This window comes from Acipenser ruthenus, chromosome 60 (genome assembly GCF_902713425.1).
Source record: "Acipenser ruthenus chromosome 60, fAciRut3.2 maternal haplotype, whole genome shotgun sequence".
Lineage (NCBI taxonomy): Eukaryota > Metazoa > Chordata > Actinopteri > Acipenseriformes > Acipenseridae > Acipenser > Acipenser ruthenus.
The window spans coordinates 3,970,872-4,042,960 of NC_081248.1; the positions used below are offsets into that span (position 1 = coordinate 3,970,872).

Sequence of the window (72,089 nt, forward strand, 5' to 3'; positions counted from 1 at the left end):
TATCGGTTTTGATCCTTTGACTAGCAGTTGATCACAGTAAGTGATTTCTTCATGAAACGTCCAATAGTTCCTAATTTCTTTGGCTATTTTTTTTTGTCTACAGGCCATCCATTTAGCACAACTTCTTTGAGTCTTTGTCAAGTCTTTGTCAGCGGCTGGCTGGAACTCTTGCAGTTTCTCTGCTGAGATGAATAGTTGAGTTACAATCAGGTTTATTTCCAGCTCTTCATCTACCAAATCCTCAGTCCTCCTCTCTAAGATAAGCTCTGCAATGTGCATTTCTTTTCCTGGCTTGTAGTGAACTTGTAAGCTGCACCTCTGAAGTCACATGAGCATCCTCTGCAGTCTTGGAGATGCTTGTACTAAAGGTTTCTTGAAAATTGCCTCTAATGGACGATGATCTGACTCCACTTGCACTAGCTTTCATATAAGTATTGGTGGAATTTTTCACATCCATAGATAGCAGCTCTTTTTCAATTTGAGTGGACCTCTTCGGGCAGTCAGTAAGAGCTACTGGTTTCTCTTCTTACATTACCACTGCCCCCACGCCTTCAGAGCTGGCATCCACAGACAGTGTTACTGGTTTAGTTACATCATAGTATTTGAGAACAGGCGCATTGGTTCGCAGAGTTTTAAGCTCTTCAAAGCTTTACTTTTGTTGCTCTTCCCAGTGCCACAGGACTCTGGTCTCCAGCAATCTTCTCAGAGGTGCACTTACTTCAGAGAGATTGGGAATCGATTTTGCTAGGTAATGAACCAGCAAAATTGAACCTCATTAGAGCTGGATTGTCTTCTGGCTCCAGCATTTGCTGAAAACACTTTGGCATCCGGCACTCCAGCTTCTACTTCTTGCACTGTGCGCAGGGGCAGTGCTCTCGTTCAGGTCTTTTGGATCAATGCCTATTGTAAGTTTATTAGGCTTCATTACTGTTACCATACTGTTAACCCAGGCTGTAGGCTCGGTTTCTTTCGTAAGGACTTCTAGCTTTTCCATTCTGTGGAGGTCCGCTTTGATTCTGTCCTTCTGCAACACAGGCACTTTCCTGGATGGGTGCTCTACAGGTTTGACAGAGGGCTCTATTTGAATAAGGTGTAGTCCTGGTACACACCCTACACCTGTGAATCAGTCTTCATAGTTATGCAGTATGTTCACTGCAGACCACATACATCAAAGAGCCTCTTCAGCATGCCTAACTGCAAGCATGTAGAGCGACCCAATATTGCTGGTGCATCCTCCTGCTCAATTATTTGGAACTGGATGTCATATTTCTGGCTTTTGTAGTCAAATGTGAGCACCTATTGCTCTTTTGGAGTAATCTGGAGTCCTGAATAAGTCACAAGTTCATTATTATTATTATTATTATTATTATTATTATTATTATTATTATTATTATTATTATTATTATTATTATTATTTATTTCTTAACAGACGCCCTTACAATTGCTACAAGATATCACATTATTTTTACATACAATTGCATTATATTTTACACATTATTTTTACATACAATTCCCCATTTATACAGTTGGGTTTTTACTGGAGCAATCTAGGTAAAGTACCTTGCTCAAGGGTACAGCAGCAGTGTCCCCCACCCGGGATTGAACCCACGACCCTCCGGTCAAGAGTCCAGAGCCCTAATCACTACTCCACACAGTTCATACTTGGATTTGCTCATCTCATCATCTTTCAGATTCAGCATTTAAAAAAAAATTCGAGTGGATATTACATTACATTCAGTGCCAGCGTCGAGACTGAATTGACCTGTTTTATGTTTATTTGAAGGGTTTCTGTCCAATCCTGTCTATCATCAGTGAGCTCACTAACATTAACAGCCCCAATCTGCACTTTGCTTAATCTGAATTGTGCCGATAAACATTTCATCTGTGGTGTCGTCTTCGTCTAACGCGTGTATTTTCTTATGCTGTGTTCTGAACATTCTTGCAAAGTGTTTTTTCTTGAGGAAGGCCTTGCACGTTTGTCCAAAGGTAGGACATTTACCCCTTTCATGTGTATAACCACAGCTACCACATTTGCTTTCATCTTTTTTGTATTCAATTGTATTTCATGAGCTGTTCTGTTTAAAATGACTCTTGTCTGGCATAACTTTCTTAAGCTTGTGAACTTGTATTTCTGCTTCATCACTGAGCGCTTTCATTTGACTGTGGCTGACTTCACTAGCACGGCATATATCCACTGCTGTTTGTAGTGTGAGCTCTGCTCCTCTGAGCAGTGTGCCTCTGACCTGCCCATTCCTAATGCACTCACAATTCTGTCCTGTGTCAGTGACTCGGTTAGCTGCCCGAGATCACAACTCTTAGCTTTGTTTTTTTAGATCAGTCACGAATGCATCTATCGTTTCAGACAGTCCTTTGCTCTCATAAAGAATATGTGTCAAATAAACGGCATGTTCTTTCCTGGCTCACAATACTGTTCAGATGTTTCGTTCAGTACTGTTAACTCATCTTGGTCTTCTGCATCATGAAACTGGAGCGTATTAAATCCCGTATTTCTTCTTCTCCAGCGACGTGCAGAAACGTGGCACACTGTACCTTCTCCGTCTTCTCCACTATTCCGCTCGCCATCACAAACAGTTTGAATTTCTGTATCCATGTTCTCCAGTGTTCTGACAGTTTGAATTTCTGTATCCATGCTCTCCAGTTTTCTGACAGTTTTGATTTCTGTATCCATGTTCTCCAGTTTTCTGACAGTTTGAATTTCTGTATCCATGCTCTCCAGTTTTCTGACAGTTTGAATTTCTGTATCCATGCTCTCCAATTTTCTGACAGTTTGAATTTCTGTATATATTATATATATATTATTATTTCTTAGCAGACGCCCTTATCCAGGGCGACTTACAAGATATCACATTATTTTTACATACAATTACCCATTTATGCAGTTGGGTTTTTACTGGAACAATCTAGGTAAAGTACCTTGCTCAAGGGTACAACAGCAGTGTCCCCCACTGGGGATTGAACCCATGACTCTCCGGTCAAGAGTCCAGAGCCTTAACCACTACTCCACACTGCTGCCCTATCCATGTTCTCTAGTTTTCTGCCAGATCGCCATCTAGACACAGAGTATTTGGAGGTTTAAGTTTCTTCATTTATTTTTTCCCTTTGTCTAAAGAATTTTGTTCAGTTCTGACCCCATGTAATGGATGCAACTGCATGAGACTACGTAGCTTCAAGAACTGAACTTTATTGACAGGTGGGTCAAGAGCACAAACAATGTATTTTACATTTGTGGCTTTTGTCACAGCGCCACCAGCTGACAACCTCCCATGCAGGTTTCATTCCACTTTATCAAGCATAATTAGTTCATTCTATATGCAGAGTGATGACATTAGTTTCGGTGTCTCTCGACTCAACGCTGTTTCTCTATGAAGCGTGTTTATTTATTTATTTATTTAATCTCTTCCTGTGTCTGACAGGAAATGACCAAACAGGAAGCAGCAGCGCATTTCGACTCTCGACAGGAAGTTGTCACCCTGGGGGGCGTGGCCTCATCGTGGACAGGCATCGCCGTGGTGACAGGAGGGACGGAGTCCTCCTGGGGGGCATGTCTGCTGGCTTTCGGAATGTTCAGCATTGTGATTGGAGCCTGCGCCACAGGGGTGGGGCTCTGGAGCCAATCACAGAGTAGAGATGTGCAAGGGGGCGGGCCTGATGTGCTCCTGGCCCTGGGATTGGCTGTCCTGGGGGCGGGGCTGCTGTCCGTCATGGCAATCTGTCTGTGGAGGAGATTCCGTGGAAAAAGACAAGAGAAAAACAGAGAAGGGAGGAGCATGCTAGTGAGAGAGACGGAGGAGAAGAAATACACTGTGTGAACTGTACTAAATGCACAGATAGCCATGGGAAAAGCAATGCAGATTCACTGTGCTGAAGGATTTTATGTACACAGTTATATAAATATTACTTTTACCGTTAATATTCCCATGTGAAAAGCAGGAATACAAGTCTGGAGTACAATATTAGCCAGGCATGCTTCAAAAAGAATATAATTTCTATCTATCTATCTATCTATCTATCTATCTATCTATCTATCTATCTATCTATCTATCTATCTATCTATCTATCTATCTACAGACGTGCTCAAATTTGTTGGTACCCTTACAGCTCATTGAAATAATGCTTCATTCCTCCTGAAAAGTGATGAAATTAAAAGCTATTTTATCATGTATACTTGCATGCCTTTGGTATGTCATAGAATAAAGCAAAGAAGCTGTGAAAAGAGATGAATTATTGCTTATTCTACAAAGATATTCTAAAATGGCCTGGACACATTTGTTGGTACCCCTTAGAAAACATAATAAATAATTGGATTATAGTGATATTTCAAACTAATTAGTTTCTTTAATTAGTATCACACATGTCTCCAATCTTGTAATCAGTCATTCAGCCTATTTAAATGGAGAAAAGTAGTCACTGTGCTGTTTGGTATCATTGTGTGCACCACACTGAACATGGACCAGAGAAAGCAAAGGAGAGAGTTGTCTGAGGAGATCAGAAAGAAAATAATAGATAAGCATGGTAAAGGTAAAGGCTACAAGACCATCTCCAAGCAGCTTGATGTTCCTGTGACAATAGTTGCAAATATTATTAAGAAGTTTAAGGTCCATGGAACTGTAGCCAACCTCCCTGGGCGCGGCCGCAAGAGGAAAATCGACCCCAGATTGAACAGAAGGATAGTGCGAATGGTAGAAAAAGAACCAAGGATAACTGCCAAAGAGATACAAGCTGAACTCCAAGGTAAAGGTACGTCAGTTTCTGATCGCACCATCTGTCGCTTTTTGAGCGAAAGTGGGCTCCATGGAAGAAGACCCAGGAGGACTCCACTTTTGACAGAAAAACATAAAAAAGTCAGACTGGAATTTGCTAAAATGCATACTGACAAGCCACAATCCTTCTGGGAGAATGTCCTTTGGACAGATGAGTCAAAACTGGAGCTTTTTGGCAAGTCACATCAGCTCTATGTTCACAGACGAAAAAATGAAGCTTTCAAAGAAAAGAACACTGTACCTACAGTGAAACATGGAGGAGGCTCGGTTATGTTTTGGGGCTGCTTTGCTGCGCCTGGCACAGGGTGCCTTGAATCTGTGCAGGGCACAATGAAATCTCAAGACTATCATGGCATTCTGGAACGAAACGTACTGCCCAGTGTTAGAAAGCTCTGTCTCAGTCGCAGGTCATGGGTCCTCCAACAGGATAATGACCCAAAACACACAGCTAAAAGCACCCAAGAATGGATAAGAACAAAACATTGGACTATTCTGAAGTGGCCTTCTATGAGTCCTGATCTGAATCCTATCGAACATCTATGGAAAGAGCTGAAACTTGCAGTCTGGAGAAGGCACCCATCAAACCTGAGACAGCTGGAGCACTTTGCTCAGGAAGAGTGGGCCAAACTACCTGTTAACAGGTGCAGAAGTCTCATTGAGAGCTACAGAAAATGTTTGATTGCAGTGATTACCTCTAAAGGTTGTGCAACAAAATATTAGGTTAGCGGTCCCATCATTTTTGTCCATGCCATTTTCATTTGTTTTCTTATTTACAATATTATGTTGAATAAAAAATCAAAAGCAAAGTCTGCTTTCTATTAAATATGGAATAAACAATGGTGGATGCCAATTACTTTTGTCAGTTTCAAGTTATTTCAGAGAAAATTGTGCATTCTTCGTTTTTTGTGGAGGGGTACCAACAAATTTGAGCACGTCTGTATCTATCTCTCTACCTGTAGTGATACTATAACAATTCTAATACAACCACATGCTGACATAGAAAAATGATCATTTTACAGATTAAAATACCTTTTAAACCTGAAATTATGTTTATTTATGTATCTAGTACAGTACAGTCTACAGCTCTGGCTAAAAGAGTAACAGCACCTAGAATTTTAGGATTGAAACATAATTTAAAAAAAACAAACAAACTCTATGAACATAATTTAGATGTTTTATTTAACATCATGTAATCAAAAAACTACCGAAAGCCATAATAGTAGTACAGTATTTCATGTTAGATTTCCAAATGTCACGTTTTTCGTTAACTTCAAAGCGGTGTGTAATTCAATATCTAAACAAGGTCACATTATTCAGCAGATTTTATTCCACTTTATGAAGCTCAATTAGTTCATTCTATATAGAGGATGATGATGCAACACTTTTGGCCAGAGCTATAGTCTAGTGATCTCAAACTGCAGTTACAGTGTGATTCTAACTGTCTGCCCCACAATCCTGTTCAGTTTGACGCTACAATATAATCCCTTCTTCTTGGTGTCTGTGTTAGTTTACTACATTCTGAAAAGAGTTTAGTTTCATTAAAGCTGCAGACAGACAGACAGACAGACAGACAGACAGACAGACAGAGCCCCACAATCCTGTTCAGTTTGACGCTACAATATAATCCCTTCTTCTTGGTGTCTGTGTTAGTTTACTACATTCTGAAAAGAGTTTAGTTTCATTAAAGCTGCAGACAGACAGACAGACAGACAGACAGACAGACAGACAGACAGACAGACAGACAGAGCCCCACAATCCTGTTCAGTTTGACGCTACAATATAATCCCTTCTTCTCGGTGTCTGTGTTAGTTTACTACATTCTGAAAAGAGTTTAGTTTCATTAAAGCTGCAGACAGACAGACAGACAGACAGACAGACAGACAGACAGAGCCCCACAATCCTGTTCAGTTTGACGCTACAATATAATCCCTTCTTCTTGGGGTCTGTGTTAGTTTACTACATTCTGAAAAGAGTTTAGTTTCATTAAAGCTGCAGACAGACAGACAGACAGACAGACAGACAGACAGACAGACAGACAGAGCCCCACAATCCTGTTCAGTTTGACGCTACAATATAATCCCTTCTTCTTGGGGTCTGTGTTAGTTTACTACATTCTGAAAAGTGTTTAGTTTCATTAAAGCTGCAGACAGACAGACAGACAGACAGACACACGCAAGTCTAGTAATCTTAAACTGAACTTCCAGTAGACTGATGATTTTAAAGTACAAAATTACAACTGAATCTGTATATTTGACAAAACCAGCCAAGTTACACTCTCTTCCTCTTCTCTCTCTCCCCTCCCCTCTCTCCCCTCCCCTCTCCCCCTCTCCCTCACTCCCTCACTCACTCACAGGAAGTTGGTAATTCGTTCCCGGGGGGGGCGTGTTGACGGACGGACCCCACTTAAGCAATTCCTGTTGATCGAACTATTTCCTTCTTTTATCCGTTTAGGCGAAACTGAAACAAAAGGTGGCATTCCTGGAGACTAGTCTCTTGAAGCTGCACTTCGCACACTGTAACAGCTGCTTCACACACTGATTTACTTGATGTTTTAAAAAAAAGAAAGACAGAAGACGCAGTCGTTGAGTATGATGCTGCAGTTGCGGTTTCGTACCACTAGAGGTCAGTGTTGCTTTATTATTTCTAGCGACGCAGTAAATTCTTTAGCTACTGTAGGCGCATCTCAAAGTGCGCATTCTTGAACAATGAACATAAGAAGAACATAAGAAAGTTTACAAACGAGAGGAGGCCATTCAGCCCATCTTGCTTGTTTGGTTGTTAGTAGCTTATTGATCCCAGAATCTCATCAAGCAGCTTCTTGAAGGATCCCAGGGTGTCAGCTTCAGCAACATTACTGGGGAGTTGGTTCCAGACCCACACAATTCTCTGTGTAAAAAAAGTGTCTCCTATTTTCTGTTCTGAATGCCCCTTTATCTAATCTCCATTTATGACCCCTGGTCCTTGTTTCTTTTTTCAGGTCGAAAAAGTCAACATTGTCTACACCTTTTAGGATTTTGAATGCTTGAATCAGATCACCGCGTAGTCTTCTTTGTTCAAGACTGAATAGATTCAATTCTTTTAGCCTGTCTGCATATGACATGCCTTTTAAACCCGGGATAATTCTGGTTGCTCTTCTTTGCACTCTTTCTAGAGCAGCAATATCCTTTTTGTAACGAGGTGACCAGAACTGAACACAATATTCTAGGTGAGGTCTTACTAATGCATTGTAAAGTTTTAACATTACTTCCCTTGATTTAAATTCAACACTTCTCACAATATATCCGAGCATCTTGTTGGCCTTTTTTATAGCTTCCCCACATTGTCTAGATAAAGACATTCAACATAAACTCCTAGGTCTTTTTCATAGATTCCTTCTTCAATTTCAGTATCTCCCATTTATAATGCACATTTTTATTGCCTGCTTGCAGTATTTTACACTTTTCTCTATTAAATGTCATTTGCCATGTGTCTGCCCAGTTCTGAATGCTGTCTAGATCATTTTGAATGACCTTTGCTGCTGCAACAGTGTTTGCCACTCCTCCTATTTTTGTGTCGTCTGCAAATTTAACAAGTTTGCTTACTATACCAGAATCTAAATCATTAATTGTGACGTGCACAGCTGTGACCAAATGTTTAGCATCACCTAGAATGTGTTTCAATGTGTTTGACAGACCCGGGTAGTGTAGTTCTATGTTTGAATTGCCGCCCGTCCCTGTTTTCCCCGGATCATCCTGGCTTTGAGGACGATGTTTCCCAAGACTCTGAAAGATGCTGGTTTTTAATCTTCGGTTTCCACACGAATGTATATTATACAGCAACACCGTGTAGCCAGCGACCTAAACTGAGCACAAGTTACATCAGTCAACGCTGCCCGTGACTCGCCTGCCCTCAGCACCACGTTACTGGATCCTCAGCTGATGCGCTATCCTTGCACTGCTATCATGTCATTGTAGATATAACTGATTGTAATCCTAACTTGCTGCATCCTAGTTCATATTGTATTCTAGTAGTATTGTAACCCTGTACTGCCCTGTAACCCCTGCAAGTCGCCTTGGATAAAGGGGTCTGCCAAATAAACTAATAATAATAATAATAACAATAACAATAATAACAATAATAATGGAATAGATGCACAATATTAATTGTCAATAGTATAGTAGTGATATTATCAATGCGACCTGTTAGATACATCATATAGACCTGAATACAGCAGTAACCTGTAACACTCTGCTGCCCCTTGTGGATGAAAGAAATTCAGCAGTAATAAGTTGTGACCCCCCTCCCACCCCTTTCCCTGCTGTTGCCAGTCATTCCGAGCTCTTTGTATCATTGCACTCAAACTCAAACACTGTGTTTTGTTATTTGTTGCTCAGCCTGTGTTGCTTTGACTGTGCTCTTCAGATCTAGCGGCCTGTGTAACACCGGCTAGATCATCTTTATATAAGTGATAGCGCCGTCTAGTGCACAGCTAGAGTATTGCCAGCAACTCTAAAGGAGACTTGATCCAAAGTGTCAGACCACTAGATGGCGTTGGCTCTTACTAATTTCAAGATTATCTAGCATGTGTTACACATGTACGTGTTCTTTTAAGAGAGTCTCGTTTAAAATGTCACTTTAATTGTTTTTTAGGCCACTTTATTAGGACCTGCTCGTCTCTGTGTGCCTCAGTTTGTATGTGTGTGTCAGTGTCTCAGTGTGTTTGTGTGTCGGTGTGTCGGTGTGTCTCTGGGGGTGGGTTTGGGGGGGGGGGGGGGGGGGTTGTATTCAGTATTAAGCCCCTCCCCTGCATTCAGGATTGAGTTTCTGTCTTTATATAAGAACATAAGAAAGTTTACAAACAAGAGGAGGCCATTCAGCCCATCTTGCTCGTTTGGTTGTTAGTAGCTTATTGATCCCAGAATCTCATCAAGCAGCTTATTGAAGGATCCCAGGGTGTCAGCTTCAACAACATTAAAGGACACACACACTCTGTTATAATAGGAGGCTGTGTGGTCCAGTGGTTAAAGAAAAGGGCTTGTAACCAGGAGGTCCCCGGTTCAAATCCCACCTCAGCCACTGACTCATTGTGTGACCCTGAGCAAGTCGCTTAACCTCCTTGTGCTCCGTCTTTCGGGTGAGACGTAGTTGTAAGTGACTCTGCAGCTGATGCATAGTTCACACACCCTAGTCTCTGTAAGTCGCCTTGGATAAAGGCGTCTGCTAAATAAAAACAAAAGACTTTCCATCTCAACACCAATTTGATTATTATTATTATTTTTATTGATTTAATAATCCTTTTTGTTTGTTTTCATTTTAGACGTTTAAAAACATTTCATAGTGTCTCTTAATAACCCAACACTTCCATCCTGGAGAAAACAGTTTGCCAAAAAAAAAAAAAAAACAACTACAGCAACAAGAAACCATTCAAAATAATAAAAAAAATAAAAGCAATAATTTATGTGCAATGCGTGGAGATGTCCAGCAGATGGCGCCACTCTCTCATTAATTTTCTTGTTTTCACCCAAACAGTATTTTAAACGAAGTTAAAAGAAACAGTGTGATTTTTTTTTTCTTTTCTTGTTTTAATTTGATCAGTTTTGGCAAACCCCGTTCTCCTCTCCCCTTTCTAGTATCAATATTATTTGTTTAATTGAGCTCATATTTACAGTTTATTTTCTCAGCTATATATTCCTCTTATTTTAAATTCATTTTTTTTTGCACAAAGATTCAGAAAACAGCAACGATCACCGACACACAGAAAGACATACAGGGAGAGCAGGGGGTTGTGGGTAATCAAGACCCCCCCCCCCCCCCCCCCCAGAATACAAATAAAAATAGACACACTTCTTCTGGGAGCAATTCCCAGATGGACCAACATTGGGATGACAGGAGAGTTGAGAATGTGGGGTAACACTTCAGTGAACACGTTTCTCGCGTGCTCGTTGTGGTTTGAATGATCATTTTAAAATCGCCCTCGTACACTTTAAAAGCACACCTGTCTGACAGGCTGTAGAGGCGTCTGCTCACAACTGGAATTGAGTTAAATGCGATGGGGAGACCGAATGCGTTTTGAAAAGGTTGTATTAGAGAGTTTGGCAGCACAGCAGGCAGGGAGATGAGGAGGCAACTCAGAGCTTACTGAAACCAGAGAGAGAGAGAGAGAGAGAGAGAGAGAGAGAGAGAGAGAGAGAGAGAGAGAGAGAGAGAGAGAGAGAGAGAGAGAGAGAGAGAGAGAGAGAGAGAGAGAGAGAGAGAGAGAGAGAGAGAGAGAGAGAGAGAGAGAGAGAGAGAGAGAGAGAGACAGAGAGAGAGAGAGAGAGAGAGAGAGAGGGGGGGGGGAGTAATGCTCTGATTTGTTATGTACAGTGTGGAGGTGTTTCTCAAACAGTCTGTTGACAGGCAAACAGACACACAGGCAAACAGACACACACACAGGCAAACAGACACACAGGCAAACAGACACACACACAGGCAAACAGACACACAGGCAAACAGACACACACACAGGCAAACAGACACACAGGCAAACAGACACACACACAGGCAGACAGACACACTGACAGACAGACACACACACACACACAGGGAGGGAGATGCGCACACACTGATACACAGGCAAACAGACACACACACAGGGAGGGAGACAGACACACACACACACAGGGAGGGAGACAGACAGACACACACACAGACACACACACACAGGGAGGGAGACAGACAGACACACACACACAGACAGACACACACACACACACACAGGGAGGGAGACAGACACACACACACACAGGGAGGGAGACAGACAGACACACACACAGACACACAGGGAGGGAGACAGACAGACAGACACACACACACACACACACACAGGGAGGGAGACACACAGACACACACACACAGGGAGGGAGACAGACAGACAGACAGACAGACACACACACACACACACACACACACGGAGGGACAGACACACACACCCCGTTATCTCCTGTGTTGCATTTCATTCAGCACACTGCACACTATATTGAATCATCCAGACTCTTATTCCATCTAGAACTATTAAACACTCGATCGAACTGAATTTATACAACACTGAAACAAACGTAACTAATCAATTCAATGACTAACGTTTTCACTACAAGGCTTTCTGAGTGTCTTCAGTGTGAATTCAATGACTAACGTTTCCACTGACGACGCTGAGAAAGACTTGCAGTGGAAACGCTAGTCGCTGAATTTCTTGTGTTTCTGAATTCAGTGCAATCGAGTGTAAAGACAATAACCTGGGTTCAGAACCCTCAATACAGACCGAACGTTACATTGCAGGAGAATGATTTTAAACATGAGTCCCTCTCCCTGTCCCACTCACATCAATACAGACCGAACGTTACATTGCAGGAGAATGATTTTAAACATGAGTCCCTCTCCCTCTCACAGCAGGAATGGGTTGGTGCTGCTGGCTCCTCCTCCTGTGCTGGTCTGGTTGTTACTGGGCAGACTGGTCATACTGGGAGGGGGCAGGCCCACTGGCATTCCCATCATCATATGAGGGGCCCCGATCAGAATGGGGCCCCCGGGACCCCCTAGGGGTGAGACAGTGGGATAGGGGAACCCAGGCTGAACCATTCCCATAGAGAGAGGGGGAACCCCGGGCTGAACCATTCCCATGGAGAGAGGGGGGGCCCCAGGCTGAACCATTCCCATGGAGAGGGGGGGAGGCAAGGGACTGGTGCGGAGCTGTTGCTGCTGCTGCTGGTTGAACTGGGATAACTGGCTCAGGTTGAGAGAGGATGAGGAGGGGGGAGGGGGCGAGGAGGAGAAGGGGTTGGGGGAGACCCCTCGGGAGGAAGGAAGGGGGGTGGTGCTGGTAGAGACACCTGAGAGAGAGAGGAGAGAGAGAGAGTGAAAGAAATGTTAGTCACAGAGACACACACACAGTACACACTACAACACAGACACACTTACACACACTGTACACACTACAACACACACAGTACATTCAGACACACACACACTCATTCACAGACACTTCCACACAGACACACTTACACACACAGGACACACTCACACACTAACACACATCGTACCAGTGTTGAGGAATGGGTTGGAGGCTGGAGCGGAGACTGCACTGGGAGCACTGGTCACACTGGTTTTGGGTTTCTGGGAGACGAGCGAGTCAAGATCCACCAGCGAGGCGTTGGGACCCAGGAAGGACTCCGGAGTTTTCCGGGCAGGGACCGAGGGAGGGAGAGAGGAGCCGATGGAGGAGAAATCGAACGAGTCCGGAGAAAGGGAGAGAGGGGGCGGAGCCTCACCCAGGTCAGAGTCTGCAAAGAGAATCACAGAATACAGCTCTGTACTGAGAGAGAATCATAGAACACAGCTCTGTACTGAGAGAGAATCACAGAATACAGCTCTGTACTGAGAGAGAGAATCACAGAATACAGCTCTGTACTGAGAGAGAGAGAATCACAGAATACAGCTCTGTGAGAGAGAATCATAGAACACAGCTCTGTACTGAGAGACAGAATCACAGAATACAGCTCTGTACTGAGAGACAGAATCACAGAATACAGCTCTGTACTGAGAGAGAATCATAGAATACAGCTCTGTACTAAGAAAGAGAGAATCACAGAATACAGCTCTGTACTGAGAGACAGAATCACAGAATACAGCTCTGTACTGAGAGAGAATCATAGAATACAGCTCTGTACTGAGAGAGAGAATCACAGAATACAGCTCTGTACTGAGAGAGAGAGAATCACAGAATACAGCTCTGTACTGAGAGAGAGAATCACAGAATACAGCTCTGTACTGAGAGAAAGAGAATCACAGAATACAGCTCTGTACTGAGAGAGAGAATCACAGAATACAGCTCTGTACTGAGAGACAGAATCACAGAATACAGCTCTGTACTGAGAGAGAGAATCACAGAATACAGCTCTGTACTGAGAGAGAGAGAATCACAGAATACAGCTCTGTACTGAGAGAGAGAATCACAGAATACAGCTCTGTACTGAGAGACAGAATCACAGAATACAGCTCTGTACTGAGAGAGAATCATAGAACACAGCTCTGTACTGAAAGAGAGAATCACAGAATACAGCTCTGTACTGAGAGAGAATCACAGAATACAGCTCTGTACTGAGAGAGAATCACAGAATACAGCTCTGTACTGAGAGAGAGAATCACAGAATACAGCTCTGTACTGAGAGAGAATCACAGAATACAGCTCTGTACTGAGAGAGAATCATAGAATACAGCTCTGTACTGAGAGAGAATCACAGAATACAGCTCTGTACTGAGAGAGAGAATCACAGAATACAGCTCTGTACTGAGAGAGAGAGAATCACAGAATACAGCTCTGTACTGAGAGTGACAGAATCACAGAATACAGCTCTGTACTGAGAGAGAATCATAGAACACAGCTCTGTACTGAAAGAGAGAATCACAGAACACAGCTCTGTACTGAGAGAGAGAGAATCACAGAATACAGCTCTGTACTGAGAGAGAGAGAATCACAGAATACAGCTCTGTACTGAGAGAGAGAATCACAGAATACAGCTCTGTACTGAAAGAGAGAATCACAGAATACAGCTCTGTACTGAGAGAGAGAATCACAGAATACAGCTCTGTACTGAGAGTGACAGAATCACAGAATACAGCTCTGTACTGAGAGAGAATCATAGAACACAGCTCTGTACTGAGAGAGAATCATAGAACACAGCTCTGTACTGAAAGAGAGAATCACAGAATACAGCTCTGTACTGAGAGAGAGAATCACAGAATACAGCTCTGTACTGAAAGAGAGAATCACAGAATACAGCTCTGTACTGAGAGAGAGAGAATCACAGAATACAGCTCTGTACTGAGAGTGACAGAATCACAGAATACAGCTCTGTACTGAGAGAGAATCATAGAACACAGCTCTGTACTGAAAGAGAGAATCACAGAATACAGCTCTGTACTGAGAGAGAGAATCACAGAATACAGCTCTGTACTGAGAGAGAGAATCACAGAATACAGCTCTGTACTGAGAGAGAGAATCAAAGAATACAGCTCTGTACTGAGAGAGAGAATCACAGAATACAGCTCTGTACTGAGAGAGAGAGAATCACAGAATACAGCTCTGTACTGAGAGAGAGAATCACAGAATACAGCTCTGTACTGAGAGAGAGAGAATCACAGAATACAGCTCTGTACCGGAGCCCCCTCTCACCTGCAGTCCCGTTGCTGTGCTGCAGCCCCTCTCTACCCCCCCAAGGATCGGAACTGGGGGGCGTCTCTGAGCTCCAGGGGTCTCTCTGGGGGGGGCTCGCGGGGGTACCCCAGGGGTCCAAGCTGGGAGGAGGAGGGGTCACTGCAGAAAAGGAAGAAACAGAAATCCACACGTCAATAACGCAGCTGTGAGACATGCAGCAGTGAGACACTCATACAAATACACAGACACACAAACAATTTCTCTTACCGGCTGTGGAGCTCCAGGGGTCCCCCTTGCTGACAGCCCCCCCGCTCTCGCCCCAAGGGTCAGTGGAGGTCGCGGGGGCGTGGCTGGCTGGGACCGGCTGACCCCCCGACCCCCAAGGGTCAGCAGCAGAGATCGCGACCCCTCCGGAGCCCCAGGGGTCCGTGCTGGCCTGGCTCTGAGTGGCTCCGCCCCCCCAGGGGTCAGCTGGGCTCACAGAGGTTGCAGAGGCGGGGAAAACATTGGCCAGGTCCATCAGAGAGGACTGTGGGTAACAGACAGGAAGCAGGGGTCAGTGTGAGAGCAGGGGTTCCCCCTACATCTCTCTCTCTCTCCCCTCCTCAGGTTTGGCTTTCTCTCTCCTCTCCCCTCTCTGCTATCCTCTCCCCTCCCCTCTCACCTCCTCAGGTTTGGCTTTCTCTCTCCTCTCCCCTCTCTGCTATCCTCTCCCCTCCCCTCTCACCTCCTCAGGTTTGGCTTTCTCTCTCCTCTCCCCTCTCTGCTATCCTCTCCCCTCCCCTCTCCCCTCCTCAGGTTTGGCTTTCTCTCTCCTCTCTTCCCCTCTCTGCTATCCTCTCCCCTCCCCTCTCACCTCCTCAGGTTTGGCTTTCTCTCCCCTCTCCCCTCTCTGCTATCCTCTCCCCTCCCCCCTCACCTCCTCAGGCTTGGCTTTCTCTCTCTTGCTCTCCTCCAAGGCCATCTGCAGACGAAGATCATCACCTCGTCTCAAACGCTCCTCCTGAGAAAGACAGGAAAGAGCAAAGAAAGTGGAGAGAGGGAAGAGTGGAGCGAGGGAGGAGGGAGGATAGAGGGGAGAGTGGAGAGAGGGAAGAGGGAGGGGAGAGGAGAAAGGAGGGAGGAGAGAGGGAGGAGGGAGTAGGAAGAGAAGAGATAGGAGAGGGAGGTGAGAGGGGAGAGGGGAGAGAGGGAGGAGGGAGTGAAGAGATAGGAGAGAGAGGGAGGAGAGAGGAGAGGGGAGAGGTGGGAGGAGGGAGGAGAGAGGGGAGAAGGGAGGAGAGAGGAGAGAGGTGGGAGGAGGGAGGAGAGAGGTGGGAGGAGGGAGGAGAGAGGTGGGAGGAAGGAGGAGAGAGAGGGGAGAGGAGATTGGAGAGAGACGCACATTAAGACCACAGCCTTTGTTTTCAGTAACGTGTTTTCAGAACAAAAGCGTTTTAAACAAATAATGAGTAATAAATCAATCCAGAAAATGTACAAAAAAGAGAATAAAGAGAAAGAGAGGGGGTTGAGAAAGATGGGATAGAGAAAGATGGGATAGAGAAAGAGAGGGGGTAGAGAAAGATGGGATAGAGAAAGAGAGGGGGTAGAGAAAGATGGGATAGAGAAAGAGAGGGGGTAGAGAAAGATGGGATAGAGAAAGAGAGAGGGTTAGAAAGGGACAGAGAAAGACGGGGATAAAGAAGGAGAAAGGGTTGGGAGAGAGAGAGGGATAGATAGAGGAAGAGAGGGTTAGGGGAGAGAGGGAGAGAGGGATTTGAGAAAGAGGGGGATAGAGAGAGGGAGAGATGGCTAGGAAGGGACAGGGGGGATAGAGGGTTAGGGAGGGACAGAGAGAGGGGGACAGAGGCAAGGAGAGAGATAGAGGGACAGAGAGAACGTGGGGTGATTACACCCAACGCCCACATGTTGCTCAGCGCTGGTCGATACTCGATTCTGATTGGTTCATTTTGGAGCATGGAAATATGAGGAGAGGCTTCTGATTGGTTGAACTGTTAGTGCTCATTTGTTTAATTAATTAGAGAGAGAAAAACGACAGAGAGAGAGAGAGAGAGAGAGAGAGAGAGAGAGAGAGAGAGAGAGAGATGGGGGGTAACCCATCACCTTTGAACCCTTCCATCTACCAATACAGAGCTGAGAACAAAACCAGAGTTCCCAGTTTGTCTGCAAACCATCTCCACCGTGCCCGAATATCACCCAGCACTCCCAATTAATACCCAAGAGCGTGTCTCTCTCATTGACTGCTGTTCTGAAAAGACTCCCAACAGAAAAGCTGTGTTTCTGTGCTCCTGCGAGTCTCTGTATGAAATCCCTCCTGTCCTCTTCACTGGTTTTTCTCTTCAATCGTTCCAGTGTGGAGAATCCTAGCTGCCAGACACACTTTCTCTGTATAAAAATCTCCTCACTTCAGAAACAAATCCTATCAGGAGTCTTTTCAGAAGCAGCAACTAGCAACCTGTACAGGGTTTGAACCATTCAGAGGCACAATCAGAAAAAAAAAAAAACCTACAACTCCCATCATGCCTGCTCAGCGGCAGCACCAGCGAAGGATGCTGGGAGTTGTAGTCTTTCACATAGGGCGGCTGGGAATGGCATTGACCGCACCCTCCTCCCTTCGATTGAGCCAGCACTGAAACAGTGTTTCAGTGGAGTCTCTGTTTGCATCGACAGTTTCCATTCTTTTTCTCTCTCCTCCTCCCCCTCTCCCTGCATCCCCCCTCCCTCCCTCCGTGACCCCTGACCCCTGACCTTGTCATGCTCCTCGCGACTCAAACTGAGAGCCACTCGCAACTGCAGCTCATCGTCCGTCCGAGGGGGCGGAGCCGACAACTAGGGAGAGAGAGAGCGTGAGAGAGTGAGAGGAGGAGGAGAGGAGAGAGGGAGTGAGAGGAGGAGAGGAGAGAGGGAGTGAGAGGAGGAGAGGAGAGAGGGAGTGAGAGGAGGAGAGAGAGGAGAGAGGCAGTGAGAGGAGAGGAGAGAGGCGAGAAGAGAGGGAGTAGGGCGTGAAAGGCGGAGAGGAGAGAGAGTGAGAGGAGAGAGAGAGCGTGAGGAGAGTGGAGAGACAAGAGGAGAGAGGGGAGAGACGAAAGGAGAGGAGAAAACACATTTATAAAATAATACATACATACATACATACATAAATAAATAAATGATCGCTGGTCTCCTGAGTGCAGCATGTAAAACAATGTTTAAAACAACGACCACATAGAGATAATTCAAATCCAGCACCCAGCTCTCCTCTCCTCTCCTCATTACCTGTTCTGCCTCCTCTTTGCTCATGGCCAGTGCTAGTTGAAGCTGCAGATCTTCCTCTCCGCTGCTCTGAGGCCACGCCTGCTCTGGGTCTCCGGGCACGCCCCCGGCCACGCCCCCTCCTCCAGACACGCCCCCTGCCAACGGGGCACTCGCGCTGACTCCGGACAGCGTCGGCGCAGAGGATGCTGGGAAAATAAACAAGAAAATGTTTTCAAAAAAGCGATCCAAAAACACTTAACTTAGTAATAGAGGGACGTTTAAAAACTGCTTCAGCAAAACGGAAAAATCACAGAAATTTTCTTTCAAATTCACAGCAGCGTCACGGGTAAAGTATCGTATTTCACGGAATGTGTACGGAACTATTTTATAAATTATTTGTACAGATTATTATTTTTTTTTAAACATCAAATATAGAGATAAATGCACTGACATCAAAATCAACATCAAAGTTACTCAAGCACTTTACAATAGCTTGTGAAACGGTGTTGTAATTAACAGCCTGTAGGTAAAGTGGATCTGCAAGGGCAGCTTTCAGTTCTAGTACGTGAGATGCATGTTCACCATTTAGGTCTTGCAAAACAAATATGTGTAACCCATACTGATCTTGTGTATCAGTCGACTCGTCAGTGTGACCACTGAAAAGCATAATCTCCTGCTTGTGATACTCGGCAACTTTAGCTAAGTATTCACGTCTCATCTGGGCTAATGAAGGAATCGCTCCACCATGTGCTACACTATGAAGAATTTACATAAGAAAGTTTACAAACGAGAGGAGGCCATTCAGCCCATCTTGCTCGTTTGGTTGTTAGTAGCTTATTGATCCCAGAATCTCATCAAGCAGCTTCTTGAAGGATCCCAGGGTGTCGGCTTCAACAACATTACTGGGGAGTTGGACGTAACCTTTGGTGGTCCAATATTTCAAGAGGGATATTTGTGCAAACAAACGCCTCTGTCAGGTCAAAACTGAATGTGTTCCGTGCTTCACAGTTTTCAGTGGACTTTTGGAACATGGAAGTCACCGGTTTTTATTTCTGTGCAAGTAAAGCAGTCGCAGTACTGCTCTGGATTTCCACCTCTCTCTTTCGGTGAATACTTGAATCTAAATGCCTGTCAACCGCTGATTCTCATGTGTGATCTACAGCAGGGGTTTTCAACCAGGGGCACTTCTAAGGGTCATAGGGGGTGCACAGGAGAAATGCACAAATAAAATGAAAGTAAAAGAAAATAATGATCTTGAATTTTTTTTAACGGTATTATATGTTCTCTAAAACATGGTGTTTTTTTTAATTTTTAATTTTTTTTTATTTATACGCAGGCAATAAAAATGTGCATTATAAATATCATATGGGAGATACTGAAATTGAAGAAGGAATCTATGAAAAAGACCTAGGAGTTTATGTTGACTCAGAAATGTCTTCATCTAGACAATGTGGGGAAGCTATAAAAAAGGCCAACAAGATGCTCGGATATATTGTGAGAAGTGCTGAATTTAAATCAAGGGAAGTAATGTTAAAACTTTACAATGCATTAGTAAGACCTCGCCTAGAATATTGTGTTCAGTTCTGGTCACCTCGTTACAAAAAGGATATTGCTGATCTAGAAAGAGTGCAAAGAAGAGCAACCAGAATTATCCCGGGTTTAAAAGGCATGTCGTATGCAGACAGGCTAAAAGAATTGAATCTGTTCAGTCTTGAACAAAGAAGACTACGCGGCGATCTGATTCAAGCATTCAAAAAACAACCAAAACGAGCAAGATGGGCTGAATGGCCTCCTCTCGTTTGGAAACTTTCTTATGTTCTTATATTCTTATGTTCTTCTTATGTTCTTAATCTTTGTTTAGCAGCTCAACGTGAACCGCTAATGAAAAAAAAAAACCACAGAATCTATCACGTCCACATTTTCCACCTGCACGCATGTGCGATTTCGATAGCGTGGATATCCACTCTGATATTTAAGTGAAGCAGGCGTCTGGTGATTGTGCCTGGAGAGCGCTCTGTGCTGCTCATGATCCTTGCTGTTTTCAAACTATGAAAAGTGTTAAAGACAAGTTTGGAATACTGTGGGATTTGAAACAAATGCAATAACTTATAAAAACTATCTGAGCTCCGAACATGAATCAGAGCTCAATGGAAACGACCTTTTCCAAGATATTGCAAGCATATGCAGTTTGTTTCCAAAGAAAATGACAGCTTTTGAAGTCCTCTCCTTTATACACAAATAAACAAATTAAAAAGAGATCTATCCTAACCTTTGGATGGCTCTGAGAATTGCTGTAACACTCCCAGGAACGGTAGCTTCTGCAGAGAGGAGCTTTTCACAGCTGGTAAAAACATTCTTGCGCTCATCTATGGCTCAGGACTGTTTGTCTGGATTGGCAATTCTAAGCATCAATCATGATTTAGGAAGACAACTGTCACACGATGACGTGACTGATGACTCTGACACCCAAAAAGTGCCGGAGACAACGCTTTTAATGAAAGCAAGGCACTGTTTATGTGTTTTATCATTATTTACTCCCAATACCGTTCACCTTATTTAACGTGGATTAGTATGTGCTGTGTGTGGTATGTTTTCCTGCTTAGGGCCCCCAATGGGCTACCCCTACCCCCACCCCCCTTCCACCCCTCTCCCCTCTCTCACCCATCTTCTCCTTGGTTTTCAGGGCGTGCACTCTCTCCTCTTTCAGCCTCTCCTCGTCCTTCAGCAACGTTACGAGTTGCTTTGCTTTCTCGCGCACGTTCACACCCTGGTCCTTCCCGTCCCGGTCGATGTACTGGAAGTCCTTCAGCGTCTGCACCGCGTAGATATTCTCCCTGCACTGTTGAGCCACGCGCTCCGACCCGGTCTTAATGAGGTACTCCATCAGAGTCATCGCCTGGGAGTCGAAACCAAAGAGAAGAGTCAATATAATACATACTGATCAATACTAACATTGACAAGTTAACAGAACTCCCCCATTCCCAGTATAGACAGTTTAAGCCCTCCCTCCCTCTATACAGAACATATCACACATGCTCCCCTCCCTCCATCTCTCATCCATCCAATTCTCTCCCCCAACCCCTCCTCTCATCTTCTATTGATTATTATTATTTATTATTATTTATTTCTTAGCAGACGCCCTTATCCAGGGCGACTTACAATTGTTACAAGATATCACATTATTTTTGCATACAATTCCCCATTTATACAGTTGGGTTTTTACTGGAGCAATCTAGGTAAAGTACCTTGCTCAAGGGTACAGCAGCAGTGTCCCCCACCTGGGATTGAACCCACGACCCTCCGGTCAAGAGTCCAGAGCCCTAACCACTACTCCACATTATTATTATTATTATTATTAGTATTATTATTAGTATTATTATTATTATTATTATTATTAATGAGTCATTCAGCAGATGCTTTCATCCAAAGTGACTTCGAGACCAGGGGGTAACTAAGCTTCACCAACAACTGTTGCTGCTGCAGAGTCACTTACAATAGGATCTCGTTTGTTTTACATCTCATCTGAAGGACGGAGCACAAGGGGGTTCAGTGACTTGCTCAGGGTCACACCCAGCGAGTCGGTGGCTGAGCTGGGATTTGAACCTCCTGGTATCAAGACCCTTTCTCTAATCGCTGGACCTGCAAGCCTCTCACCTTGTACACGTGTCTCCAGTTTTTGCCATGGTCGTTCAGTCTCTTCCACACCATGCTCATGATCTCGGAGAAGGCCACCACGTTGTAGGTGAGGTCAGCGATCTCGGACATGAGAGAGCTGGACGGACCCCATGGGTCATTCGAGGTGGCTTCACGGACCTGAGAGGAGGGAGGAGAGGGGAGAGAGGAAGGGAGAGGAGCGAAACGGGCTGTTATTTTGTAAATATATTTAGGAATCTCTTTATAATCCACATATTTAACTGATTATATTGACTTAATAAAGTTCAATTAGTTCTTTTGAAGAGGAAAAAAGAAGATTTTAAAAATATGACTTGACAAAGATATCCCGTTTAAGGATAGCTGTTGTTTTTTCTAGAGTTGTTTTTTGTTTGGGTGATTAAAAAAGAGCGCAATGAGAGTTGTAGTTGTATGTATGATACAGCTGGATTTAGTTTTATATTAATATAATAAAGGTCAAGGATTTGGTAGAATTGTGTTTTTGAGAGTGTGTGTGTTAAGTGTAAATATAAATCACACTGCCTTACAAAATCACAGGATTAATACAATCACACTGCCTTATAGAATCACAGGATTAATACAATCACACTGCCTTATAGAATCACAGGATTAATACAATCACACTGCCTTATAGAATCACAGGATTAATACAATCACACTGCCTTATAGAATCACAGGATTAATACAATCACACTGCCTTGCAGAATCACAGGATTAATACAATCACACTGCCTTACAGAATCACAGGATTAATCCAATCACACTGCCTTACAGAATCACAGGATTAATCCAATCACACTGCCTTACAGAATCACAGGATTAATACAATCACACTGCCTTACAGAATCACAGGATTAATACAATCACACTGCCTTACAGAATCACAGGATTAATACAATCACACTGCCTTGCAGAATCACAGGATTAATACAATCACACTGCTTTATAGAATCACAGGATTAATACAATCACACTGCTTTATAGAATCACAGGATTAATACAATCACACTGCCTTACAGAATCACTGGATTAATACAATCACACTGCCTTGCAGAATCACAGGATTAATACAATCACACTGCTTTATAGAATCACAGGATTAATACAATCACACTGCTTTATAGAATCACAGGATTAATACAATCACACTGCCTTACAGAATCACTGGATTAATACAATCACACTGCCTTGCAGAATCACAGGATTAATACAATCACACTGCTTTATAGAATCACAGGATTAATCCAATCACACTGCTTTATAGAATCACAGGATTAATCCAATCACACTGCCTTACAGAATCACAGGATTAATCCAATCACACTGCTTTACAGAATCACAGGATTAATCCAATCACACTGCTTTACAGAATCACAGGATTAAGACAATCACACTGCCTTACAGAATCACAGGATTAATACAATCACACTGCCTGTATAGTGTGCGTCTTACAGCCTTTTTTAAATCACCTGGGGGGGGGGCTGCTGCTTCTGAAAAGGCTCCTAATAGAAGCATGGAGGGTGCAGTTTCAGAAAACACCACTAGGGGGGTGCAGCTGGGATTCCTGTACCCTCTGCCACTGGGAGATTGTGAAACACAGTTCAACACCACTACTCCCAGTTCAATCCAAGTATTCCCAGTCCCTCCCAGTGTTCCCAGTCCTCACCTTGATCTCTGCCTCAGAGTAGTTGTGGACGATGTTCTTGACCTGCCGTCGCAGCGAGGAGGTCGACATGGCAACGAGGAGTGGGGGGGAGCGAGGGGGGTTACACACACACAGAGGAGTGAGAGAGAGGGGGTGACTGTCTGTCTGAGCGTCTCTGTGTCTCTGTGTGTGTCTGTCTATCTGTGTGTGTGTGTGTCTCTCTCTGTGTAAATAAATATATTAAAATACTTTCTTCTTCAGTTAGTATCTATGGCTAATGTTGGTCCTTTCTGAAGATTTCCTTTCTTCTCCGTTCTGTTTTAGTTTCCTTCTCTTCTCTCAGTTTCTCGTGTGTTCCCCTTGTATTCCCTCTCTCGCTCCCTCTCGTTCCACCTGTACTGCGGGCCGTTCCTCTTGTTCTCTTCGCTCTGTCGTTCTCTCCACAGCGGTCAGCCTGGTTTGTGACTCGCACTTGATTTATCGGAGGGCTGTTTCGCTCTTTCTTTTTCTCACGATATTTGAGTGGCACCCTGGAGACATCGAGTCAGAGAGACCTGAAGAGAGAGAGAGAGAGAGGAGAGAGGAGAGGTTTGTAGTTTGTGATACAAGACCAAAGCATAAAGAACTACAGCTCTCAGCATCCCTCACCATTGCTGCAGGCACAGAGGCATGCTGGGAGCTGTAGTCATAGCCAGGGCTGTACCGATTCACTGTGTATCAATGTATAATACAGGTCTGTATCGTTTGTGATTAAGAGGCAAGAGAATGGATTTTGAAGATGGTCAGCGCTCCTTTAAAGGGAGGGACCAGTGATCATGTTAATAACGCTAATAAGAGGTGAGAGAATGGATTTTAAAGATGGTCAGCGCTCCTTTAAAGGGAGGGACCAGTGATCATGTTAATAAAGCTAATAAGAGGTGAGTTAATGGATTTTAAAGATGGTCAGCGCTCCTTTAAAGGGAGGGACCAGTGATCATGTTAATAAAGCTAATAAGAGGTGAGAGAATGGATTTTAAAGATGGTCAGCGCTCCTTTAAAGGGAGGGGCCGGTGATCATGTTAATAACGCTAAGAAGAGGTGAGAGAATGGATTTTAAAGATGGTCAGCGCTCCTTTAAAGGGAGGGACCAGTGATCATGTTAATAAAGCTAATAAGAGGTGAGAGAATGGATTTTAAAGATGGTCAGCGCTCCTTTAAAGGGAGGGACCAGTGATCATGTTAATAACGCTAATAAGAGGTGAGAGAATGGATTTTAAAGATGGTCAGCGCTCCTTTAAAGGGAGGGACCAGTGATCATGTTAATAAAGCTAATAAGAGGTGAGAGAATGGATTTTAAAGATGGTCAGCGCTCCTTTAAAGGGAGGGGCCGGTGATCATGTTAATAAAGCTAATAAGAGGTGAGAGAATGGATTTTAAAGATGGTCAGCGCTCCTTTAAAGGGAGGGACCAGTGATCATGTTAATAACGCTAATAAGAGGTGAGAGAATGGATTTTAAAGATGGTCAGCGCTCCTTTAAAGGGAGGGACCAGTGATCATGTTAATAAAGCTAATAAGAGGTGAGTTAATGGATTTTAAAGATGGTCAGCGCTCCTTTAAAGGGAGGGACCAGTGATCATGTTAATAAAGCTAATAAGAGGTGAGAGAATGGATTTTAAAGATGGTCAGCACTCCTTTAAAGGGAGGGGCTGGTGATCATGTTAATAAAGCTAATAAGAGGTGAGAGAATGGATTTTAATGATGGTCAGCGCTCCTTTAAAGGGAGGGGCCGGTGATCATGTTAATAAAGCTAATAAGAGGTGAGAGAATGGATTTTAATGATGGTCAGCGCTCCTTTAAAGGGAGGGGCCGGTGATCATGTTAATAAAGCTAATAAGAGGTGAGAGAATGGATTTTAAAGATGGTCAGCGCTCCTTTAAAGGGAGGGACCAGTGGTACTGTTAATAAAGTCAATCAGAGGGAAGAGAATGGGGGCACAAAAAACGTTCTGTGAATAATACTGTGATAGAGCCCCATAACTAAAGTGTGATCAACCAATAAACCCTCCTGTTTTTGTGTTACTAGTTTGGCGTGAACGCTGAAATAATTCCAGCGCTCGTATCGTCCTGCTCACTGTGTGAATGGAGTCGCTGCTGCTGTAGAATTCAGGGAGGAATGCATTTTATTTGACCTGCCAACCGTTCACAGTTTCATTATTCTGCAGTGATTTTTTTATTTAGCTATGATGAGCGTGCTCCGAGTGTAAAGTGTCTTTTTCAACGTCGTCTGCGCGTATAGGAACACCTCCTGAGAGAACACGGCACCCGATGCATCTTTTCCACTGTACACCCGAGCCCTCACAGTGCGATTAGAGTCCGGGTTGTTTTTCCACTGCAGAGCCGAGCCGTGCTACTGACGTCACACACAACGAAAGACAGTTGATATTAATTACTGTTATTAATTAACTCAGTTTGCCAAAAGATGCGGAAACAAATGGTGTTCAAAAATAATTAGACCAACGGTACAGCTGTATCTTGTATCGCTATATTTTATAAATATGAGAGACCACTTCACCTAAGAGAACACCTCCACCTATAGGAACACCTCCTAAGAGAACACTTCACCCAAGAGAAGACCTCCTAAGAGAACACTTCACCCAAGAGAAGACCTCCTAAGAGAACACTTCACCTAAGAGAAGACCTCCTAAGAGAACACTTCACCCAAGAGAAGACCTCCTAAGAGAACACTTCACCTAAGAGAAGACCTCCTAAGAGAACACTTCCACCTACAGGAAGACCTCCTAAGAGAACACTTCACCCAAGAGAAGACCTCCTAAGAGAACACTTCACCCAAGAGAAGACCTCCTAAGAGAACACTTCACCCAAGAGAAGACCTCCTAAGAGAACACTTCCACCTATAGGAACACCTCCTAAGAGAACACTTCACCCAAGAGAACACCTCCTAAGAGAACACTTCACCCAAGAGAAGACCTCCTAAGAGAACACTTCACCTAAGAGAACACCTCCGTGTATAGGAGCACCTCCTAAGAGAACACCTCCACCTATAGGAACACCTCCTAAAAGAACACTTCACCCAAGAGAAGACCTCCTAAGAGAACACTTCACCTAAGAGAAGACCTCCTAAGAGAACACTTCACCCAAGAGAAGACCTCCTAAGAGAACACTTCACCCAAGAGAAGACCTCCTAAGAGAACACTTCACCTAAGAGAACACCTCCGTGTATAGGAGCACCTTCTAAGAGAACACCTCCACCTATAGGAACACCTCCTAAAAGAACACTTCACCCAAGAGAAGACCTCCTAAGAGAACACTTCACCTAAGAGAAGACCTCCACCTATAGGAACACCTCCTAAGAGAACACTTCCACCTATAGGAACACGTAAATTTCAAAATATCACTGTCCTGGTCACAAAAGCAAAGTCTGTGGGGAATAATAGCCATTTTCTATACTTTTGAGGCATAAGCAATTAGGAAATAACACTTACTACCCAGGAACCAAAAAAAAAAAAAAATTTGTTACACGGTGATATCACAGACATTTGCAGAGCTTTTTTGAGATGTTATAGTAATAAAATAACAAATTGGATCGCATTATTGAGGAGTTTGGTGATAAAACAAGTGATCAGGAGTTGATTTATCGGTATGCACGACTATGAAGAGGTATGTGAAAAATACAGTGAAGGGTGGGGCGGGCCTGGATATGCAGTACTGAGTGTCCTGTTGATATGCAGAGCCTTTTAAACCTGTTTTGCTGTGAAAAAAAATACTTTTAAACAGCGAGTCTAAAATAAACTGCGAGTGTGAAAATAAATTGGACCTGACGCGCCTGAGACACACTGAATAAATGGACCGATAAGGGTTAAAAGCAGAGCCTCTACAGTAGTTTTCTCGGAAATACTGCCGGTGTCACGCGCAGGGCCAAGACGACAAGCGATGATTAGAAGATTTAACACGTGGCTAAAAAACTGGTGTAGGCAAGAGGGGCGCAGGGTTATGGGGCACTGGGGAACCTTCTCAACGGGGCGAGGTCTGTACAGGTGGGACGGGCTGCACCTGAACAGGAGGGGGTCCAGTGCACTGGGGGTAGACAGTTAACAGAGTAATCAGGCAGAGCTTCGACTAGGGAACTGGGGGGGCAGGGAGGATAGAGCCAGGGGGAGCTACACTACACAGCAAAGTGCAACCAAATTGTTGCCAATGTTTATGAACTGAAATGCCTCTATTTAAATGCAAGAAGCATTAGAAATATACCTCTAGAATTAGAAGCTGTAGTCAATGTGGATAGCTATGATATTATAGGGATAACAGAATGCTGGTTAACTCCAAACGATGGAGACGAGTTTAACATGGAAGGCTGTAGGTTAATCAATATGGATTGAATGAAGTCAAATCAAATCTAAAGGTTTAACCCTTTGCGGTCCATTTATTAACTGCGCGTCAGGCACGCCAGGTCTAATTAATTTTCACACGCGCAGTTAATTTTATACGCGCTGTTTAAAAGTATTTTTTTTCACAGTCAAACAGGTTTAAATGGCCCTGCATATCAACAAAGCACACACTAGGCATCTCCAGCCCCGCCCCACCCTTTTGTTTGCTGTAGTGTTCAGCTATGTAAGAAATAAATAATAATAATAATAATAATAGTCGTACATACCGATCGATCATCTCCGGATCACTCGTTTTATCACCAAACTCCTCAATAATGCGATCCAAGTCATTATTTTATTACTATAACATCTCAAAAAAGCTCTGCAAATGTCCATGATAGTCTCAGTGCGCTGACGCACTCAGCCAGCTTGTTTACTATGAACGCCCCATTATCTGATACCTGATACCATGTATCACTATTCATGAGATACGCCTTTTTATTTTATTTTTTTTTTTCCCGACTTGTCTCGGCTCCTGTCGCTCCCACTCGGCAAATGAATGGTTTTCTCGGCTTTTTCCGGAGAAAAAACGACTAAACACCCGTTTATTGCGTTGCTATAATGATGTCGGACCCAGTCCGACAAAGGACCTGTGAGGAATAATTGCAATGTCGGACCCAGTCCGACAATGGACCGCAAAGGGTTAATAGTGGGAGTCTGTTATAGGCCCCCAGGTTCTGATGAATCACTAAATAAAAACTTATAATCATTATAAGTTGTAGGCTATGTACAGTTCTTTAAATTTAATGCTTAACATGAACTTCATGTCGGCTACATTGTAATTTTTTATCATTATTTTACTTTTCCTAAGTGTTGCCGCAGAGAAGTGAAGTCTGAATGTTTTACAGGTATACTGCACCATATATTATAAGTATTTATTTCTTAGCAGATGCCCTTATCCAGGACGACTTACAATTGTTACAAGATATCACATTATTTTTTACATACAATTACCAATTTATACAGTTGGGTTTTTTTACTGGAGCAATCTAGGTAAAGTTCCTTGCTCAAGGGTACAGCAGCAGTGTCCCCCACCTGGGATTGAACCCACGACCCTCCGGTCAAGAGTCCAGAGCCCTAACCACTACTCCACACCGCTGCCCATATATCAAGTTTGCTTATTGTTTTGAAGTTGTATTTATGTTACGTGCAATCAAATAAGGAAATGGAAAATAATGTTGTGAATCGGATTCAGGCAAGTCATATATACATGTACACGATGCATAGACCCATTGTATCCCATTGTATTCCCTTACTCCTGTTACCTGCATACTCCAGCTATGTGCATAGTGTCACACCGGTCCAGAGCCTATGCAGTTATGCGGAGTCAACTGTATTATTGTTATTATTATTATAATAGGCATGGACTTCCACATTGTGTGTTTCACTGATAGTGAAGGTTAGGTGGTACAGTATTTGCAAGATGCAATGTGTGATGCTGCAGCTGTCACTGAATAAACAAGATGTTTTTCATAAACTCATGTCTAGTTTATATAGATTCCACAGTACTGTAATGTGTTTGGAATAAATATTTTAGTAACACTCCTGTAGTATGTTAAACTTGCTTTAGGCTTGTTGCGAATGTTGTGGGATTAGTTTTTCTTTTTGTCTTTATGCTGCTTGATGAGATTCTGGGATCAATAAGCTACTAACAACCAAACGAGCAAGATGGGCCGAGTGGCCTCCTCTCGTTTGGAAACTTTCTCATGTTCTTCTTATGTTCTAATTACCCCTCGCATTCACAGGCTTTTACTTAACTGCAATGATATTAAAATAATCACATCGGGGGGAGAGGAATGGACCAAAAATGTATATAAGAGGCTGTGTGGTCCAGTGGTTAAAGAAAAGGGCTTGTAACCAGGAGGTCCCCGGTTCAAATCCCACCTCAGCCACTGACTCATTGTGTGACCCTGAGCAAGTCACTTAACCTCCTTGTGCTCCGTCTTTCGTCCATCTGCAGCTGATGCATAGTTCACACACCCTAGTCTCTGTAAGTCGCCTTGGATAAAGGCGTCTGCTAAATAAACAAATAATAATAATAATACAATCATCGATATTTAGTTGAACAATTCGATTTTGTGTGCCCAATTAATCGCTTGCTATATTTGGAGGCTTAACTGATATCCCTACTACGCTTCAACCTGTGGTAGCTTCAAATTTTCCTGATTCTTACTGTGGCTGCAAAGACAACAGGGCTAGCCAGAGTTTGGATAATGTTTGTTGGGTTGTTTTTTCTGGTGTAGTTTCCTAGTAAGTGAAGACATTGTATTCTGGGAGATGTTGGTTTTTTTTTAGTTTTTTTTTTTTATAAATTTAGTCGTTGCCAATTATTTTTACCCCGGTTTTCACCCCAATTTAGCATGCCCAATTATTATCTGTATCCCCGGCTCACCGCTCGCAACCCCCCCGCCGACTCAGGAAATGGAGGCTGGAACACACGTCCTCCGAAACGTGCTCCTGCCAAGCCGTCATTTTTCGCACTGCAGATCCACAGCAATGCTACCAGACCTATAGTGCCGGAGGACAACACAGATCTGGCGGCTCCGCTGCAGAGCCACAGGCGCCCTATCGGCCACAGGGGTCGCTGATGCGCGGTGAGCCGTGGATTCCCCTGCCGACCTAAGCCCTCCCTACCCGGGCAGCGCTCAGCCAATTGTGCGCCGCCCCCTAGGAACTCTCGGTCACGGTCAGCTGTGACATAGCCTGGATTCGAACCTGCGATCTCCAGGCTATAGGGCACTTCCTGCGAGGAGCACCTTTACTGGATGCGCCACTTGGGAGCCCCCGGGGAGATGTTGTTATTAGTGGGAGTTTTAGGGGAGGCAGATAAGCTGTGCAGCAAAATTACAATGCATATTTTTACGTTTTAAATTAAAAAATTTTCATTCGTAAAAACGGCAGGTACGCAGCTGATCTGGACCGCTGGGTGCATCCCATGATGCACTGTGAAGCACAGCGGCTTCTGGAATTGGATTCAAGAGCAATGGCGGGGAGCGAAAATGAAACTCAAGAACCTGGAATTGAGAGTCTTTTGGCACATTATACAATCACCAGTGTGGACCAACTATGCATTTCCTGTCACTGAAGAGAACGGCTTAGAAGAAACCTAACAAGTGAAATTCAAAACAAACACACTGGAAACACAACGAACAAGTCGACACATATACACCAGCATCATGCAGAGAAAACAGAACAACACGGTCAAGCGAACCAGCCTTCGACTTCCAGGACTCGCAGCTCATTTTTCCAGTTCTAACATTTAAAAACGTTATCATCTATCTAACGTTAGCTGTACATGAAGTACAGCAGCAGGACGATATTCAAAGCCCAGCTCTTCCAAAGTTAAACAAAAGTACAAACAATTTGTTTACAGCAATGAACTATTTTAATGTTTCATACGCCAAAAAAACTGTAACAAAGTTCCCAAAACAATATTAATACACAAAGCACAACTTTGTCATTTCAAAAGAGTTGTAGTCAAGTTGGGTCAGTTAAGCCAAAGACATCTGGTGACATAAAAAAGTAATTGTTCATGTTTTTAAATTATTATTATTATTATTATTATTATTATTATTATTAATAATAATAATAATAATAATAATAATAAAATATATTAACTGCTTTAAACTCAAGCAAGTGGCATATTCTTGATTGGTATATACATGTGCTTTTGTTGAAATGGGTCTATGTCTGTTGATTAAAAAAATGACTAGTTATTTTAGTCATTGAAACAGATGTGTGTGCATCGTCTCCCCTTATTCATTCAGCAGACACTTTTTCCTCTGCTTCATCAACAAATGCTGCTGCTGCTGCAGAGTCACTTCCAATAGGAGCTCGTTTGTTTGACGTCTCATCCGAAGGACGGAGCACAAGGAGGTTCAGTGACTTGCTCAGGGTCACACACAGCGAGTCAGAGCCGGGATTTGAACCTCCTGGTAACAAGTCCCTTTCTCTAACCACTGATCGAGCCTGCCAATGTTAATTCAGTTAGTAGGGTTTGATTTTGACTGTGTGTGGATCTGCTTGAATTATTGCCCAGCAACCTCGGCAGAATCATAACTAACCACTCAATATTCTACAGCAATTTGAATCCTAATGTTTTGAATATGTTATAGCTTAAAGCTTTCAGCGGGAAATAATAGGAGTTGTTTAAGCATACTACACACAACAGCCAGTAGTTCTTAGTTTGAACTCTGAGGGTGCTGGTCACCCTGGCACCAGCCCTTCTCTTAAGCACACAGTGGATTTTGGCCCTGTCTGGTTCTGGGTGTTTTCCAGCCCTGCTGTTTAGTTTTAAATGTCACTACGAGATAAACGAGAGCAACTCTTTCAAGATCACCTTAAAACAGGCTGAGCAAACAAACTGCAGCACTGACCAGAGTTCAGATACACACAGAGAGGGAGGGAGGGTTAGGGAGGGGCAGAGAAAGAGAGAGAGAGAAGAGAGAGAGAGAGACAGACACGCACACATGGCTGTTCTTTTGTGATCTCTAAAACAGTGTATCTTTGGCACTTGTTGAACTTGTCATGCCAATAAAATATTGGAGCTTGAACTTGAGACAGGGAGAGAGAGAGTGCGAGAGAGAGAAACTAATAAAGGAAACATATTCGCCTGCTATATTGATTTAAAAAGGCAACTGATTCAATTTCCTTATTCCTTAAACTCCTTGAAAGTTGCGTAGGTGGTAAAGTATTCGACATTGTAAAGTCAATGTCTTCCGAAAATAAATGTAGTGTGAAAATTGGTAACAAAAGAACAGAATTCTTCACACAGGAGCGTGGAGTGAGACAGGGCTGCAGTCTGAGCCCAACACTGTTCAACATCTATATCAACGAGCTGGCCACAGTGCTGGAGCAGTCTGCAGCCCCTGGCCTCACTCTACATGACACAGAAATTCAATTCCTGCTCTATGCAGATGACCTGGTCCTGCTGTCGCTCACAGAGCAGGGTCTTCAGCAGAGCCTGTCACTGCTAGAGCAGTACTGTCAGACCTGGGCCCTGGCAGTAAACATGAACAAGACCAGAGTCATGATATTCCAGAAGAAAGCCAGATCTCAGGGAAATAAGTACCACTTCACTCTAAGCAACACTACCCTGGAACACACCAGCAACTACACAAACCTGGGTCTGACCATCAGTGTGTCAGGGAGCTTTAACCTGGCAGTGAATGCATTAAATCAGAATGCATGCAGGGCTTTCTACACCATTAAGAGGAAGCTGTATAACATGAATCTCCCACAAGAATATGGCTAAAAATATCTGAGTGTTATTCAGCCCACTGCCCTGTATGGTAGTGAAAGCGTGGGGTCCACTCACACACCAGGAGTACACAAAGTGGGACAAACACCCAATAGAAATCCTGCATGCAGAATTCTGTAAAAATATACTAAAAGTGCAGAGAAATACAGCGGATCATGCATGCAGGGCTGAAATAGGCCGCTACCCACTGATTCTTAATATTAAAATAAAAGCACTAAAATACTGGGTTCATTTAAACCACAGCCACCCAAAATCCTCCCACCGCAAAGCCCTGACAAGCCAAGAGCTCAGCCAGCTGGTCCTGAAGCTCACTGCACTGAGAGGCACCGACATCAGCCAGCTTAGGGACAGCACTGCTAATCAGAGTCAACCACATTATATCTCACCTCAAATACTCATACCTCAGTCACTGGGACAAAGAAACTCAAACACAAAACAAGCCTGAATGCTATCGGGCCCTAATAAGAGACTTTACCAGAATACCTGCTCAGGGTGAAAGACACAAACAGAGGCAGATCCTGACTAAGTACAGACTCAGTGCCCACCACCTGGCCATCGAAACAGGACGACACAGACAGTCCTGGCTGCCCAGAGACAGGAGACCATGTGGTCACTGTGAACTGGGAGTAATCAAGGCAGAGATGCACTTTCTATTACACTGCAGTAAATACACCCAAACAAGGGACACATTCTTTAAAAAAAAATGCAATTTCTCTCTTGCAATTCCCACACATCAGCAATCCAGAGAGAGTGGCAGTCCTACTTGGGGAGGGACACACAGCCCCAGTGGCTGCCCAGTATGTGTGTACCTGTCACAGGCTGAGGGACAGGGAGGGTGGGGGAAGGGCTGGGGAGCAGCAGTTCCTCGAAGGCTGAAATGTGCGCATTTTTCACAATAACTGGCAACGACCTCCGAACTTCGTTTACTAACTTTCCAAGGTATCATAAATATCAACCTCAATCGAGATCACTTTCAGAGCATTCTTGCAAAGCATTAACATAAGTATATTCTCGTCTGTGTTGCAGCCGATTCTGATTTCCCTGTTAAAATGCACGTCACATTCGTGCTGAGCTCACTCGGGCTCCAGTGAATCTGGTACAGGGCGGGTAAAGCAGGCGTCTGGTGACTCTATAGAGAGCGCTGCTCAGTGCTGCTCATGGACTTTACAGTTCTGAACTCGTCGTGGAATTGAATACTAAATCAGTGAAACACAATCTTTTTGGATTCTTTAGAAGTATAAATACGCCTGTAAACATAAATACAAATCACAATACTGACAGTTTTTGTTTTTTTCAGAAATATCATCTGAAGCGTTTTAAAAACTGGTAAAAACGTAATCAGAATATTAGAGTCGAAAATACCCATTTAACACACTGAAGTGAACAGTAACTGAAGAAGACAATGTGCATTATTGAGTTTATTCATCATGTGACTTCACCCTCTTGTTAAATATGGCTGTAACAGGGCGAGGTGCCCTGTACATTGATTTGTTTATTTTATTTTAGAACGGGGTCCCCCTCTGCCCCTGTATTATTTTGTATTATTATTTATTTATTTATTTATTATGTATAGAAGACGGTGAAGCGCCGCAGGTTTTGTTATTGTTTATTATTGTATTTATCGATGACAGCGTAGCCGTGCGGTTTTCTTTATTTTAAAATGTGTTCTGGCAGAGGCGAGATTGGTGCTCATCCTCTGCCAGGAATAATTAATAAACTCGTGCAGAAGGTGGCCATCTCCCGAATGAATTAAGTGATTCATTTTGTTGCTAATCGGGAGATGGTCACCTGCATAGGAGCCTGCAGCTCTCCGCACTCGAGGTGGGTGTACGAGAGGAGCGTAGAGAGCGAGGAGAGCGAGAAAGAGGAAAACGAAACTTAACAAAACCACAGGAACAGTGAAGGCTACAGCCCAGCCTGACCTGTATTACATATTATACTTTGTGTTTGTGATTATTTTTGTTTACTGTTTTATTTTTTAAGTCTTTTTGTTAAAACTTTATTTATTTTCGTATGTTCCTGCTTCTGCGGTGACGTCACCGCCCAGCCACCCTGTCACAATGGCAAATTACAAGAATGCAGAATTAGCAAAGAAACAACTGGGAGGATTAATTCTGTGTTCACGTTAAAAGGGGCGCTATTTAAATTACAATGGGGTGACACACAGCACTGAACCTGTTTAGAGCAACGAGTCACTCAACACACCTTTATCAGTGTTTCATGTTTTATCCTGGTTATTATTATTATCATTTATTTCTTAGCAGACGCCCTTATCCAGGGCGACTTACAATTGTTACAAGATATCACATTATTTTTACATACAATTACCCATTTATGCAGTTGGGATTTACTGGAGCAATCTAGGCTTGCTCAAGGGTACAGCAGCAGTGTCCCCCACCTGGGATTGAACCCACGACCCTCCGGTCAAGAGTCCAGAGCCCTCTATTTAATTATTCCTTTTTATTATTTATTTTCTATTGATGTTCATAATGTTGATATTATATACTGTACTTCTAACTGCTTTGGCAATACCGTGCTAATGTTGTCATGCCAACAAAGCACCTTTGAATCTGAATTTGAGAGAGAGAGAGAGAGACACGACACACAGGCACACACAGGCATACATATGGGCAGCAGTGTGGAGTAGTGGTCAGGGCTCTGGAATCTTGACCGGAGGGTCATGGGTTCAATCCCAGGTGGAGGACACTGCTGCTGTATTGAGCAAGGTACTTTACCTAGATTGCTCCAGTAAAAACCCAACTGTATAAATGGGTAATTGTATGTAAAAATAATGTGATATCTTGTAACAATTGTATGTCGCCCTGGATAAGGGTGTCTGCTAAGAAATAAATAATAATAATAATAATAATACTACAGACCCTTAGAAATATTTTTCCCATGGTAATGCTACACATTTTCCAGTTCCCAGGGGTTGGCCATGTTTATTAATATGCTTTCCCACACCTCTGCTTCAGAACTTCTCTATCTGTTGACCTTCCTTAGTTTGATTAAACGTCATTCAAACACCAAGCTGAGAATATCGCAACAGAATCGTATTAACAGCATGAAAAGCACTATAGAAAACTGGGAACACAGTGAGCCCTGGATTCAAGACCCCCCTGTACTCAACACACACACACGCACACACAGATACACACACACACAGAGATGCACGCACACAGACACACACACACAGATGCACGCACACAGACACTGAGACCCGCACAGACAGGCACAGGCACACTGTTTAATCAGTGACTGGTACATCATTCCCTCCTAAAGCAGCCCTGTGCATCCTCCCTCGTGTAATATGAACAGCTTGTGAATCCAGTTTCCTCCCTGTGACGCTGCACTGCTGCAGGACTCTCTCAACGCACCTCCACAGGATCTCATATTAACAACATCTAATCAGAACACCACCACCAACATGTTGAAAGCTCTCTTCAGTCTTAAGATAAGCAGCAGTCTTGCTGAGGTTGTATTTAACAGCAGTCCAATATAATAAAATTCCAGAAGCTAATAAAACCATAAAACTATAAAATCAGCATTACCACCCCCCCCCCCCCCCCCCGACACACATACTGAGACACACAAGCACACGCACGGGCACACACACCCACCCCACCCCTGACACACACACACACACACACACCCAACCCCCCCCCGACACAAGCACGCACGCACACACACACACACACACACACCCAACCCCCCCCCTGACACAAGCACGCACGCACACACACACACACACACCCAACCCCCCCGACACAAGCACGCACGCACACACACACACACCCAACCCCCCCGACACAAGCACGCACGCACACACACACACACCCAACCCCCCCGACACAAGCACGCACACACACACCCACCCCACCCCTGACACACACACACACCCAACCCCCCACGACACACACACACACCCAACCCCCCACGACACACACACACACCCAACCCCCCACGACACACACACACACCCAACCCCCCACGACACACACACACACCCAACCCCCCACGACACACACACACACACCCAACCCCCCACGACACACACACACACACCCAACCCCCCCGACACACACACACACATGCACGCACACGCACACACACACCCCTCCCCCCAACACACACACACACCCACCCCCAACACAAGCACGCACGCACACACACACACACACACACAACCCCCCCCCGCACGCACGCGCACACACCCCCCACACCCCGACACGCACACACACACACTCCACCCCCCGACACACACACACACACACACACACACACACACACCCACCCCACCCCCCACGACACACATTACAAAAAAATGTAAATACCTTAAGTTCAAAAGATTGGTCTGTGCTGCCAGAGGCTCGCTTGGCAGCCATTTCTGGGTTTCTTTGTAACCAATAGAAGATCAGCTTTTCCCACAGCTAGCCAATCAGAAGTGACAGGGGTGGGTGGTAAACACTTTTTAAAATGTGTGTGTTTCGATGCTAGACTTCCACAATTCTGTTTTCAGAAACTTGCGTGGCTCTCTACAAATATACCCAGACTGTCTTTCTAGCAACAGAACCAACAGAGGAAAAATAAAGAACGGCAAATCTTGTTCTCCCGGGTGTCGGGCGATACGAAACGCACACACCTGGAGACACGCACACCCTGACAGATACAGAAACTACGGCTACTGATTTTCCATGATCGCGGAATCACGGACGGAATCGCAGAATCAGGATTGGGAATGGAATTCTGCTTTGCAACTGCACCTTTAAAAAAAAATGTGCAAACTGCTGTTATTCTCCTATAAAAAATAATGGATTGCTTTGAAAACTACACTACCGGGGCTCCCGAGTGGCGCATCCAGTAAAGGCGCTCAACGTGGAGTGCAGGATGCGCCCTATAGTCTGGAGGTCGCCGGTTCGAGTCCAGGCTATTCCACAGCCGACCGTAGACGGGAGCTCCCAGGGGGCGGCGCTCAATTGGCCGAGCGCCGCCCGGGGAGAGGGAGGGAGGGATAGGTCGGCCAGGGAGTCCTCGGCTCACTGCGCACCAGCGCCCCCTGTAGTCTGGCCAGGCGCCTGCGGGCTCGCCTGTAAGCTGCCCGAGAGCTGCGTTGTCCTCCGACGCTGTAGCTCTTGGGTGGCTGCATGGTGAGTCTGCAGTGTGAAAAAAAAGAGTCTGCAGTGTGTCCGCTTCGGAGGACAGCGTGTGTTCGTCTTTGCCCTCCAGAGTCAGCGCAGGTGTGCTGTGAGCTGAGCCTAAAAATAATTGCCGATTCCAAATTGGGAGAAAATAATAAAAATAATTGGCAACGAAGAAAAGAAAACTACACTACCCAGAAGCCCAGTGATGACTCGTGTATAAAACGTTTTGGTATGTTTATTTGGATCATTGGATAACGAGAATACAGGTGGTTTTGTGGGCGTTACGCTGATGGCTGTTTGTCTCTGTTGCGGCGCTGCGTGTGCTGTGTGACTTGAGTTGTTTTGTGAGTTCTATTCTGTGGAATAATTTTGGAGTTGTACATACAGAAAAGTATTAAAAAAAAAAAACATTATCAACCCCCCCCCACCCCCCCCCCCACCCGATTAAAATAAACTTGATTTATTTAGTTATTATCTCAAATCCGTTACTCCGTCACCTGCTCAACACAAGGAGACGGCACAGTGGCTGAGGTGACACCTTTAATTTTATAACTTCTCATTCTAATTTATCATTAACTCCTTAATAATACTACGTACTCTGAGTGATTTTTACTCGTGTTGCTATAACATGGCTCTCTCTACTCTAGCTATTGTAGTAAGAACAGAAAATGATGACAATTGTAGATTCAACAATGAACGGACCAATAAATACTTATTTATTTTACCAACTGTACCGAACGCAAAAGCCAATGTGTTTATTCTGCAATGGATGTGTGTCAGTAGTTAAGGAATACAATATGAAAAGAGCTTTTGAAACCAAACAAGGAGCTTTTATAAATACGTATCCAGAGGGCACAGTAGATAGAAGCTCAGAAGTAGAGGCGCTGATCTCTTCTTAACAGTTATACTATTAATGTGTCACGTACATTTTAAAATGTTTGTAATGATACTCTGTTAAATTCTCACACTGTTCTATTACTAAAGTACTAGTCATATGGTAGAATGTGTAAGTCTTGTTCAATATATGAACATTAAGTTATGTGATGTTTATTATTACTTAAAAATGCGCAGAGTAAAATACTCTGGCCCGCCTACTCCTACTTTTTTTCCAATCTGGCCCACTTAAATTTAAAAACTAGTTTTAGAGCTCTGCTCTAAGTAAGGCACCTCTGTCTGTCCAGGGTATACGAGAAACACACGCAAGCAGTTTCACAGCATAAACCAGTCTGCGTTGTTGAAGATGAAACTACAGGATGGGAGAGGTAAGTGTCCTGAACATTGTATTTAATTTGTAACTTTATGAAAATGGTATATTTTTGTAATAATGCCCCTCGTTTTCGACTAGTCTGTATATTGTAATGCCAGCAATAGGCTGTTTTTTCAAAACACCTTTATTTGTTGACTGACCTCTCAGGGACTTAAATAAAAAAAAATAATATAATAGATTTTTTAATGTAAAAATGTTATTTACGTTCAAATTACGTTGGAAAAAACGGAATTGGTCATTTTGAAAAACGGAATTTGCCATTCCCAAAATGGAAAATCAGGAGCCCTAAAATACACCCACACACACAGATACACTCACGGACACAAACTGACACACACACTGAAACATACACACTGACACACGCACTCACTGAGACACAGACACACACACATACACACTGATACACACACTGATAGTCACCGAGACAGACACAAATACACACACACTGACACACACACTCACTGAGACACAGAGACAGAATCACGGACACACTGACACACACACACACAGATAGAGACACAGACACACACTCACCGAGACAGACAGATACATACACTGACACACACACACACACTGACACACTCACTGATACAGTCACCGAGACAGACACAAATACATACACACTGACACACACACACACACTGTGACACAGATACATACACTCTGACACACACACACACCGAGACAGACACACAGATACACCAACTGACACACACTGAGACAGACATACACCCACAAATACACCAACTGACTGACACACAATGAGACACACACACACACACACTGAGACAAACAAACATACACACACACACATTAACTGACACACAGACACTGAGATTCACAGTTCAAACAGACACATGAACCGCTGCTGAAAACAGCCACCAGTTTAAAAACACGAATTTGCAATTTGACAGGAACAGCGCGCCTGCGCGTTTAAAAATCTAAATGAACGCGTCAGACAGCAGAGATGGGGCATTACTATTATTATTAATTTCTTAGCTGACGCCCTTATCCAGGGCGACTTACAATTGTTACAAGATATCACATTATTTTTACATACAATTCCCCATTTATACAGTTGGGTTTTTACTGGAGCAATCTAGGTAAAGTACCTTGCTCAAGGGTACAGCAGCAGTGTCCCCCACCTGGGATTGAACCCACGACCCTCCGGTCAAGAGTCCAGAGCCCTGACCACTACTCCACACTGCTGTGAGTAATGTAACAAGAAGAATCACCATCATAACCAGAGTAATAGTCATAGTCATAATCGCCACTAATATTGCGTACGGTATCTGGGTTTGCAGTCGTCATATTATTATTATTATATTATTATTATCATACCAACCCATTGAGAAGTAAAGGTCTGGCGGGTTCTGTGACTAGAATACTGTAACTAAGCTGGCATTTGTATTCAATAACCCTGTGCAGGGCAGGGCAGGGTACAGTATGGAGATCATCAATACACCGGAGGAGAGTGTGTGTCAATATTTCAAATTTGTTTGGATCACTCGCTAAGCGATCTGTTAGAAAATACGCGCAACTCTCTCGCCGTACTGTCTGCGCGAATACTGGCAATCAATCGAGGTACAGTCACTGTAATAATACTAATAATAATAATAATAATAATAATAATAATATCGATATTAATGAGAGACGGACGTGTTGGGTTCTGCCTCCCGGCGCGACTCACCATCCCTCCCGGCTCTCAGCTGCACCGGGCCGCCATCTCCCCGCTGGATGAACAGATCAAGCCGATATTTGGGTGTTTTTTAAGTTTTTTTTTTCCACCGAGTTTAATTCTGATGTATCCCGAGATTTCTCGTCTCTCAAATTCTGACCCTTTCCTCCAGAAACACTGTGAAACAGGAACAAGATGGCACCCCGTTTCCGCTTCCGGGATCGTCATGTCAGGATTATTAATAAGGTGGGCGGGACTAACCGGAAAGGGCGCGCCGGGTAATATTAATCAGAGGTGACGTCACACAGTCCGCTCGGGTTATTGGCTGTGAAAGGACGCCACGGGCATGTCGTTTATTTTCAGTGTTGTTCTTTGTAAGCTGTTAATTTATTGCTTTAGCTTCTAAGTTATTTTTTTAGTTTCTTCACGTTGCGTCCAGATTTTACAGGGTTGGAAATAAGACTCCTGTTCCACAGCAGTTTGATCCATTCCTGGTTTCACTATGAGTTTGATAATAAGAAACACCTGAACTTGTTACCTATACACACTGTGGCTAATCAAACTGGTTAAAACATGGAATGGGTGACACTGCTGTCTTATTCCCAGCCCTCCTGTTGGAAGGTGTGTTAGTTTATAATACCACGTCACTGATCCATTACACTTCAATCACACATTGAACCCACATCACTGATCCATTACACTTCAATCACACATTGAACCCGCATCACTGATCCATTACACTTCAATCACACATTGAACCCGCATCACTGATCCATTACACTTCAATCACACACTGAACCCACATCACTGATCCATTACACTTCAATCACACACTGAACCCACATCACTGATCCATTACACTTCAATCACACATTGAACTTGCATCACTGATCCATTACACTTCAATCACACATTGAACCCGCATCACTGATCCATTACACTTCAATCACACATTGAACCTGCATCACTGATCCATTACACTTCAATCACACACTGAACCCGCGTCACTGATCCATTACACTTCAATCACACACTGACCCATCACTGATCCATTACACTTCAATCACACATTGAACCCACATCACTGATCCATTACACTTCAATCACACATTGAACCTGCATCACTGATCCATTACACTTCAATCACACACTGAACCCACGTCACTGATCCATTACACTTCAATCACACACTGAACCCGCATCACTGATCCATTACACTTCAATCACACATTGAACCCACATCACTGATCCATTACACTTCAATCACACACTGAACCCGCGTCACTGATCCATTACACTTCAATCACACATTGAACCCACATCACTGATCCATTACACTTCAATCACACATTGAACCTGCATCACTGATCCATTACACTTCAATCACACACTGAACCCACATCACTGATCCATTACACTTCAATCACACATTGAACCCGCGTCACTGATCCATTACACTTCAATCACACACTGACCCATCACTGATCCATTACACTTCAATCACACACTGAACCCGCATCACTGATCCATTACACTTCAATCACACACTGAACCCACATCACTGATCCATTACACTTCAATCACACACTGTACCCGCATCACTGATCCATTACACTTCAATCACACATTGAACCCGCATCACTGATCCATTACACTTCAATCACACATTGAACCCGCATCACTGATCCATTACACTTCAATCACACACTGAACCCGCATCACTGATCCATTACACTTCAATCACACACTGAACCCACATCACTGATCCATTACACTTCAATCACACATTGAACCCGCGTCACTGATCCATTACACTTCAATCACACACTGACCCATCACTGATCCATTACACTTCAATCACACACTGAACCCGCATCACTGATCCATTACACTTCAATCACACACTGAACCCACATCACTGATCCATTACACTTCAATCACACACTGTACCCGCATCACTGATCCATTACACTTCAATCACACATTGAACCCGCATCACTGATCCATTACACTTCAATCACACATTGAACCCGCATCACTGATCCATTACACTTCAATCACACACTGAACCCGCATCACTGATCCATTACACTTCAATCACACATTGAACTTGCATCACTGATCCATTACACTTCAATCACACATTGAACCCGCATCACTGATCCATTACACTTCAATCACACACTGAACCCGCATCACTGATCCATTACACTTCAATCACACATTGAACCCGCATCACTGATCCATTACACTTCAATCACACATTGAACCCGCATCACTGATCCATTACACTTCAATCACACACTGAACCCACATCACTGATCCATTACACTTCAATCACACATTGAACCCGCATCACTGATCCATTACACTTCAATCACACACTGAACCCACATCACTGATCCATTACACTTCAATCACACACTGAACCCGCATCACTGATCCATTACACTTCAATCACACATTAAACCCACATCACTGATCCATTACACTTCAATCACACATTGAACCCGCATCACTGATCCATTACACTTCAATCACACACTGAACCCACATCACTGATCCATCACACTTCAATCACACACTGAACCCGCAGCACTGATCCATTACACTTCAATCACACATTGAACCCGCATCACTGATCCATTACACTTCAATCACACGCTGAACCCACATCACTGATCCATTACACTTCAATCACACGCTGAACCCGCATCACTGATCCATTACACTTCAATCACACATTGAACCCGCATCACTGATCCATTACACTTCAATCACACACTGAACCCGCATCACTGATCCATTACACTTCAATCACACACTGAACCTGCATCACTGATCCATTACACTTCAATCACACACTGACCCATCACTGATCCATTACAATTCAATCACACACTGAACCCACATCACTGATCCATCACACTTCAATCACACATTGAACCCGCATCACTGATCCATTACACTTCAATCACACATTGAACCCGCATCACTGATCCATTACACTTCAATCACACATTGAACCCACATCACTGATCCATTACACTTCAATCACACATTGAACCCACATCACTGATCCATTACACTTCAATCACACATTGAACCCACATCACTGATCCATTACACTTCAATCACACACTGACCCATCACTGATCCATTACACTTCAATCACACATTGAACCCGCATCACTGATCCATTACACTTCAATCACACACTGATTGAATCTGCATCACTGATCCATTACACTTCAATCACACATTGAACCTGCATCACTGATCCATTACACTTCAATCACACATTGAACCCGCATCACTGATCCATTACACTTCAATAACACATTGAACCCGCATCACTGATCCATCACACTTCAATCACACATTGAACCCACATCACTGATCCATTACACTCCAATCACACATTGAACCCACATCACTGATCCATTACACTTCAATCACACATTGAACCAGCATCACTGATCCATTACACTTCAATCACACATTGAACCCGCATCACTGATCCATTACACATCAATCACACATTGAACCCGCATCACTGATCCATTACACTTCAATCACACACTGACCCATCACTGATCCATTACACTTCAATCACACACTGAACCCACATCACTGATCCATTACACTTCAATCACACATTGAACCCGCATCACTGATCCATTACACTTCAATCACACACTGAACCCGCATCACTGATCCATTACACTTCAATCACACACTGACCCATCACTGATCCATTACACTTCAATCACACATTGAACCCGCATCACTGATCCATTACACTTCAATCACACATTGAACCCGCATCACTGATCCATTACACTTCAATCACACATTGAACCCACATCACTGATCCATTACACATCAATCACACATTGAACCTGCATCACTGATCCATTACACTTCAATCACACATTGAACCCACATCACTGATCCATTACACTTCAATCACACATTGAACCCACATCACTGATCCATTACACTTCAATCACACACTGAACCCACATCACTGATCCATTACACTTCAATCACACACTGAACCCACATCACTGATCCATTACACATCAATCACACATTGAACCCGCATCACTGATCCATTACACTTCAATCACACATTGAACCCACATCACTGATCCATTACACTTCAATCACACATTGAACCCACATCACTGATCCATTACACTTCAATCACACACTGAACCCACATCACTGATCCATTACACTTCAATCACACATTGAACCCACATCACTGATCCATTACACTTCAATCACACACTGAACCTGCATCACTGATCCATTACACTTCAATCACACACTGAACCCACATCACTGATCCATTACACTTCAATCACACATTGAACCCGCATCACTGATCCATTACACTTCAATCACACATTGAACCCGCATCACTGATCCATTACACTTCAATCACACATTGAACCCACATCACTGATCCATCACACTTCAATCACACATTGAACCCACATCACTGATCCATTACACTTCAATCACACATTGAACCCACATCACTGATCCATTACACTTCAATCACACATTGAACCCGCATCACTGATCCATTACACTTCAATCACACACTGACCCATCACTGATCCATTACACTTCAATCACACATTGAACCCGCATCACTGATCCATTACACTTCAATCACACATTGAACCCGCATCACTGATCCATTACACTTCAATCACACACTGACCCATCACTGATCCATTACACTTCAATCACACATTGAACCCGCATCACTGATCCATTACACTTCAATCACACATTGAACCCGCATCACTGATCCATTACACTTCAATCACACACTGACCCATCACTGATCCATTACACTTCAATCACACATTGAACCCGCATCACTGATCCATTACACTTCAATCACACACTGACCCATCACTGATCCATTACACTTCAATCACACATTGAACCCACATCACTGATCCATCACACTTCAATCACACATTGAACCCACATCACTGATCCATTACACTTCAATCACACACTGAACCCACATCACTGATCCATTACACTTCAATCACACATTGAACCCGCATCACTGATCCATTACACTTCAATCACACACTGACCCATCACTGATCCATTACACTTCAATCACACATTGAACCCGCATCACTGATCCATTACACTTCAATCACACATTGAACCCGCATCACTGATCCATTACACTTCAATCACACACTGACCCATCACTGATCCATTACACTTCAATCACACATTGAACCCGCATCACTGATCCATTACACTTCAATCACACATTGAACCCGCATCACTGATCCATTACACTTCAATCACACACTGACCCATCACTGATCCATTACACTTCAATCACACATTGAACCCACATCACTGATCCATTACACTTCAATCACACACTGAACCTGCATCACTGATCCATTACACTTCAATCACACATTGAACCCGCATCACTGATCCATTACACTTCAATCACACATTGAACCCGCATCACTGATCCATTACACTTCAATCACACACTGAACCCACATCACTGATCCATTACACTTCAATCACACATTGAACCCGCATCACTGATCCATTACACTTCAATCACACACTGACCCATCACTGATCCATTACACTTCAATCACACATTGAACCCGCATCACTGATCCATTACACTTCAATCACACATTGAACCCGCATCACTGATCCATTACACTTCAATCACACACTGAACCCACATCACTGATCCATTACACTTCAATCACACATTGAACCCGCATCACTGATCCATTACACTTCAATCACACACTGACCCATCACTGATCCATTACACTTCAATCACACATTGAACCCACATCACTGATCCATTACACTTCAATCACACACTGAACCTGCATCACTGATCCATTACACTTCAATCACACATTGAACCCGCATCACTGATCCATTACACTTCAATCACACATTGAACCCGCATCACTGATCCATTACACTTCAATCACACATTGAACCCGCATCACTGATCCATTACACTTCAATCACACATTGAACCCACATCACTGATCCATTACACTTCAATCACACACTGACCCATCACTGATCCATTACACTTCAATCACACATTGAACCTGCATCACTGATCCATTACACTTCAATCACACATTGAACCCGCATCACTGATCCATTACACTTCAATCACACACTGACCCATCACTGATCCATTACACTTCAATCACACATTGAACCCACATCACTGATCCATTACACTTCAATCACACACTGACCCATCACTGATCCATTACACTTCAATCACACACTGAACCCGCATCACTGATCCATTACACTTCAATCACACACTGATTGAATCTGCATCACTGATCCATTACACTTCAATCACACATTGAACCCGCATCACTGATCCATTACACTTCAATCACACATTGACCCTGCATCACTGATCCATTACACTTCAATCACACATTGAACCCGCATCACTGATCCATTACACTTCAATCACACATTGAACCCGCATCACTGATCCATTACACTTCAATCACACACTGACCCATCACTGATCCATTACACTTCAATCACACATTGAACCTGCATCACTGATCCATTACACTTCAATCACACATTGAACCCACATCACTGATCCATCACACTTCAATCACACATTGAACCCGCATCACTGATCCATTACACTTCAATCACACATTGAACCCGCATCACTGATCCATTACACTCCAATCACACATTGAACCCACATCACTGATCCATTACACTTCAATCACACATTGAACCCGCATCACTGATCCATCACACTTCAATCACACATTGAACCCACATCACTGATCCATTACACTTCAATCACACATTGAACCCGCATCACTGATCCATTACACTTCAATCACACACTGAACCCACATCACTGATCCATTACACTTCAATCACACACTGACCCATCACTGATCCATTACACTTCAATCACACATTGAACCCACATCACTGATCCATTACACTTCAATCACACATTGAACCCACATCACTGATCCATTACACTTCAATCACACATTGATTTGACATGCAGTCATTATTCTCGTATCAGTGACCATGTATTTGTTTGAAGTAAATGTTCTCTAGTATGCTTGTGTATTTGTACCTGTGGTTATTATTGCTGGTTATTTACAATGAACACAGTGAACATGGCAATAATGTGGGCAGCTGTGTGTTACTTTTCAGTGTAATTGTAATTCTAACTCTAATAACTGCAGTGTAATTAAAAGTGTAATTGTAATTGAACAAAATAGCTTTGGAATTGCAATTTCAGCCTGTCAGTGACGTCATCCATCCCCATCCCAGCAATATAAACCAGCCTGTCAGTGACATCATCCACCCCCCATCCCAGCAATATAAACCAGCCTGTCAGTGACATCATCCACCCCCCATCCCAGCAATATAAACCAGCCTATCAGTGACATCATCCACCCCCCATCCCAGCAATATAAACCAGCCTGTCAGTGACATCATCCACCCCCCATCCCAGCAATATAAACCAGCCTGTCAGTGACATCATCCACCCCCCATCCCAGCAATATAAACCAGCCTGTCAGTGACATCATCCACCCCCCATCCCAGCAATATAAACCAGCCTGTCAGTGACCTCCTCTCCCCATCACCACGGCTGCACATTCACAATCAGAGCTCTCAGTGAGAGAGAAACGTCGATGACCGTGACGTGTATCAACAGCATGTACAGAACAGTAGAGAATAAGAATTAGCAATGAAATGTTTAATCACAACATGATAAGTGGCTCTCCAGAGATGCAAAAGAAAATTGATGGACAGACAGACAGACAGACAGACAGACAGACAGACAGACAGACAGAGTAGCACTGGAACGGTAAATTCATTTTCAGCAATCAATCCAGCTGTAATTGTAATTAAAATTGTCCGGGTCTGGTACAATCAAACACAATGGCGTAAGATTCAACGCTGCTCCCGCGAGAGCGAGCGCTCACGAGCTGCTCAGATCAGAGTCCCTCTCGCAGTGCTGAGCTGCACTACCTCCTCCTGCCCTCCAGGGGGCAGTGTTGACAGTCTCTGTGCTCCTGGGGGAGCTGGCTGCAGTGGCGAGGCTGTGTGCCCCAGGGGTCGCAGTGGAGCTCTGCAGGACGAGGGTGTCAGTGTCCGTGTGTATGATGTTAGCAGAGTCAGTGTGTATGATGTCAGCAGAGTCAGTGTGTATGATGTCAGCAGAGTCAGTGTCGGTGTGTATGATGTCAGCAGTGTCAGAGTCAGTGTGTATGATGTCAGCAGTGCCAGTGTCAGTGTGGTTCTCAGTGTGGCTGCAGGTCTCAAGTATCTGCAGTGTGTGCGGTTCTCCCTCGGCACTCCGAATAATCAGCAGTTTCTGTTCCAGGGGTGTCGGACCCACCCCGGTGTTCCCAGGTACCCCCAGCTCCTCCACACAGAGTCGGGTCTGGGCCCCATCGGCACCCCTCAAAACCAGAACGTTCCTGAGCCCCCCCGCTGTTTGCACCGTCTCAATGTGCAGGTCCTGCAGCACTTCCTGTTCCTGCTCCTCCACTTCCTGTGGATGCACTTCCTGTTCCTGGTGATGCACTTCCTGTTCCTCCACGTCTTGTTGACACACTTCCTGTGGCTCCACTTCCACTTCCTGGTGATGCACTTCCACTTCCTGTTCCTCCACTTCCACTTCCTGGTGACACACTTCCTGTTCCTCCACTTTCACTTCCTGTTCCTGGTGACACACTTCCTGCTCCTCCACTTCCACTTCCTGTGGCACCGCCTCGCCCGTCCAGTTAAGCTCCGAGTCGGTCGAGTGCTCGATTCTCACCCCCTCTCCTGCCTCTATGGACTGTTCCCGCTCCCCTCCCCCTGACCCGGGCTGGTTCTGACACGGTTCCCCGCAGGGCTCCGGTACAATCTGGATCTCGATGTTCTGGACTGTGGGGCTCCTCGTCAGTATCGGGGTGTCTGGTGTACGGAGGCAGGGTTGTCCCAGCTGGTTAGTGACCGCGCCGCCCTCATTATCATGGATATCATCACTCCTGCCCTGCTCACCCACACTGACACTGGCACTGCCGGGACTGGTGGCCCCAGACTGGTTAGACTGGGGCTGGCTGCTACTCCCAGTCAGGATGGTTTGTATAGGGGGGGCTGGGCCAGCGCTAGGACCGTTACTCCCCCCTCCCCTTCCCCCTCCAACGCTTCCCACAAGAACCAGCTTCCCTGCAGGCTTGGCCCCCAATCCGCTCCCTGGATTCGAAGTCTGGGCGCTGGCCGCAGGGTTCGGGGGTAGCTCCCCCTTCCTGGCCTGCCTCGTCCTCTTCCTGGGGTTCCTGGTCTTTCCCGGGGAACAACCGCTCCCCTCCAGACCGCCCAGCCGCGGCGCAGCCCCGAGTGCAATCACTGCCCCCGATACTGGCTGCAACACAGCGGTGCTCTGCTGCTGGGGCTGGGGCTGGGGCACCAGCAGGAGTTTGGGGGACCCCCCGGGGGTCGTCGGGGGGCACTGCAGGAGGAGGAACTTTTGGGGTGGCGGAGGAGGCGGAGGCGGGGGTGGCTGAGGGATGGGTACGAGCTGCAGACCCGTGGGCGTCTGAATCAAGAAGTAATTCTGCTGTTGCTGCGGCTGCTGCTGCTGTATCTGCTGGGTCTGCAGATTGAAAACCTGGGGCTGGACCGGAGCCGGGCTCGAACCCAGGATCAGGGCCTGGCTCCCAGCAGCAGCAGAACCAGCAGCAGAGTTAAACACCAAAGTGGCGGTGGTGTGAGCTGAAGCAGGGCAGGAAGAGGAGGAGGAGGAGGAGAGGGGGTTGAGAATGACACTGTGCCCAGTGGAGCTGTCCCTGATGCTATTGGTATTACTAGCATGACTATTATTGATATTATTATTATTGTTATTGCTGATGCTGTGACTCTTGCTCTCGCCGGCGGTGGTGCCGCCCTGGTGGGTGCGCAGGTGCCTCTGCAGGTAGGAGTTCATCACGAAGCCCTTGCCGCAGAGCTGGCAGCGGTAGGCCCGCTCAGTGGAGTGCGTGCGCTGATGCAGCTGCAGGTTGGAGGAGTGGGTGAAGGTCTTGCCGCACTGCGGGCAGCCGTAGGGCCGCTCGCCGGAGTGCGTGCGCTGGTGCTGCCGCAGGTTGGAGGTCTGGGTGAAGGTCTTGCCGCAGGTGGGGCAGGCGTGCGGCCGCTGGCCCGAGTGCAGCTGCGAGTGGCGGCGCAGGCAGGACGTGTTGCGGAAGGTCTTGCCGCAGGTCTGGCAGGCATAGGGCCGCTCGCCCGTGTGCAGCCGCAGGTGGTACTGGAAGTGCGAGCTCCACTTGAAGGTGAGGGCGCAGTGAGGGCAGGTAAAGGCACGCACACCTGCAGAGGGGGAGAGGGGAGAGAGTGGAAAGGGTTAATGTGTGTGTCAGTGTATCTCTCAGCGTGTCAGTGTATCTCAGTGCATCTCACTGTGTCTCTCAGCGTGTCAGTGTATTTCATCATGTCTCAGTGTATTTCAGTGTGTCTCAGTGTATATCTCATTTCCATTTACAATTCATATTTATTTATTTACATCTTTATAGTGTTTTGTAGCTTATATTATTGTATTGTATTTACCGGTGTGCACACGCTGGTGGATTGTATTGTATTTGTATTGTATTGTATTGTATTTACCGGTGTGCACACGCTGGTGGATTGTATTGTATTTGTATTGTATTGTATTGTATTTACCGGTGTGCACACGCTAGTGGATTGTGCAGTATTGTATTGTATTGTATTTACCGGTGTGCACACGCTGGTGGATTGTATTGTATTTGTATTGTATTGTATTGTATTTACCGGTGTGCACACGCTGGTGGATTGTATTGTATTTGTATAGTATTGTATTGTATTTACCGGTGTGCACACGCTAGTGGATTGTGCAGTATTGTATTGTATTGTATTTACTGGTGTGCACACGTTGGTGGATTGTATTGTATTGTATTTGTATTGTATTGTATTGTATTGTATTGTATTGTATTTACCGGTGTGCACGCGCTGGTGGATTGTATTGTATTTGTATTGTATTGTATTGTATTTACTGGTGTGCACATGCTAGTGGATTGTATTGTATTTGTATTGTATTGTATTTACCGGTGCGCACATGCTGGTGGATTGTATTGTATTGTATTTGTATAGTATTGTATTGTATTGTATTGTATTGTATTTACCGGTGTGCACGTGCTGGTGTATTGTATTGTATTGTATTGTATTTACCGGTGTGCACACACTGGTGGATTGTATTGTATAGTACAGTATTGTATTGTATTTACCAGTGTGCACATGCTGGTGGATTGTATTGTATTTGTATTGTATTGTATTTACCGGTGCGCACATGCTGGTGGATTGTATTGTATTGTATTTGTATAGTATTGTATTGTATTGTATTGTATTGTATTTACCGGTGTGCACGTGCTGGTGGATTGTATTGTATTTGTATTGTATTGTATTGTATTTACTAGTGTGCACACACTGGTGGATTGTATTGTATAGTACAGTATTGTATTGTATTTACCGGTGTGCACGTGCTGGTGGATTGTATTGTATTTGTATTGTATTGTATTTACCGGTGCGCACACGCTGGTGGATTGTATTGTATTGTATTTGTATTGTATTGTATTGTATTGTATTGTATTGTATTGTATTTACCGGTGTGCACGTGCTGGTGTATTGTATTGTATTGTATTGTATTTACCGGTGTGCACACACTGGTGGATTGTATTGTATAGTACAGTATTGTATTGTATTTACCAGTGTGCACACGCTAGTGGATTGTATTGTATTGTATTTGTATTGTATTGTATTTACCAGTGTGCACACGCTGGTGGATTGTATTGTATTGTATTGTATTGTATTGTATTGTATTGTATTGTATTGTATTGTATTTACCGGTGTGCACACGCTGGTGGATTGTATTGTATTGTATTGTATTGTATTGTATTTACCGGTGTGCACACGCTGGTGGATTGTATTGTATTGTATTGTATTTACCGGTGTGCACGTGCTGGTGGATTGTATTGTATTTGTATTGTATTGTATTGTATTTACTAGTGTGCACACACTGGTGGATTGTATTGTATAGTACAGTATTGTATTGTATTTACCGGTGTGCACGTGCTGGTGGATTGTATTGTATTTGTATTGTATTGTATTTACCGGTGCGCACACGCTGGTGGATTGTATTGTATTTGTATTGTATTGTATTTACTGGTATGCACACGCTGGTGGATTGTATTGTATTGTATTGTATTTACCGGTGTGCACACGCTGGTGGATTGTATTGTATTGTATTTGTATTGTATTGTATTTACTGGTGTGCACACGCTGGTGGATTGTATTGTATTGTATTGTATTTACCGGTGTGCACGCGCTGGTGGATGTTCAGCAGTGACGAGCGTTTGAAGGTCTTGCCGCACTCAGTGCAGCGGTACGGCCGTTCCCCGGTGTGATCACGCACGTGATAGCGTAGCCCAGACGAGCCCTTGAACGCCTTGCCACACTCTGAGCAGCGGAACGGGCGGTCCGAGGGGCCTGGGGAGAGAGGGGGGGGGGGGGGGGTTAGACTTCATACACTCTGAGCAGCGGACGGGCGGTCTGAGGGGCCTGGGGAGAGGGGGGGGGGGTTAGACTTCATACACTCTGAGCAGCGGAACGGGCGGTCTGAGGGGCCTGGGGAGAGGGGGGGGGGGGGGGGGGGTTAGACTTCATACACTCTGAGCAGCGGAACGGGCGGTCTGAGGGGCCTGGGGAGAGAGGGGGGGGGGGGGGTTAGACTTCATACACTCTGAGCAGCGGAACGGGCGGTCTGAGGGGCCTGGGGAGAGAGGGGGGGGGGGGGGTTAGACTTCATACACTCTGAGCAGCGGAACGGGCGGTCTGAGGGGCCTGGGGAGAGAGGGGGGGAGGGGGGTTAGACTTCATACACTCTGAGCAGCGGAGGGGCCTGGGGAGAGAAAGGGGGCGGGGTTAGACTTCATACACTCTGAGCAGCAGAACAGGCGGTCCAGGGGGAGAGAGGGGGGTAGGGGGGGTGGCGATATTCTACACAGAACACACAGTCACATATCTGTACAACAACAACAACAACAACAAAAAAACACCAGCGATCCCCCCAACTTTCTCCTCCCTCCTCTCCCTCCCTCCCTCTCTCCATGTGAGCACACTCCCCCCCTCCACTGCCATCTCTCCTGACTCACCTCCCTGCTGCTGCTGTTGCTGCTTCCCAGTCCTCCCCACCTGCTCTGCTCCAGCCAGCTGGCTGCTGCTCCGGGTCCCTGGGGTGGGGTTCGAGGGGGGGGGCGAGGCCGGCACGGCCACCAGGCTGACGTTGGCCCCCACGCTGCCCAGCTGGCAGGGGATCTCCCCCTCCAGCAGGGGGCAGTGTGCGCCCGGGAGCAGCGCCTGCCCCTCGCAGTGTGAGCGCTGGTGAGACAGCAGGCTGGGCAGTGTGGAGAAGCTGCACTCACAGGAGGCACACTTGAACCTGGCACCCCCCCCAGGGGAGGGGGAAGGGGGCACGGGGGGGTCGAGGGGGAGCAGAGGCTGGCTAGGGAGGGGTCGGTGCGCCTGTGAGCGGTGCCTGGCGAGCCCCGACGCGTTTTTAAAAGTCTTCCCACAGACCAGGCAGCCGTTGGCGATGCCCTGTATAGGGTTAGCCCCGCCCCCAGCGACCACCGAAGCCCCGCCCCCTCCTCCGCTGGTCTCCACGACGACCTCCGGGGCGGAGGACAGGTGAGAGGTCAGCTGGTGCTTCTCCAGCTCAGCTTCCACCCGGAACGTCTCGCCACAAACCCCACAGCGGTACAGCGTCTCCACCACCGTCTCCACAAACACCCCCTCTCCCGTGGGCTCAGGCCCCCCAGCCTGCGCGTAGGCCTGCTCGATGGCGTGGCTCTGCAGGTGCTTCTGCAGGAAGGGCTGGGAGATAAACAGCTTGAGGCAGAGCGGGCAGCAGAGCCGCTGGGGCGGGGCGCTCAGGGCAGCAGCGGCATCGCTGGGGGGGAGTCTGTACAGCAGGGCGGGGCTGTCAGTGTTACCAGCGTTGCTGCCGTCGTTCGCATGGCTGTGAGTGAGTCTGTACAGCAGCGTAGTGTCGTTACTGCCAGCGCTGTAGTTCAGGAGTGTGTTCTCATCACTGACGCTGCTGTCGTTAGCATGGCTGCCGACACTGTGAGTGAGTCTGTACAGCAGCGCACTGCCCTCGGGATTGCCAGCGCTGCCTCTGTCTTCACTGCCCTCAGGATTGCCAGCGCTGCCTCTGTCTTCATTGCCCTCAGGGTTGCCAGCGCTGTAGTTCAGCCCCGCGTTGTCACTGCCGACGCTCTCGTTGTGAATGAGTTTGTAGAGCAGCGTGGCGTTGCTGTCCTCAGCGTTGTCTCTCTGCTCGTTGCCGTGGCCCCGGGGCCGGGGGGCCCGGCGGGGGGGCCTCTCCTCCCCGGTGTGTGTGCGCTGGTGCTGCCGCAGGTTGGTGGACTGGGTGAATGTCTTGGCGCAGGTGGGACAGGTGTAGGGCCGCGCCCCCGAATGCACGCTCTGGTGCCGGCGCAGGCTGGACGAGCTCTTGAAGCTCTTGGGGCAGCTGCTGCAGGCGTACGGGCTCTCACCGGAGTGCTGACGCAGGTGGTACTGGTAGTGAGAGCTCCACTTGAATGAGAGGCCGCACAGAGCACACTGGAACGCACGCACACCTGTGTGCACGCTGCGGTGGACCTGAGGGGGGAGAGACATCAATATGAGCAAGGACAGAGGAGAGACATTAATATGTACAGTTTGCCTTGTCATTTCCATCTGATACAAAGACATTTCATTGCATCAATATCTGGGTCTAGTGCTATATATTATAAAGACATTTCAGAGGGCTGGACCACATCAATATCAGGGTCTAGTGCTCTATATTATAAAGACGTTTCAGAGGGCTGGATTGCATCAATATCAGGGTCTAGTGCTATATATTATAAAGACACTTCAGAGGGCTGGATCGCATCAATATCAGGGTCTAGTGCTATATATTATAAAGACATTTCAGAGTGTAGTAACGCACAGTAAAAGCCTGGTGAATCTTGAGTGTAGCACACAGTAAAAGCACCGCAGAGTGTAGTAACGCACAGTAAAACAACGTAGAGTGTAGTAACACACAGTAAAACCCTGGTGAACCTCGTGTAGATGTCGTTTCTCTCGCGCTCTCTCTCACCTGCAGTAGGCTGGCTCTCTTGAAGCTGCGCCCGCAGTCGCTGCAGTGGTAGGGCTTCTCCCCCGTGTGGCCGCGCTGGTGGTACAGCAGGGCGGAGGAGCCCTTGAAGGCCTTGGGGCAGTGGCTGCAGCGGTAGGGCCGCTCACTGGTGTGGCTGCGCAGGTGATGGCTGAGCCGCGACGACCACTTGAACGTCTTGCCACACTCCAGACACTGGAACGGGTTCCCCTCCGCCACCGCAGCCCTGCCCGAGGCCGAGCTAGGGGCCCCGCTCTCACCGGCCAGGGAGCTCACGGCTGCCTCCAGCACGCTCAGCTCCTCTCCCCCCACCCCCGGACCCAGGGAGCTCTGCAGGGCGGTGAGGGAGGAGAGGGGGGCCAGAGGGGTCAGGTCCTGCAGGGAGGAGGGGGGCACAGTCAGGGAGAGAGGCTGGAGACCCCCCCCCACTACGGAGCCAAAAGACATGGGGAGGAGGGAAAGGAATGGATGGAATAGGAGGGGGGGGGGTAGTGTGTGGTCCAGCTCTCTGCCTCTCTATATCGCGCTCTCTCTCCTCTGATTCTCTCTCTCTCTCTCTCTCTCTCTCTCTCTCTCTCTCAGTTCATTCCTGTTGCTTTAGAGAGAGGTGTTGTTTTCTGAGAGTTCTGTTCAGTCTCGCTTCAGAAATATCCTTTTAAATACAGTGAACTTTCTCTCTCTTCTCCGATACACTCTCTCTCTCCTCTCCTCCAATTATTTTTCTTTCTCTCTCTCTCTCTTTCTCTGTGTTTTCAGGTCTCCCCTCATTTCTCTATGCCATGTCAGCGCAGGAGCTGGAACAAAAAAACAATATAGACCAACATGTTGAAATGTAAGCAGAACAGACAGACAGACAGACATACAGGCAGATAGACAAACATTTGCTTCTCTAGATACATGTGAAAATGTATGTGTGACAGACAAACAACCTCCACACACACCCAGATTCTGATACTCTCAATAACTTGTGCTAAAAGAAAGTCCTTAGCACCCTTTATAAAAGCTGACCCTAGTAAATCTGTCCCTCTCTGTGCTTTCCTATGCTTTACCATACATCTCTGTGCTTTACAATGCTTCCTTATGCTTTACCAGACCTCTCTGTGCTTTACAATGCTTCCCTATGCTTTACCAGACCTCTCTGTGCTTTACAATGCTTCACCAGACCTCTCTGTGCTTTACAATGCTTCCCTATGCTTTACCAGACACCTCTGTGCTTTACAATGCTTCCCTATGCTTTACCAGACACATCTGTGCTTTACAATGCTTCCCTATGCTTTACCAGACCTCTCTGTGCTTTACAATGCTTCCCTATGCTTTACCACACCTCTCTGTGCTTTACAATGCTTCCCTATGCTTTACCACACCTCTCTGTGCTTTACAATGCTTCCCTATGCTTTACCAGACCTCTCTGTGCTTTACAATGCTTCCCTATGCTTTACCACACCTCTCTGTGCTTTACAATGCTTCCCTATGCTTTACCAGACCTCTCTGTGCTTTACAATGCTTCCCTATGCTTTACCACACCTCTCTGTGCTTTACAATGCTTCCCTATGCTTTACCAGACCTCTCTGTGCTTTACAATGCTTCCCTATGCTTTACCACACCTCTCTGTGCTTTACAATGCTTCCCTATGCTTTACCACACCTCTCTGTGCTTTACAATGCTTCCATATGCTTTACCACACCTCTCTGTGCTTTACAATGCTTCCCTATGCTTTATCATACCTCTCTGTGCTTTACAATGCTTCCCTATGCTTTACCACACCTCTCTGTGCTTTACAATGCTTCCCTATGCTTTACCAGACCTCTCTGTGCTTTACAATGCTTCCCTATGCTTTACCAGACCTCTCTGTGCTTTACAATGCTTCCCTATGCTTTACCACACCTCTCTGTGCTTTACAATGCTTCCCTATGCTTTACCACACCTCTCTGTGCTTTACAATGCTTCCCTATGCTTTACCATACCTCTCTGTGCTTTACAATGCTTCCCTATGCTTTACCAGACCTCTCTGTGCTTTACAATGCTTCCCTATGCTTTACCAGACCTCTCTGTGCTTTACAATGCTTCCCTATGCTTTACCAGACCTCTCTGTGCTTTACAATGCTTCCCTATGCTTTACCAGACCTCTCTGTGCTTTACAATGCTTCCCTATGCTTTACCAGACCTCTCTGTGCTTTACAATGCTTCCCTATGCTTTACCAGACCTCTCTGTGCTTTACAATGCTTCCCTATGCTTTACCACACCTCTCTGTGCTTTACAATGCTTCTCTATGCTTTACCAGACCTCTCTGTGCTTTACAATGCTTCCCTATGCTTTACCACACCTCTCTGTGCTTTACAATGCTTCCCTATGCTTTACCACACCTCTCTGTGCTTTACAATGCTTCTCTATGCTTTACCAGACCTCTCTGTGCTTTACAATGCTTCCCTATGCTTTACCACACCTCTCTGTGCTTTACAATGCTTCCCTATGCTTTACCACACCTCTCTGTGCTTTACAATGCTTCCATATGCTTTACCAGACCTCTCTGTGCTTTACAATGCTTCCCTATGCTTTACCACATCACTGTGCCTTATTACACTTTGCTGTGCTTTTACTGCGGGGCACTTTTAACGGTTGGTTTACCAGTTTGTTTTTAATATGCTTTACTATAACATATGCATATACATATACACATCAGAACTGTAGTGATAGTAGAATTGCTTTTTACTGTTCTAGTTCACAATGTGTGTGGTACCGAGTAATTCAGCTGAATTATAGTAATTAAACGCAAAGAATATACACAGGAACTGAGAGATTTCAACAAGACCGACTCTGCGTAAATCATTAATATTAAACATTTTCTTTGTTAATCTGCGGCTAGAGTGGCCGCCGAGTTTTAACGCTTATTTACGACAAACAGCGGCAAAGAGCGGAAATTCATCGCTTACAAAACAAAACAAAACAAGGCTTGCCCTTTAATAATAAGTGTCAGCCGACACCCCACCCCCTCGCCTGCCCCTTTAAAAGCCCCCCTCGCTCGTCTCGCTCAGCGCGGCTCTTCGCGCCGCCTCCTCTGTCTAACAAATACCTCAGAAAAAACTAGAAGCCCGAACCGAACCTGGTCGTTCCGAGTCCACCGGGGATTCAAAGCGGCAGAACCGACGGGGGGTTTGAAATTTTTACTCAATTAATTTTAAATGTTTCTTTATTTTTTTCTTCTTCTTCGCTCCGGTGCGAGACACACAACCTTTACGATCAGCTCGCGCAGACAAACAGGCAATCGCCGTCCAGCAACGCCGCTTCTCATTGGCCGGCGTCGCCACCCGGCCGCGTCTGTGATAGGTCGCGGAAAACAGGGGACGTTTTTCTAGTCCAAATTCGTTTAAAAATCGGTTTGGATCTCGGTTTACACGAAACCGAGCCTAGAAACCAGTAAATCGGCGGGTTCCGGCGGATAAAAACGGCCTGAAACTGGTCGAATTTGAGCTGGAAATGAACAACAATGGGTGTGGCTTTCTGCCCCTTTGCGCGGAGCATCTTGGGAGATGAAGTCTTTTTAGGCTTTGTAGTTCGTGCCGCAAAATGGAAGCGGCTGGGAAACCCGTTGATAGAAAATAAACCATTCGCAAAACCTTGGGTGTATCTGACAGGACCGCATCTGAGTTCAGCGTGGAGATTAGACCCGGGGTCAGGGGGAATTTAAAACCAAGATTTGCAATATGGGGAGTTTTTCTCGTTTGTATTTTATTACTGTAGGCATGACCATGTTGTTGTTGTTGTTTATGTATTTGGCAGACGCCTTAGGCCAGTACAGGGTTACAATGCCGTAGTCCTATTTAAATGCAGTAGTTTACAGTAAGTGCAAATAATTATTAGTTTATTTAGCAGACGCCTTTATCCGACTTACAGAGACTCGGGTGTGTGAACTGTGCATCAGCTGCAGAGTCACTTACAACTACGTCTCACCCGAAAGACGGAGCACAAGGAGGTTAAGTGACTTGCTCAAGGTCACACAGTGAGGGAGCCGGGATTTGAACCTGGGATCTTCTAGTTACAAGCCTTTTTCTTTAAGTGCTGGACCGCACAGCCTCCTAATACTACTGGTACTAGAGTACAATATGAACGAGGATGCAGCACGTTAAGATAGCAAGTGCTATCTACAGTGACAGATTAGTGGTGCAGTAATCCATGTGGAAGATGTTTACTTCGTCTTAGTTTACTTTCCTTGTTTTAGCCGTTCATTTTCTATATATATATATATATATATATATATATATATATATATATATATATATATATATATATATATATATATAATTAGCTCAAAGAGCCAGCTGCCCTATATATATATATATATATATATATATATATATATAATATATATTAGCCCTATATATATAATTAGCTTATACAATTACACGTTTTACAATAACATCACACAACATACATTTATTGTCTTTTAATTGGGGCAGCAGTGTGGAGTAGTGGTTAGGGCTCTGGACTCTTGATCGGAGGGTCGTGGGTTCAATCCCAGGTGGGGGACACTGCTGCTGTACCCTTGAGCAAGGTACTTTACCTAGATTGCTCCAGTAAAAACCCAACTGTATAAATGGGGAATTGTATGTAAAAATAATGTGATATCTTGTAAGAATTGTAAGTCGCCCTGTATAAGGGCGTCTGCTAAGAAATAAATAATTATGACAGTTAGGAAGTAGACATTGACAGACTGCGTTCAGAGTGTGTACAGTAAGAACGGAGATTTTCTTTCGTCAAGCAGGAAAAGGTCAATAATATCTGAATCGAGTACATACTGTAGGGCTGCAGGATGTGTTTTTATAATATCTGAAGCGAGTACATACTGTAGGGCTGCAGGATGTGTTTTTATAATATCTGAATCGAGTACATACTGTAGGGCTGCAGGATGTGTTTTTATAATATCTGAATCGAGTACATACTGTAGGGCTGCAGGATGTGTTTTTATAATATCTGAAGCGAGTACATACTGTAGGGCTGCAGGATGGGTTTTTATAATATCTGAATCGAGTACATACTGTAGGGCTGCAGGATGTGTTTTTATAATATCTGAAGCGAGTACATACTGTAGGGCTGCAGGATGTGTTTTTATAATATCTGAATCGAGTACATACTGTAGGGCTGCAGGATGTGTTTTTATAATATCTGAATCGAGTACATACTGTAGGGCTGCAGGATGGGTTTTTATAATATCTGAAGCGAGTACATACTGTAGGGCTGCAGGATGGGTTTTTATAATATCTGAAGCGAGTACATACTGTAGGGCTGCAGGATGTGTTTTAATAATATCTGAATCGAGTACATACTGTAGGGCTGCAGAATGTGTTTTTATAATATCTGAATCGAGTACATACTGTAGGGCTGCAGGATGTGTTTTTATAATATCTGAATCGAGTACATACTGTAGGGCTGCAGGATGTGTTTTTATAATATCTGAATCGAGTACATACTGTAGGGCTGCAGGATGGGTTTTTTTTTTTGTTTTTTTCAGGTAGAATTTAAGGGCGGCTACTTTTTACTTCTGATACTTGAGTGCTCTTAAGATCTGATCCTTTTGTACTTTTACTCAAGTCTTTTTCTAGAAGGATACTTTGACTTTGACTTAATTACATTTTTTTCCAAGTAACAGTACTTTTACTCAAGTAACATGTTTGAATACTTTTTCCACCCCTGCATTTTAGTCGTGTGTGTGTGAAGCCTCGTTGAACCTCTGCTTCACCGACCGCTTCTCTGATCCGAATCACATGCAGCGCTCCGCAGGGCCATCTAGCGGTAGATCTGTGCAGCCCACTGCCTTTGAAATCAAGGCATTATTCAAATATAACGGAACTATCAATAATGAAGTGGCACGACGGGCCACTGCACCATTAGTTTACACAGAAAGCAATGATCTACATTATTAAGCAATTATTAATGGTTTCAGTTATACCGAGAATGTGTGATTTAATAAATCACTATAGAGGTTGTCAGTTTGTAGGTATATTTCAGTGTAATCATGTCTTTATAGAAAATTGATAAATGCTGAATTCGTGTACTTCCTATTGGAATCACAGGAGCCCCAGTCAAACACTGAACCACTGGAACTGTCTGGAGCTTTCTCTTTCTCTGAACCACTGGAACTGTCTGAAGCCATCTCTTTCTCTGAACCATTGGAACTGTCTGAAGCCATCTCTTTCTCTGAACCATTGGAACTGTCTGAAGCCTTCTCTGTCTCTGAACCATTGGAACTGTCTGAAGCCTTCTCTATCTCTGAACCATTATAACTGTCTGAAGCCTTCTCTCTGAACCATTGGAACTGCCTGAAGCCTTCTCTCTGTCTGAACCATTGGAACTGCCTGAAGCCTTCTCTATCTCTGAACCATTGGAACTGTCTGAAGCCTTCTCTATCTCTGAACCATTATAACTGTCTGAAGCCTTCTCTCTGAACCATTGGAACTGCCTGAAGCCTTCTCTATCTCTGAACCATTGGAACTGCCTGAAGCCTTCTCTATCTCTGAACCATTGGAACTGCCTGAAGCCTTCTCTATGTCTGAACCATTATAACTGTCTGAAGCCTTCTCTCTGAACCATTGGAACTGCCTGAAGCCTTCTCTATCTCTGAACCATTGGAACTGCCTGAAGCCTTCTCTATCTCTGAATCATTGGAACTGCCTGAAGCCTTCTCTATCTCTGAACCATTGGAACTGTCTGAAGCCATCTCTTTCTCTGAACCATTGGAACTGCCTGAAGCCTTCTCTATCTCTGAACCATTGGAACTGCCTGAAGCCTTCTCTATCTCTGAACCATTGGAACTGCCTGAAGCCTTCTCTATCTCTGAACCATTATAACTGTCTGAAGCCATCTCTTTCTCTGAACCATTGGAACTGTCTGAAACCATCTCTTTCTCTGAACCACTGGAACTGCCTGAAGCCTTCTCTGTCTCTGAACCATTGGAACTGCCTGAAGCCTTCTCTATCTCTGAACCATTATAACTGTCTGAAGCCTTCTCTCTGAACCATTGGAACTGCCTGAAGCCTTCTCTATCTCTGAACCATTGGAACTGTCAGAACCTTTTGGGATGAACTTGAGAACCTTTTGAGATGAACATTCTATGACGAGGCTGTACTTGGCTTTATTTAAAAGGAATTCTTTAAAACCATCAACTTCCACTGGAGCTGATGAAGGAATCTCAGCTCTAAACAGTTACAGATTTCAAGTTAGCTATAACATTTTACAAGTAACAAACTATGCACATTTTAAGAGCTGAAAACAATAAAAAAGAAAGGTCTAATTAAGCAAATGATGAGTTCATTTTAGAGTCTAGTTAAGTAATTGAGAGCTCAGGTGGAATGAAAACCAGGGTTGGGAAGCCCTGTATTATAGGCTTTAATAAAGGAAACTATACACGTTTTTGTTTCTTTGTTATAGTGTGCATTGCGTATATTAGAGATCTTTGATTTCTCAATACAATATTAAAACAGTACTTCTTCACCATGCAAATGCCTAGTTTCAGAATACATTGGGGCTCCAGTTTGAGTTGTATCGCTTTCTGTAACTGTCCTTCCTCACATTGAAAAAGAAAGCAGTTTGCTCAAACAGCGCAGCCCTACGGACAGTATATTTCAGCCCACATTAAAATGAATGAATATAAACACATGTCGAACTGAATGTATTGATGAACATATTGACATTTATTTATTTACACATTCACATACTGTACACGTTACATATCGTCCATACAGAAGCGCCGTCCGTGTATTCTTTTCACGCAGTATTGATATTCCCGAACGCTCCGCACGCCGCCAGCGTGAGTGAGCTGCTCTTTAAAGAGGTGTGGGCGGCGCACGTATACGCTTCTAACGCAGCGCTTGAGGATAGCGGATGAAATCTGGAGGGGATAGACTGCATTTTGTGATCGCTTTTTCCCGGTTGAGGTATTGTTTTGAGTCTGGTTGAGCACGGGGTGGAGGTGCTGATACGTGTAAATGCTCAGGGGGGTCATTATTATAATTGGGGAGGGGGGCGGTATATTGTTGTTTGTAACAGGTCGGGGGGTAGTGGGTCCTTAAAAGGACAGACCAGGAACTGTGTGTCAGCCAGGGCAAACATGTTGCGCACACATTTCTATAATGAGTTGTTTTTAACACACAAACAAACAGAAATGCAACGGCCGCGAATCTGTATTAACACATGTTTAACTCATCCTTGTTTTATCATTATTAATTTAAAAAGCTTCTGCAGCGGGGTGTCGGGTTACAAAGAGTAATGTTACCGCTGTGTGTGCGTCAGTGTGTCTGAGTGTGTGTGTGTGTGTGTGTGTGTGTGTGCGTCTGTCTGTCAGTGTGTGTGTGTGTGTGTGCGTCTGTCTGTCAGTGTGTCTGAGTGTGTGTGTGTGTGTGTGTGTGTGTGTGTGCGCGTCTGTCTGTCAGTGTGTGTGTGTGTGTGTGTGTGTGTGTGTGTGTGCGTCTGTCTGTCAGTGTGTCTGAGTGTGTGTGTGTGTGTGCGTCTGTCTGTCAGTGTGTGTGTGTGTGTGTGTGTGTGTGTGTGTGCGTCTGTCTGTCAGTGTGTGTGTGTGTGTGTGTGTGTGTGTGTGTGTGTCTAGGCTAGCTATGTGTATATTTAGAAGCCATTATTGTTAATGTAGTCGCGTGCAATAAGAATACACACAGCTGCAACACGGAGACGATAGCGAACCTCCGCATTGTCAAAGTGCACTGCGGTATCTGACTGCGGGTCACGGTAAAAGCGCAGCACAGTGTAGGAAAGAGTACCGTACATAAGCGCACACGCTTAGGACTATTTATTTGTGTGAGTTAAAATAGAAGACAGATCTATTAATAACATGTTACTGCTGTGCAGTGATTAGTGTTGAGTGTAATATACAGGTATGGTAAAGTATAGGGAAGCATTGTAAAGCACAGAGAGGTCTGGTAAAGCATAGGGAAGCATTGTAAAGTACAGAGAGGTCTGGTAAAGCATAGGGAAGCATTGTAAAGTACAGAGAGGTCTGGTAAAGCATAGGGAAGCATTGTAAAGCACAGAGAGGTCTGGTAAAGCATATGGAAGCATTGTAAAGCACAGAGAGGTGTGGTAAAGCATAGGGAAGCATTGTAAAGCACAGAGAGGTCTGGTAAAGCATAGGGAAGCATTGTAAAGCACAGAGAGGTCTGGTAAAACATAGGGAAGCATTGTAAAGCACAGAGAGGTGTGGTAAAGCATAGGGAAGCATTGTAAAGCACAGAGAGGTCTGGTAAAGCATAGGGAAGCATTGTAAAGCACAGAGAGGTCTGGTAAAGCATAGGGAAGCATTGTAAAGCACAGAGAGGTCTGGTAAAGCATAGGGAAGCATTGTAAAGCACAGAGAGGTCTGGTAAAGCATAGGGAAGCATTGTAAAGCACAGAGAGGTCTGGTAAAGCATAGGGAAGCATTGTAAAGCACAGAGAGGTCTGGTAAAGCATAGGGAAGCATTGTAAAGCACAGAGAGGTGTGGTAAAGCATAGGGAAGCATTGTAAAGCAGAGAGGTCTGGTAAAGCATAGGGAAGCATTGTAAAGCACAGAGATGTATGGTAAAGCATAGGGAAGCATTGTAAAGCACAGAGATGTATGGTAAAGCATAGGGAAGCATTGTAAAGCACAGGGAGGTCTGGTAAAGCATAGGGAAGCATTGTAAAGCACAGAGATGTATGGTAAAGCATAGGGAAGCATTATAAAGCACAGAGATGTATGGTAAAGCATAGGGAAGCATTGTAAAGCACAGAGAGGTCTGCTAAAGCATAGGGAAGCATTGTAAAGCACAGAGATGTATGGTAAAGCATAGGGAAGCATTGTAAAGCACAGAGATGTATGGTAAAGCATAGGGAAGCATTGTAAAGCACAGAGATGTATGGTAAAGCATAGGGAAGCATTGTAAAGCACAGAGAGGTCTGGTAAAGCATAGGGAAGCATTGTAAAGCACAGAGATGTATGGTAAAGCATAAGGAAGCATTGTAAAGCACAGAGATGTATGGTAAAGCATAAGGAAGCATTGTAAAACAGAGAGGTGTGATAAAGCATAGGGAAGCATTGTAAAGCACAGAGAGGTGTGGTAAAGCATAGGGAAGCATTGTAAAGCACAGAGATGTCTGGTAAAGCATAGGGAAGCATTGTAAAGCACAGAGAGGTCTGGTAAAGCATAGGGAAGCATTGTAAAGTACAGAGAGGTCTGGTAAAGCATAGGGAAGCATTGTAAAGTACAGAGAGGTCTGGTAAAGCATAGGGAAGCATTGTAAAGCACAGAGAGGTCTGGTAAAACATAGGGAAGCATTGTAAAGCACAGAGAGGTGTGGTAAAGCATAGGGAAGCATTGTAAAGCACAGAGAGGTGTGGTAAAGCATAGGGAAGCATTGTAAAGCACAGAGAGGTCTGGTAAAGCATAGGGAAGCATTGTAAAGCACAGAGAGGTCTGGTAAAGCATAGGGAAGCATTGTAAAGCACAGAGAGGTTTGGTAAAGCATAGGGAAGCATTGTAAAGCACAGAGAGGTTTGGTAAAGCATAGGGAAGCATTGTAAAGCACAGAGAGGTCTGGTAAAGCATAGGGAAGCATTGTAAAGCACAGAGAGGTCTGGTAAAGCATAGGGAAGCATTGTAAAGCACAGAGAGGTGTGGTAAAGCATAAGGAAGCATTGTAAAGCACAGAGAGGTGTGGTAAAGCATAGGAAAGCATTGTAAAGCACAGAGAGGTCTGGTAAAGCATAGGGAAGCATTGTAAAGCACAGAGAGGTCTGGTAAAGCATATAAAAAACAAACCATGGTAAACTAACCCTGATCAGTGTGTAGCACAGTAAAGTGTAATAAAGCACAGTGAAAGCATGGCAAGTCTAGTGTATTACACTGTCTGTGTGTCTCTCTCTCCCAGTGCTCCCAGTGCAGTGAGTCATGCCCACACTGGATCTCAGCACCGTGCTGGTGAGGGAGATGAGGGAGGATGAAGCTGAATTCGTGACAGAGCTTTTGAAGGTGGGTCTGTCTGTCTGTCTGTGTCTGGGTCAATGTGTGTCTGTGTCACTGTGTGTTGTTTGTGTGTCTATCTGTGTGTCTGTGTATATGTCTGTGTCACTGTGTGTCTCTGTCTGTGTGTGTGTCTGTGTCTGCCTGTCTTTAATGTAGAAAATTGTCCTTACTGTATACATTCAAACAGATGATCTCCTCTCTGTCCCCTCTCCCCTCTCCCCTCTCTCAGGATTGTTTTCGTGGTTCTGAGAATCGATTGGTTCTGTACCTGCTGACCCGCCCCTGTTCTCTGCTCCTCTTGGCTGTGGGGAGTTCTGCCCTGCGCTTCGTGTTTAACTCTTTCATGGCCGCGCTGGTGGTGCCGGTGTTGCTGGCTCTCTGCTTTCTGAAGCTGAGCTGCCGGGGAGCCGGTGGGCTGCGAAACGCCAGCTACTACAGGCAGGGTGCAGCGGGGAGCAGCGACTCCAGAGAGACCACAAAAGACAGTGATACCAGCAAAGCAGGCAAAGTCAATGAACACAGCAAGACCAACACGGCCAGAAAAACCAGTGCCCCCAGTGACACCAGCAAGACCAAGCCAGGGGCAGAGAAGGGGGACAACACCCCCGGCTGCTCCAAGCCCGGTTCTGAAGACTCGGACTCTGACTCGGACTCTGAGTGGAGCGAGGGGGAAGGGGAGGGGTGGGCAGGCTGGGGGCGCCTCTTTCCCGGGTCCAGCTCCAGCTGCAGCCCCCCCACCCCCGCCCCCGCGGGCCCCCGCGCTCTCTGGGTGTGTGAGAGTCAGGGGGAGGTGTTGGGCTGCGTGGCCCGTGATGCGGGCCCCCTACCTGGGCAGGCTCTGCTCTGCTGTCTGGCTGTGAGCTCCTGGCATCGCCGGCAGGGGCTGGGCTCAGCGCTGGTGACCCGCTTCGAGCGGCAGGCCCGGCGGGACGGCTTCAGCAGCGTTGGGGCCCGCGTGAGCGCGGGGAGCAAAGTTGGGGCGGCCTTCTTCCAGAAACTGGGGTACGAGAGCTGGGGGGCTGGGGAGAGGGGCTGGCTGGGGTACAGCGTGACTCAGGAGTTCAGGAAGCAGCTGTAGAGGAGATAGAGACCAGAGGGGAGTCAATACAGAGGAGATAGAGACCAGGGGGGAGTCAGTACAGAGGAGAGAGAGACCAGGGGGGAGTCAATACAGAGGAGAGAGAGACCAGGGGGGAGTCAATACAGAGGAGAGAGAGACCAGGGGGGAGTCAATACAGAGGAGAGAGAGACCAGGGGGCTGTATTGACTTCTCCACTTCAGAGCTGTACTGAGAGAGAGGGAGAGTTCTGTTTAATTGAAGAGGAAGTGTATAACCCCTTCATGCAGGGCGACCTCACGTGGGGACGGATATAAGACCTCTCTTCTTGTCTCTCTATATAAGGGGACATACGGAAGATCAGTGAGCAAAGAGCCTCATATGAGCCGATGCTGTCCCCCTGATCCCACCATATAAAGCAATGGAAAAACATTGAAATCATTTTCAATGAAAATTATCTTCAATATGTGCCCAAAACTACTATTTTTCCAGCTGTTTTTAAAATTTTTCATGCATGAACAGGCTTGAAAAAATGTTGCCCCCTGCTGGTCAGAGAGCTAGAGAGAGAGAGAGAGAGAGAGAGAGAGAGAGAGAGATGTGTTTGTTACTGGTATATATGAATGACTGACTCAGTGCGACTCTGTATAGATACTGGGTTTTGAATCAATGTGTGTTTCAGAACGGTTGATTTTCTAATACATATATAAATCCACGCGCTCTGCTGAAATGCTTTTCTAGTTTCTGAAGAGTTCGATTCAGTTTTAATAAAATGTGTCTTTGGGGTTAAAACCTGTCTGTCTGTCTGTGAGACACACACTTGCTGAGAAACACTCACTGAGACACAGACACACACACACACTTTCCACTGGTAATCCCTGAATTTCACTCTGTGTTTCAAACAGGACTGTGTGAGTCTATAGATAGCCTGCAGTCCAGAACTCGCAGTGCCCTGTTAGATAAGAAGAGTCTCACTCAGCACCTCTGATAAACGAGAGAGCAACTCACTGACTCAACAAACAGCATGGAGAACAGAAACACACTGCGCTTCAAACACACTGACACAAGACCAGAAACACACTGCGCTTCAAACACACTGACACAAGACCAGAAACACACTGTGCTTCAAACACACTGACACAAGACCAGAAACACACTGCGCTTCAAACACACTGACACAAGAGCAGAAACACACTGCGCTTCAAACACACTGACGCAAAAGCAGAAACACACTGCGCTTCAAACACACTGACACAAGACCAGAAACACACTGTGCTTCAAACACACTGCGCTTCAAACACACTGACACAAGACCAGAAACACACTGCGCTTCAAACACACTGTGCTTCAAACACACTGCGCTTCAAACACACTGACACAAGACCAGAAACACACTGCGCTTCAAACACACTGACACAAGAGCAGAAACACTGCGCTTCAAACACACTGCGCTTCAAACACACTGACACAAGACCAGAAACACACTGCGCTTCAAACACACTGACACAAGACCAGAAACACACTGTGCTTCAAACACACTGCGCTTCAAACACACTGACACAAGACCAGAAACACACTGCGCTTCAAACACACTGACACAAGACCAGAAACACACTGCGCTTCAAACACACTGACACGAGACCAGAAACACACTGCGCTTCAAACACACTGCGCTTCAAACACACTGACACAAGACCAGAAACACACTGCGCTTCAAACACACTGACACAAGACCAGAAACACACTGCGCTTCAAACACACTGACACAAGACCAGAAACACACTGCGCTTCAAACACACTGCGCTTCAAACACACTGACACAAGACCAGAAACACACTGCGCTTCAAACACACTGCGCTTCAAACACACTGACACAAGAGCAGAAACACACTGCGCTTCAAACACACTGACACAAGACCAGAAACACACTGCGCTTCAAACACACTGACACAAGAGCAGAAACACACTGCGCTTCAAACACACTGCGCTTCAAACACACTGACACAAGACCAGAAACACACTGCGCTTCAAACACACTGACACAAGACCAGAAACACACTGCGCTTCAAACACACTGTGCTTCAAACACACTGACACAAGACCAGAAACACACTGCGCTTCAAACACACTGACACAAGACCAGAAACACACTGCGCTTCAAACACACTGACACAAGACCAGAAACACACTGTGCTTCAAACACACTGACACAAGACCAGAAACACACTGCGCTTCAAACACACTGACACAAGACCAGAAACACACTGCGCTTCAAACACACTGACACAAGACCAGAAACACACTGCGCTTCAAACACACTGACACAAGACCAGAAACACACTGCGCTTCAAACACACTGACACAAGACCAGAAACACACTGTGCTTCAAACACACTGACACAAGACCAGAAACACACTGCGCTTCAAACACACTGCGCTTCAAACACACTGCGCTTCAAACACACTGACACAAGACCAGAAACACACTGCGCTTCAAACACACTGCGCTTCAAACACACTGACACAAGACCAGAAACACACTGCGCTTCAAACACACTGACACAAGACCAGAAACACACTGCGCTTCAAACACACTGACACAAGACCAGAAACACACTGCGCTTCAAACACACTGACACAAGACCAGAAACACACTGCGCTTCAAACACACTGACACAAGACCAGAAACACACTGTGCTTCAAACACACTGACACAAGACCAGAAACACACTGTGCTTCAAACACACTGCGCTTCAAACACACTGACACAAGACCAGAAACACACTGCGCTTCAAACACACTGACACAAGACCAGAAACACACTGCGCTTCAAACACACTGACACAAGACCAGAAACACACTGTGCTTCAAACACACTGACACAAGACCAGAAACACACTGCGCTTCAAACACACTGCGCTTCAAACACACTGCGCTTCAAACACACTGACACAAGACCAGAAACACACTGCGCTTCAAACACACTGCGCTTCAAACACACTGACACAAGACCAGAAACACACTGCGCTTCAAACACACTGACACAAGACCAGAAACACACTGTGCTTCAAACACACTGACACAAGACCAGAAACACACTGCGCTTCAAACACACTGACACAAGACCAGAAACACACTGTGCTTCAAACACACTGACACAAGACCAGAAACACACTGCGCTTCAAACACACTGACACAAGACCAGAAACACACTGTGCTTCAAACACACTGACACAAGACCAGAAACACACTGTGCTTCAAACACACTGACACAAGACCAGAAACACACTGCGCTTCAAACACACTGACACAAGACCAGAAACACACTGCGCTTCAAACACACTGCGCTTCAAACACACTGACACAAGACCAGAAACACACTGCGCTTCAAACACACTGACACAAGACCAGAAACACACTGTGCTTCAAACACACTGACACAAGACCAGAAACACACTGCGCTTCAAACACACTGCGCTTCAAACACACTGC

At 45.2% G+C, this 72,089-nt stretch overlaps 3 protein-coding genes across 5 annotated transcripts; 1 reads left to right on the top strand and 2 right to left on the bottom strand.

The window, feature by feature from the left end:
- Positions 1-10,017: 10,017 nt before the first annotated feature.
- LOC117410083 (epsin-1) lies at positions 10,018-41,502 on the bottom strand. Of its 2 annotated transcripts, XM_059018464.1 has the most exons (11): positions 41,286-41,502; positions 23,525-24,057; positions 21,841-21,999; positions 20,848-21,082; positions 18,208-18,392; positions 17,701-17,781; positions 15,872-15,955; positions 15,220-15,481; positions 14,971-15,111; positions 12,839-13,078; positions 10,018-12,628 (listed from the first exon to the last, which is right to left on the bottom strand). In XM_059018464.1, exons 2-11 carry the CDS (start codon positions 23,591-23,593, stop codon positions 12,183-12,185), a joined length of 1,902 nt encoding a protein of 633 aa, XP_058874447.1. In that variant the 5' UTR covers positions 23,594-24,057; positions 41,286-41,502; the 3' UTR covers positions 10,018-12,182. The 2 variants fall into 2 exon arrangements, with proteins under 2 accessions (XP_058874447.1, XP_058874448.1); XM_059018465.1 differs by lacking the exon at positions 17,701-17,781.
- Positions 41,503-49,074: 7,572 nt separating this feature from the next.
- LOC117409970 (zinc finger protein 628) lies at positions 49,075-59,852 on the bottom strand. 2 transcript variants are annotated; one of them, XM_059018455.1, is made up of 5 exons: positions 59,658-59,852; positions 56,539-57,350; positions 54,545-56,057; positions 53,706-53,879; positions 49,075-51,689 (listed from the first exon to the last, which is right to left on the bottom strand). In XM_059018455.1, exons 2-5 carry the CDS (start codon positions 57,001-57,003, stop codon positions 49,315-49,317), a joined length of 4,527 nt encoding a protein of 1,508 aa, XP_058874438.1. In that variant the 5' UTR covers positions 57,004-57,350; positions 59,658-59,852; the 3' UTR covers positions 49,075-49,314. The 2 variants fall into 2 exon arrangements, with proteins under 2 accessions (XP_058874438.1, XP_058874437.1); XM_059018454.1 differs by having other exon boundaries at positions 59,628-59,852.
- A 4,426-nt stretch (positions 59,853-64,278) lies between these two features.
- On the top strand, positions 64,279-69,447 carry LOC117962494 (probable N-acetyltransferase 14). The gene is made up of 3 exons (XM_034916341.2): positions 64,279-64,485; positions 67,449-67,549; positions 67,773-69,447. Exons 2-3 carry the CDS (start codon positions 67,469-67,471, stop codon positions 68,619-68,621), a joined length of 930 nt encoding a protein of 309 aa, XP_034772232.2. The 5' UTR covers positions 64,279-64,485; positions 67,449-67,468; the 3' UTR covers positions 68,622-69,447.
- Positions 69,448-72,089: the final 2,642 nt, after the last annotated feature.

What these genes read in the sequence shown, in the direction of transcription:
- LOC117410083 (XM_059018464.1), bottom strand. Translation starts at nt 23,593, where the DNA reads ATGTCGACCTCCTCGCTGCGACGGCAGGTCAAGAACATCGTCCACAAC. An exon ending in GAAAACCAAGGAGAAGATGG is followed by an intron (nt 18,393 to 20,847) that starts GTGAGAGAGGGG and finishes TTATTTTCCCAG; the next exon opens with CATCCTCTGCGCCGACGCTG. An exon ending in GCACAGCAACGGGACTGCAG is followed by an intron (nt 13,079 to 14,970) that starts GTGAGAGGGGGC and finishes TTCTCTTTGCAG; the next exon opens with ACTCTGACCTGGGTGAGGCT.
- LOC117409970 (XM_059018455.1), bottom strand. Translation starts at nt 57,003, where the DNA reads ATGTCTTTTGGCTCCGTAGTGGGGGGGGGTCTCCAGCCTCTCTCCCTG. An exon ending in AGAGAGCCAGCCTACTGCAG is followed by an intron (nt 56,058 to 56,538) that starts GTGAGAGAGAGC and finishes CTCCCCCCTCAG; the next exon opens with GTCCACCGCAGCGTGCACAC. An exon ending in GCAACAGCAGCAGCAGGGAG is followed by an intron (nt 53,880 to 54,544) that starts GTGAGTCAGGAG and finishes CTCTCTCCCCAG; the next exon opens with GCCCCTCGGACCGCCCGTTC.
- LOC117962494 (XM_034916341.2), top strand. Translation starts at nt 67,469, where the DNA reads ATGCCCACACTGGATCTCAGCACCGTGCTGGTGAGGGAGATGAGGGAG. An exon ending in TCGTGACAGAGCTTTTGAAG is followed by an intron (nt 67,550 to 67,772) that starts GTGGGTCTGTCT and finishes CCCCTCTCTCAG; the next exon opens with GATTGTTTTCGTGGTTCTGA.